At 36.7% G+C, this 72,089-nt stretch overlaps 4 protein-coding genes and 1 long non-coding RNA gene across 5 annotated transcripts in view; 2 read left to right on the forward strand and 3 right to left on the reverse strand.

Annotated features, from left to right (window-relative positions):
• Nucleotides 1-30,463: 30,463 nt before the first annotated feature.
• On the reverse strand, nt 30,464-37,423 carry LOC127091149 (uncharacterized). Its single transcript, XM_051029707.1, has 10 exons — nt 37,107-37,423; nt 34,170-36,941; nt 33,789-34,085; nt 33,608-33,694; nt 32,733-32,885; nt 32,224-32,387; nt 31,989-32,136; nt 31,576-31,698; nt 31,368-31,455; nt 30,464-30,926 (listed from the first exon to the last, which is right to left on the reverse strand). The coding sequence occupies exons 2-10, from the start codon at nt 36,432-36,434 to the stop codon at nt 30,739-30,741; spliced, it is 3,513 nt and encodes a 1,170-aa protein (XP_050885664.1). The 5' UTR covers nt 36,435-36,941; nt 37,107-37,423; the 3' UTR covers nt 30,464-30,738.
• A 9,721-nt stretch (nt 37,424-47,144) lies between these two features.
• On the reverse strand, nt 47,145-47,822 carry LOC127095719 (uncharacterized). Its single transcript, XM_051034369.1, has one exon. It carries the CDS (start codon nt 47,820-47,822, stop codon nt 47,145-47,147), a length of 678 nt encoding a protein of 225 aa, XP_050890326.1.
• Nucleotides 47,823-55,111: 7,289 nt separating this feature from the next.
• Nucleotides 55,112-57,854, reverse strand: LOC127095720 (uncharacterized). The gene is made up of 4 exons (XM_051034370.1): nt 57,170-57,854; nt 56,822-57,030; nt 55,973-56,152; nt 55,112-55,837 (listed from the first exon to the last, which is right to left on the reverse strand). The coding sequence occupies exons 1-4, from the start codon at nt 57,852-57,854 to the stop codon at nt 55,112-55,114; spliced, it is 1,800 nt and encodes a 599-aa protein (XP_050890327.1).
• Nucleotides 57,855-65,819: 7,965 nt separating this feature from the next.
• Nucleotides 65,820-66,351, forward strand: LOC127091150 (uncharacterized). The gene is made up of 3 exons (XR_007791879.1): nt 65,820-65,948; nt 66,040-66,113; nt 66,221-66,351. It is a non-coding gene; the product is annotated as an uncharacterized LOC127091150 (long non-coding RNA).
• Nucleotides 66,352-69,263: 2,912 nt separating this feature from the next.
• LOC127091151 (uncharacterized) overlaps nt 69,264-72,089 on the forward strand; it is a 6,129-nt gene continuing 3,303 nt past the window's right edge. Inside the window, exons 1-5 of the mRNA XM_051029708.1 lie at nt 69,264-69,395; nt 69,521-69,619; nt 70,106-70,240; nt 70,374-70,463; nt 71,765-71,914. Of these exons, the coding sequence (XP_050885665.1) occupies nt 69,333-69,395; nt 69,521-69,619; nt 70,106-70,240; nt 70,374-70,463; nt 71,765-71,914 (537 nt within the window). The 5' untranslated portion in view covers nt 69,264-69,332. The remainder of the gene's footprint in view (nt 69,396-69,520; nt 69,620-70,105; nt 70,241-70,373; nt 70,464-71,764; nt 71,915-72,089) is intronic.

Raw genomic sequence — 72,089 nt, forward strand, 5'->3', positions numbered from 1 at the left:
CTTCTGGGACTCTGCAGTGAAACCCAAACCAAACTTGTCAGACTTGTAAGGAATGTCGGGAAGCTGACCCTAAATAGTGCAACCACCTTCTTCAACCACAGCTCTAGCATCTTTGAGGGAAGCCATTGTAGGAGGTACTCTGGTAACCACAGGAACTCTTTTAACCACAGGAGGAGCTTCAGTAGCGCGAACGACCCAAGGAACTACTTCAAATGTCTGGCAAGGAATCTCAACATATTCACCTTCCACTTCAACATACTTAAATGTATTCACATGACTGACCATATATTCTTCCTCTCCATAAACAGTTACGATCTTTCCCTTCACTGGATATCTCAACTTCTGATGTAGAATGGAGGTCACAGCACCTGCCCCGTGGATCCAGGGGCGCCCAAGCAAACAAGAGTACGCAGGACGAATATCCATTACATAGAAGGTAGAATCGAAGACTTGAGAGCCTACTTTGATCGGGAGATCTATTTCTCCATGCACCACTCTTCTTGAACCATCAAAGGCTCTCACCACTATATTACTTGATCTTAACACAGCATCTTCAGGACTGAGCTTGTTCAGAACCTCTTTGGGAAGTACATTCAATGAAGAGCCATTGTCTATCAACACATGAGACAAGGTAGTGCCCCTACATTCAATGGAGATATGTAAAGCTCTGTTATGGTTTCTTTTGGCAGGAGTCAAGTCAGCATCAGAAAAACCTAACCATTATCATAAGTCAGATATGCAACACAATTTTCAAATTGATCCACAGAAATTTCATTTGGTACATGAGCAGTCCTTAAGAATTTGATCAAGGCTTTAGCATAAGCCTCAGAACACAGCAACAAAGACAACATGGAAATTTTGGAGGGAGTATGCCCCAACTGGTCAACAATATCATAATCACTCTTACGAATGATCTTTAGCACTTCTTCCATCTGTTTAGAGAGATTTTCAGCAGTCGGTGCTTCAGCTTGCACAGGTTCAACCACAGGACCTTTGCCTCGAGCATCAGTACTTGGCTCAGAAGTGGAGGTAGTAGTTGGAAGAACTGTATTTTTTGAGGTAGCTGGAGGAGAGAAAATTCTTCCACTTCTGGTGATCTTACTAGATCCAGCAATATTATCAACATCAAGGTTATCATCAGTAACAGGTGTATCAGTCAAAGGTTCCTGCTTAACACCATGGATATAAACATCAGAACCGTAATTCCGGGGTATAGCTTTATCAGAAGTATAAGGAATAGGGTCAGGAGTGGTAATAATCATGGGAGGCACTCTAACTTCAGCAACAGTCTTCACCAGGCCTTCAGCGGTAATTTTGATAGGACCCTTGGAAGTGATCTTGACTGGCACTTTATCAACCATATCCACATCTTCAAACTTCTTACCTCGAGTTAGGTGTTCACACATACTTTCCACAGAAGGAGTTCTCTCAAACAATATAGTGTAATTGTCCATGAGGCGTTGAATATCATCTTTCAACTTCCAGCAGCTATCAGGTTTGTAGGCACAATAAAAACAGTCTTCGTTGCAACCTGGAAAGAATCCAGCCTGCACCAGCTTCTTCTTGATAATAGATAAGGGAATAGTCACATCTGCTACTGAGGAAACATATGAAACTTCATCAACAGCATTAACAGTCTTCTCATGATTGGGCATGGGAGCAGTAATCACATTTGGAGTCCCAAGAGGGTCAAATTCAATCTCCCCAGCTTCAATCATATCTTGAATCTTATTTTTCAGCACCCAACAATTGTTGGTGTCATGTCCCGGACAATTAGAATGATAGGCACATCGTGCATTAGGATTGTACCGAGGAGAGGAAGTATTAGGATTCTGGGGAGGGTCCTTCAAAGTAATGAGTTCCCCTTTCAACATGTGTTGCAAGGCTTGGGCCAGTGACATGTTGATCTTGGTGAATTGTCTTCTAGGCTTCTGTTGATTACTCTGTGGTAGCTCTGGTGTTGCAGGAGTAGGATTAGAAATGTGAACTGCTCCCACGGATTGGTGACTTCTGTTACGGCCAGGTTGACCATACACAGCATTAGACTCCTTCTTTCCACTAGGGGGCTTCTTTGCAGTGCTTGATGAAGAGGCACCCACCTGTATCTTACCACTTCTTATGCCACTTTCCACATGCTCTCCAGTCATTATCAGCTCAGTGAAACCAGATGATGAGCTTCCAATGAGGTGACTATAGAAAGGACTATTCAGCGTACTCATAAACATATCCACTAGCTCCCTGTCAGCCAGAGGAGGTTGAACTCTGCCAGCCAGGTCTCTCCATTTCTGGGCATACTCCTTGAAATTCTCCTTAGCACCCATTGACATGCTTTGTAGCTGCATGCGAGTAGGTGCTAAATCAACATTGTATTGGTATTGCCTGTAGAAGGCCTCAGCAAGATCATTCCAATCACGGATATTGACACTCTCCAATTGATAGTACCATTCCAATTGAGCTCCAGACAAGCTCTCTTGGAAGAAATGAATCCATAACTTCTTATCAGCAGTATGTGGTTGAATCCTCCGGACATAGGATCTTAAATGCAGCTTGGGACATGAGACACCATCATACACCACAAAAGCAGGAACCTTGAAACCAATAGGTATGACCACTCCAGATATTAAACTCAGATCTTCAAAATCCAGCCCAGAAGATTTTTGTAACTCCATAGCATTCATTCTATCCACCAGCATCTTGTACTTATCTTCATTAGGATCATGATAATAATTTGCTTCAGAATCAGAATCTCCCACAGTATCATGGGGACTACCTCCCTCTTTCTCAGAATTTTCAAACTCATAATCATCAACCTGTTCCTTTGTCTTGATAGGGCCTCTGAATCTTCTTCCAGATTGATAAGGCCTCCTGATCTTCTAGTCTTCTTCTTCTTCTTAGCCAGCAATGTCTTCAACTCATCTTGCCCCTTGGACAAGTTCAGAATCAACTCTTGGAATTGTGCATTCTGAGCCTGGAGATCTTTGACAGTCTGTTCAAGAGCCATTTCTGCTTAAATAAACAGCGAGAAGATAAGATACATGTTCATAAGAAACCTGTGATGCAATAATATGGTATGTAGATGCTTATGCAATGTTTTCAAGGACCGTAGGATTTAAATTTGTTTAAACCACCAAAAAGTAAACTTTTATTAGTAATAAACTTGTTTGCCCCTTGGGCTTACAATAAAAATGAAATGAATACAAAAAATGGGGTTTTAAGTCTCCCATGGACGGTTCCTCTTTGTGTTGAGGTATGAGTTGAGATTCCGCTCCTCGTGAAGTTGTTTTGTTAGCTCCAGGATTCTTTCCTGACTTGCCTTGTAATGAGTCTCAAAAGTATCTCTTTGCTCCTTCAACTGGATCCAGGACCTCTGTAACTCTTCCATGTCAGTGGGCATGTCTGGATGAAGAATGATGTAAGAAGTATCTCCTTCAGCAACAGGCTCCATGGTAACTGGCAGGATAGCAGGATATGGCATCATAAGAGTCTGAGCACGAGATCGTACCCATCTGAGATATGGTTCCATAGGAATAGTGTACTTGGGTTCCAGAGTCTTGCTGTCAACCTTGTTCACTTTACCCATGCTCGTATGAACCTTTGACGGTAACCTTGAAGATCGTTGTCGTAGTCGAACACAATACCCTGAATAAGCATGTCATGAGGACCATCAGTCCGAGCGTAACCAAACTGACGTAGAGCTAAAGAAGGGTTGTAGGTAATGCCCCCTCTTATGCCAAGGAGTGGCACATTAGGGAACTCCCCACAACGGTCAATGATGGTAACATTCTCCATAGATCTAGAGCACCAATGAATATCTGAATGAGAAAGTGACATAATCCTCTTGGACCACCTGAACCCTTGTTCATTCTTCATCACTGATCGAGGGAGGTGAGAAATAAACCACCTAGATAATAGAGGTATGCAACACATCAGAGTTCCTCGTGCCTTCGTAGTACGGGTATGAAGAGAGTGTAAGGTGTCTCCAAGTAATGTAGGCACTGGATTGCGAGTCAGAAATATGTTGATGGCGTGTACGTCTATGAACTGGTCTGGATTGGGGAACAGTACTAAGCCATAAATCAATAGGGCTAAGATCTCCTCAAAAGCATCATAACTCATACCTTCAGGAATACTTGAGCTTTCTCCACCAATACCTTAGCAAGAATACCCTTAACTCCACTCCTTGTTTCTAGGATAATGTCTGATTTCTTTAAATGTAAGGCTGCAGCAATGACTTCAGGTTTAGGCTCTTTTTCCAAGCCTGTGAAGGGTTTCTGATCAAGAATAGGTATACCTAGAAGCTTGGAGAACTCTTCCATTGTAGGAACCAGCTGATAGTCGGGAAATGTGAAGCAATGATGTTTAGGGTCAAAGAACTGAAACAGGACACTCATCATGTCTTCATTGAACCCTGAAGTGACTAGATCCAGTAGGTGACCATGCCTCTTGATGAACTGGGAGTTTTCAGAAACTTGAGAGACCAATTCCTTAAGCTTAGGAGGTATTCCTACAAAGTTGATCCGGATAGTATACCTACGAGCAGAAGCCATGACCTGCAATAAAGATAAATCCTTTGGTCCTTGAAATGGTTAGTGAAAATGCTATGCTTATGATGCATGATGATGCTATGATGTTATGCTCAATCACAAACATGTGGCACACACAAACAAGTCACACAATAGCCCTAGGTTTGAAGGCTTGCATGAGGTTTAAAGGTAAGTACCCCCCCTGAAGTTTAGTTGATTCATCCTGTCCTACAAAAGTAACCAGGTTCTAAGGGATCTCAAAATCATTGATCCTTCACAAGGGTGGTTGTTCAGTAGGCAACTTACTTGCCAACCAAAACCCTCCAAGTTTAGGATCTCAATGAGTGTAGTATCGAGTATCAACCAACTTCAGTCTTCACCAAAGCCGGTTATCTCACTACTTTCTAAAGGCCAAGATGGGATGACTAGGGTTCTAAAAGTCAGTTAATGTATTGACAACATATGGCAGCCTCATATTATCCTCAACTTGCTTAAGGAACATAAGCACCAACCAAGAAGTCACACTAACTATGGCCACCAGATCAACCATATCGATATACGCCGTACAGTTTCCTTGGTCTATTGCCATTTACCTAAGGTACACTAGATCCGAGTTAGGGTCTTTCACACATAAGAGCACCCAACATATAAGTATAAAGCAAACAAGGCAAATAATTTTAAAGTGATCTAATTCCTAAGGGTACCCCTCTTTTATTAAATCCCCAGCAGAGTCGCCAGTTCTGTAACACGGTGGGAGAACTGACTTTAGTTAAATGTTGCGGATAGCAAGAGTCGCCATCGAATTTTATTTTATCCAAAAGGAAAGGACATAAAAGAACAGGAAAGACCTTAAAAAGATTTTGAGTTCGGGGGGTAGGTTATACAAAGGGAAGGTATTAGCACCCTTTATATCCATGGTTATCCATGGGCTCTTAGTTACTTAGCTCACTTTGTTTGTTTGCATGAGTGTAGTGTGTGATTAGAAAAATTTCTTTAAGTACTTTGTAATGACCCTCGTATGGGTGTATACAAAGCCTAGTTTAGAAATTGTGAGGTGTAAAAGTAATTTGAAAAGTGTGAGCAAGTAACTATGAGATACCTACCCTAGATTAAGTCTTTCGTGTTCTCGTATATTCTTTCAATGGTAAGACTGTCCCTATTATTAAGGAATAGGTAGTCATTACCTTGGATGTGTTTAAGGGACGGGTGTAGGGTCATCGTATGGTCAATGAAGGCAACATAAGGGGTGTCTTTAGCAACTCGTAGGGACTATCATCATATTTACCGAAGGGACAAGATCATTATATCGTAGGCAACCTCGTAGGGACTTGATCTTTTAAGTTTATAGGGACTTGATGATTTTTCTGTTTGAAGGGACTTTGCTTAGGACACCCCTATTTTCGAGGGACTTGACCATTTAAAGAAGGCAACCAAGAGGAATACCCTAGGAAGTACAGATGGCGATGAAAAGATCGACTTACGTGTGTGAGTGTTATTTTTCAGATATTTGTCTTGAATTTAATTTTCTAAGTTCAATTATTTACAGTTAGTTTTTTGCACTCCCTAAATTACTAACCACGCAATAAATATTTACAAAAATAAAAGCAAGAAAAATAAATTCCTAAACTATTACATGGCTATGGGACATATACATAATAATCAGGCGAGAAAGAATAAATTTACAACCTATACATTTGTTCCTAATATTATAAATAAAACAAAATTAAAATAAGGAAAATAATGAAGCAAAAATAGAATAGATAAAAGCAAATAATAATAAAAATAATAATAAAAACAATGGTAATAAAGCAATAATAAATAACAATAATAATAAAGTGATAATAAAAGGTTAGAATTTAAAAGAAATTATTTTAGGTTAAACAAGTTAGATTTTTTTAGAAGTTATTAGAAAAATATGAGTTTAAAATAAATTAGTAATAATCAAAAGAATTTAAAATACATTAATGTACAAATTATAAAATAAAAGAGTTATATGAAAAATATTAAGTTAGTTATTTATAAAATAAATAAAGATTATAGAAAATATCAAATTATTAGATTAATAGGTTTATTATTATTATTCAATTAGAAAAATGGTCAATTAGATTTATTTACAAAATATATAAGGATTTATTATTATAAGTAAGTATAAAAAAAAGTTATTAAAATAGTTTTATTATTATTTATTTACAAAAAATATAAAGGTTATAGAAAAATATTAAATAATTAATTAGTAGGTTTTCACGCCCTACATTACTAAACCACGCAGTTATATAGGATCAATGGCAGGAATTTAAATGGCAGAAAAATAAGTGGCAGAAAAATAAAATGGCAGAAAATCAATGGCAAAAAATAAAACCCTAATTATTACAACGCTTTGGTGCAGTTACATAATAAAGATGGCGAAAAGTAAAACTGAAAATATTACAAGTTAAAACTTAAAATATTACAAGGGCGAAGCAGTTACAGTGTATGAATAACATAAATATGAGCGAAAATAGGAATAATAATAAGGTTTGTTAAGGTTTAAGAAAAGGTTTATGATTAGAGGAAACAACACGGTTAAAGTTTTAGGTTTGAAATTTAGAGTTTGTGGCGAAATTTTCAGGGTTTAGGAAAAATCAGGGTAGTTAGTTATGAAAAAAAATGTGCAGATCTAAATATATGTATATATAAAAAAATGAATTAAAAAAACAACGGCGTTGCTAGCGCAAAATTGCGATCATCGCAACTAGATCGGATAACACAAATGTCACGCCTCATACACGTATATGTGAAAACGGCGTATTGACACGATCCGATCCGAAAACATAATCAAATATATCAACAAAATAGATAAAGTATATCATATATAACTATTACAAACTGTGTGTACGATAGTATAGATCAGCCACTCTCAGTTTCTCTTTTTATTCTGTCTTTCGGCCTCTTTCTATCAGTCATGCTAGTAAATATATATAGGAACAAATTAGGTTAATGATAATGGGCCTAAGTTTATTTTGAAACCCAATATTAAATTAAAACTGAATAAAGTTAAATAATTAAAATAGTTAAAATTAAAATAAAAACTAATTAACCTATTTATTTATTCTAGACCCAATATAAAATAAATAGACTCAAAAAAAATAAAAGTCGGGCACCAAAATGCTCGAAAAAATAAATGAACACATCAAAATAATCAGCGCGAAATAAATGACTCGGAAAAATACAGCGTTGGTCGGATTTTGAAATAAAAATTATGACCGTTTAAACCGCTCAGACTGATCAACATATGACCAAAAATAGTCGTAAAAATATTTTTAGCATGTCAAATTAAACCACGTGAACTGCAGATTAATGTTACCGACATTTGCAAACTTAAACTTGACATTTTTTCGTTGACTAATTTTAGGCACAGTTAAAAAGTTAATTTGACCAGTCTGTTTGTAAATTCCGAGAAATTATTCCGGCTAATATTAAGACAGAAAAAAAATGTTATGCTATGAAGATGATGCAAATGAATGTGAAACAAAAAAATTGGTTAGAGTTAAAAATAGAGGGCAAATTTTGGGGTGCAACAGCTGCCCCTGTTCAATTTTCTGAAACCTGAGGAGTTAGATTGGCCTGTGTGCCATTCGTGACTTGGAAGGTTGAAGGGGATTGAACACAAAAGCCCAAAATTTGCACTCGCCGGTGCGTAAAGTAACACTGATGACTGGTTGTATATGCTTAAGTGGGCTTGAAGATGCCACTTGGAAGAACTGGAGATGGGCTTATAGATTCCATCCATAATATCAGGAGGTGATAATATCTTGATGTTGATACTGGATATCAGTACTAGGTCTTCGTATAGGCCGTCTCTGAATCGTATCTAAGAACATACTTTTAATTAAGTGTCAAACCAAATCTTCGTGGCGATTTCTTTCTGAATTAAGTATCAGCACTAGACCTTCGTATAGATCGTCTCTGAACTGTTTTGAATTGTTGAATAGACCAGTAGAAATAAATCTTCGTGATGATTATCTCTTCTGGAAATATCCTGGATTAGGGAATAGATCTTCGTATAGACCGTTTGCCTAATATCCAAGAACAAAAGAGTGTCAGGATGAAATCTCCTGAAAATATCCTGGACTAGGGAATAGATCTTCGTATAGACCGTTTGCCTACTATCCAAGAACAAAAGAGTATCAGGATTAACTCTCCTGAAAACATCCTGGACTAGGGAATAGATCTTCGTATAGACCGTTTACCTACTATCCAAGGACACCTTAATGATTAAGTATCAGCACTAGATCTTCGTATAGATCGTTTCTGACCTGTTGTGAATTGTTGATAGTATTTTATCTGTATATAACCATCCTGCAAGGAAAAGGTTAGTTTATGCAATATGTATGCATGCATGGCATGGTGCATCTAAGTAAATGTATTATGCACTTATGGATATGCCATGGTATGATGTAAATGATGTATGTATGAATCATGCGGCCTGAAGCGTCCGGATATCTTTGTATAACAACTGCTGGCTAGGGAAAATAAATCCCGATTCGTTGCTGAAGAATATGAGGAACTCGTTTCCGTCTTGTTTGATAGTATAGTATTTGTCACTTCCCGTATTCGTTCGTCGTACTTCTATTGAAGGAATAAGTTCCTGAGTATCCCGACCGAGGATAAAAGAGATGGACATAAATTCAAGGGGAGACGTAATTCGAAGCATCTATAAAGATAGATTTGCTCTACTGGGGATTTGTAGTGGGGATGAACTGGCGAAGCTTCGTTGAACTACTACCCTCGTTCGTCCTTAGTAAATACTATTACTGCATTTTATGCATTTCTGGTAAACATCAATCGTATTCAAAAGCATACATACATTCAAACACAACCAATGGACGTTTTCGCTTATGTAAATAGAGTAAAAGTAAATCTGGATTCAAAGATGAAATTTTATTTATATCACAAAGTGACCTATACATAGGCAAGTTTGTACAAGGAGACAGAAATCCTAGTAAGAGGAATTCGTCGTAAATTTTTTATAAAACAAAGAAAACAGCTATGTGAAAAATGATCCTATTGAGTTTCAATTCTACTATTGTCATTATCTTCAAATATCTCATCTTCTGCTGTTGAGACAGAAACGATTGGATTGATCTTTATCTGTTCGAACTTGATTTAGGTAGCACCATCAATTGAAGTTACATGAGTGATCCAAACGAGACATAGTCATACGCTTTAATCCCTAACTTTTGCCTGGATTGCCCTTTCAGGTTTTCAATCCACGGGATAACCTTTTTTGCCCAAGCCGCCTTGTCAGGTTTTCGACTTGCCGGGTGTACATTTTTTTATATATATCCCTAATTTTTGCCCGAACCCTTTTGGTTTGCCGGGATGCCCTTATTTTTTCCTAGGCCAGTCAACCTAGCGGGTCTCTTTTTATGCGTAGTATTTTTTAACTATGTCTGCGTTTACAGGCTGTGGAAAGTCTTCACCATCCATAGTAGTAAGCATCATGGCACCTCCTGAGAATACTCTTTTGACCACAAATGGTCCTTCATATGTAGGAGTCCACTTGCCCCTAGGATCACCCTGTGGTGGTATGATACGCTTGATTACCAAGTCACCAGCCTGATATACCTTTGGCCCAACCTTCTTATTGAAAGCTTTGATCATCCGTTTCTGGTACATCTGACCATGACAAACAGCTGCCAACCTCTTCTCATCAATCAAATTTATCTGGTCGAGTCGAGTCTGAATCCATTCATCCTCGTCTAAACCTGCCTCTTTCATGATTCTTAAAGAGGGAATCTGAACTTCCACTGGTAACACGGCTTCCATTCCGTAGACCAAAGAGAAAGGAGTTGCCCCTGTCAAAGTGCGTACTGAAGTGCGATAACCATGAAGAGCAAAGGGTAACATCTCATGCCAGTCTTTGTATGTTACTGTCATCTTTTGTATGATCTTCTTAATATTCTTATTAGCAGCCTCCACGGTGCCATTCATCTTTGGCCGGTACGGAGAAGAGTTATGGTGTTTTATTTTGAACTGCATGCAGAGTTCAACAATCATCTTGTTGTTCTTCCGGAGAGAGCAGGTTTCTCAGATGTATATTTGATAAGATCCATCTTAGAAATCAATAAAGTGGTATGATTCAACATATACTGTCTTAGTCGGCGAGCAGCCTAAGCCAAAGCATAGCAAGCTTTCTCGAGCTGGGAGTATCTTGTTTCACAGTCGGTACCTTTTGCTAAGGTAGTATATTGCATGCTCTTTTCGACCAGACTCGTCATGTTGCCCAACACACACCCTATTGAATTTTCTAACACGGTCAAATACATGATTAGAGGTCTTCCTTCAACTGGTGGCATCAGATTTATAGGTTCTTGGAGATACTTCTTGATTTTGTCAAAAGCTTCTTGACATTCATCATTCCATATCATCTCTTGCTTTTTCCAGCGAAAACCTCTACATAGTCACGTAACATCCGACTCAATCTTTCTTTGACACTGTTTTCCAAGCCTGCTCCTATTTTGACTTCTTTCTTGTCTACTTCAGTACCCAGATTTACAACCTCAATTGATTCCTCATGCGGCTGTGTAACTTTCTCTTCTTGTTGTAATAACCTAGCAAGCTCTACAGGTACTTCACAATCTTCATCCTTTCCATCTTCAGCTTGATAGATCGGATTCTCGAAATTATAATTGGCAATAGTAGAACTGTTATCAACAGGATCCAGAGTGGATGAGGATCTGCATTTTAGTGATGTGGGTGTGTGTAAGAACACATAGCTGATGAAAATAAAATAAAAGAAAAACAAAGAGCCCAATATTTACGAAAACGAAACGTCCATTGATTTTTATTGAATGAAGTATGCAAATGAAATGACATCCCGAAACAAGCATACCATTGTGCCCCGGGTAAGGCACAAGGCTTAAAAGTTAATTGTAAACTTAAAAATAACAACACAGTAATAGTATTTACTCCTGACTAAAGGAGATAGGAATAACGTCTTCAGTCTTCCAATTGTTGAGCCCATCACCCACAGTAGGAAAAATCCAGTTATCCAGATTGTAGTCTTCATTATAGTCACCCACAGCATTGATTTGATCTTTCATGTTCCCTGGATTGGTGATACGAACAGCACGAGCACGACGAACAGCCTTCTGGGACTCTGCAGTGAAACCCAAACCAAACTTGTCAGACTTGTAAGGAATGTCGGGAAGCTGACCCTAAATAGTGCAACCACCTTCTTCAACCACAGCTCTAGCATCTTTGAGGGAAGCCATTGTAGGAGGTACTCTGGTAACCACAGGAACTCTTTTAACCACAGGAGGAGCTTCAGTAGCGCGAACGACCCAAGGAACTACTTCAAATGTCTGGCAAGGAATCTCAACATATTCACCTTCCACTTCAACATACTTAAATGTATTCACATGACTGACCATATATTCTTCCTCTCCATAAACAGTTACGATCTTTCCCTTCACTGGATATCTCAACTTCTGATGTAGAATGGAGGTCACAGCACCTGCCCCGTGGATCCAGGGGCGCCCAAGCAAACAAGAGTACGCAGGACGAATATCCATTACATAGAAGGTAGAATCGAAGACTTGAGAGCCTACTTTGATCGGGAGATCTATTTCTCCATGCACCACTCTTCTTGAACCATCAAAGGCTCTCACCACTATATTACTTGATCTTAACACAGCATCTTCAGGACTGAGCTTGTTCAGAACCTCTTTGGGAAGTACATTCAATGAAGAGCCATTGTCTATCAACACATGAGACAAGGTAGTGCCCCTACATTCAATGGAGATATGTAAAGCTCTGTTATGGTTTCTTTTGGCAGGAGTCAAGTCAGCATCAGAAAAACCTAACCCATTATCATAAGTCAGATATGCAACACAATTTTCAAATTGATCCACAGAAATTTCATTTGGTACATGAGCAGTCCTTAAGAATTTGATCAAGGCTTTAGCATAAGCCTCAGAACACAGCAACAAAGACAACATGGAAATTTTGGAGGGAGTATGCCCCAACTGGTCAACAATATCATAATCACTCTTACGAATGATCTTTAGCACTTCTTCCATCTGTTTAGAGAGATTTTCAGCAGTCGGTGCTTCAGCTTGCACAGGTTCAACCACAGGACCTTTGCCTCGAGCATCAGTACTTGGCTCAGAAGTGGAGGTAGTAGTTGGAAGAACTGTATTTTTGAGGTAGCTGGAGGAGAGAAAATTCTTCCACTTCTGGTGATCTTACTAGATCCAGCAATATTATCAACATCAAGGTTATCATCAGTAACAGGTGTATCAGTCAAAGGTTCCTGCTTAACACCATGGATATAAACATCAGAACCGTAATTCCGGGTATAGCTTTATCAGAAGTATAAGGAATAGGGTCAGGAGTGGTAATAATCATGGGAGGCACTCTAACTTCAGCAACAGTCTTCACCAGGCCTTCAGCGGTAATTTTGATAGGACCCTTGGAAGTGATCTTGACTGGCACTTTATCAACCATATCCACATCTTCAAACTTCTTACCTCGAGTTAGGTGTTCACACATACTTTCCACAGAAGGAGTTCTCTCAAACAATATAGTGTAATTGTCCATGAGGCGTTGAATATCATCTTTCAACTTCCAGCAGCTATCAGGTTTGTAGGCACAATAAAAACAGTCTTCGTTGCAACCTGGAAAGAATCCAGCCTGCACCAGCTTCTTCTTGATAATAGATAAGGGAATAGTCACATCTGCTACTGAGGAAACATATGAAACTTCATCAACAGCATTAACAGTCTTCTCATGATTGGGCATGGGAGCAGTAATCACATTTGGAGTCCCAAGAGGGTCAAATTCAATCTCCCCAGCTTCAATCATATCTTGAATCTTATTTTTCAGCACCCAACAATTGTTGGTGTCATGTCCCGGACAATTAGAATGATAGGCACATCGTGCATTAGGATTGTACCGAGGAGAGGAAGTATTAGGATTCTGGGGAGGGTCCTTCAAAGTAATGAGTTCCCCTTTCAACATGTGTTGCAAGGCTTGGGCCAGTGACATGTTGATCTTGGTGAATTGTCTTCTAGGCTTCTGTTGATTACTCTGTGGTAGCTCTGGTGTTGCAGGAGTAGGATTAGAAATGTGAACTGCTCCCACGGATTGGTGACTTCTGTTACGGCCAGGTTGACCATACACAGCATTAGACTCCTTCTTTCCACTAGGGGCTTCTTTGCAGTGCTTGATGAAGAGGCACCCACCTGTATCTTACCACTTCTTATGCCACTTTCCACATGCTCTCCAGTCATTATCAGCTCAGTGAAACCAGATGATGAGCTTCCAATGAGGTGACTATAGAAAGGACTATTCAGCGTACTCATAAACATATCCACTAGCTCCCTGTCAGCCAGAGGAGGTTGAACTCTGCCAGCCAGGTCTCTCCATTTCTGGGCATACTCCTTGAAATTCTCCTTAGCACCCATTGACATGCTTTGTAGCTGCATGCGAGTAGGTGCTAAATCAACATTGTATTGGTATTGCCTGTAGAAGGCCTCAGCAAGATCATTCCAATCACGGATATTGACACTCTCCAATTGATAGTACCATTCCAATTGAGCTCCAGACAAGCTCTCTTGGAAGAAATGAATCCATAACTTCTTATCAGCAGTATGTGGTTGAATCCTCCGGACATAGGATCTTAAATGCAGCTTGGGACATGAGACACCATCATACACCACAAAAGCAGGAACCTTGAAACCAATAGGTATGACCACTCCAGATATTAAACTCAGATCTTCAAAATCCAGCCCAGAAGATTTTTGTAACTCCATAGCATTCATTCTATCCACCAGCATCTTGTACTTATCTTCATTAGGATCATGATAATAATTTGCTTCAGAATCAGAATCTCCCACAGTATCATGGGGACTACCTCCCTCTTTCTCAGAATTTTCAAACTCATAATCATCAACCTGTTCCTTTGTCTTGATAGGGCCTCTGAATCTTCTTCCCAGATTGATAAGGCCTCCTGATCTTCTAGTCTTCTTCTTCTTCTTAGCCAGCAATGTCTTCAACTCATCTTGCCCCTTGGACAAGTTCAGAATCAACTCTTGGAATTGTGCATTCTGAGCCTGGAGATCTTTGACAGTCTGTTCAAGAGCCATTTCTGCTTAAATAAACAGCGAGAAGATAAGATACATGTTCATAAGAAACCTGTGATGCAATAATATGGTATGTAGATGCTTATGCAATGTTTTCAAGGACCGTAGGATTTAAATTTGTTTAAACCACCAAAAAGTAAACTTTTATTAGTAATAAACTTGTTTGCCCCTTGGGCTTACAATAAAAATGAAATGAATACAAAAAATGGGGTTTTAAGTCTCCCATGGACGGTTCCTCTTTGTGTTGAGGTATGAGTTGAGATTCCGCTCCTCGTGAAGTTGTTTTGTTAGCTCCAGGATTCTTTCCTGACTTGCCTTGTAATGAGTCTCAAAAGTATCTCTTTGCTCCTTCAACTGGATCCAGGACCTCTGTAACTCTTCCATGTCAGTGGGCATGTCTGGATGAAGAATGATGTAAGAAGTATCTCCTTCAGCAACAGGCTCCATGGTAACTGGCAGGATAGCAGGATATGGCATCATAAGAGTCTGAGCACGAGATCGTACCCATCTGAGATATGGTTCCATAGGAATAGTGTACTTGGGTTCCAGAGTCTTGCTGTCAACCTTGTTCACTTTACCCCATGCTCGTATGAACCTTTGACGGTAACCTTGAAGATCGTTGTCGTAGTCGAACACAATACCCTGAATAAGCATGTCATGAGGACCATCAGTCCGAGCGTAACCAAACTGACGTAGAGCTAAAGAAGGGTTGTAGGTAATGCCCCCTCTTATGCCAAGGAGTGGCACATTAGGGAACTCCCCACAACGGTCAATGATGGTAACATTCTCCATAGATCTAGAGCACCAATGAATATCTGAATGAGAAAGTGACATAATCCTCTTGGACCACCTGAACCCTTGTTCATTCTTCATCACTGATCGAGGGAGGTGAGAAATAAACCACCTAGATAATAGAGGTATGCAACACATCAGAGTTCCTCGTGCCTTCGTAGTACGGGTATGAAGAGAGTGTAAGGTGTCTCCAAGTAATGTAGGCACTGGATTGCGAGTCAGAAATATGTTGATGGCGTGTACGTCTATGAACTGGTCTGGATTGGGGAACAGTACTAAGCCATAAATCAATAGGGCTAAGATCTCCTCAAAAGCATCATAACTCATACCTTCAGGAATACTTGAGCTTTCTCCACCAATACCTTAGCAAGAATACCCTTAACTCCACTCCTTGTTTCTAGGACAATGTCTGATTTCTTTAAATGTAAGGTTGCAGCAATGACTTCAGGTTTAGGCTCTTTTTCCAAGCCTGTGAAGGGTTTCTGATCAAGAATAGGTATACCCAGAAGCTTGGAGAACTCTTCCATTGTAGGAACCAGCTGATAGTCAGGAAATGTGAAGCAATGATGTTTAGGGTCAAAGAACTGAAACAGGACACTCATCATGTCTTCATTGAACCCTGAAGTGACTAGATCCAGTAGGTGACCATGCCTCTTGATGAACTGGGAGTTTTCAGAAACTTGAGAGACCAATTCCTTAAGCTTAGGAGGTATTCCTACAAAGTTGATCCGGATAGTATACCTACGAGCAGAAGCCATGACCTGCAATAAAGATAAATCCTTTGGTCCTTGAAATGGTTAGTGAAAATGCTATGCTTATGATGCATGATGATGCTATGATGTTATGCTCAATCACAAACATGTGGCACACACAAACAAGTCACACAATAGCCCTAGGTTTGAAGGCTTGCATGAGGTTTAAAGGTAAGTACCCTCCCCTGAAGTTTAGTTGATTCATCCTGTCCTACAAAAGTAACCAGGTTCTAAGGGATCTCAAAATCATTGATCCTTCACAAGGGTGGTTGTTCAGTAGGCAACTTACTTGCCAACCAAAACCCTCCAAGTTTAGGATCTCAATGAGTGTAGTATCGAGTATCAACCAACTTCAGTCTTCACCAAAGCCGGTTATCTCACTACTTTCTAAAGGCCAAGATGGGATGACTAGGGTTCTAAAAGTCAGTTAGTGTATTGACAACATATGGCAGCCTCATATTATCCTCAACTTGCTTAAGGAACATAAGCACCAACCAAGAAGTCACACTAACTATGGCCACCAGATCAACCATATCGATATACGCCGTACAGTTTCCTTGGTCTATTGCCATTTACCTAAGGTACACTAGATCCGGGTTAGGGTCTTTCACACATAAGAGCACCCAACATATAAGTATAAAGCAAACAAGGCAAACAATTTTAAAGTGATCTAATTCCTAAGGGTACCCCTCTTTTATTAAATCCCCAGCAGAGTCGCCAGTTCTGTAACACGGTGGGAGAACTGACTTTAGTTAAATGTTGCGGATAGCAAGAGTCGCCATCGAATTTTATTTTATCCAAAAGGAAAGGACATAAAAGAACAGGAAAGACCTTAAAAAGATTTTGAGTTCGGGGGGTAGGTTATACAAAGGGAAGGTATTAGCACCCTTTATATCCATGGTTATCCATGGGCTCTTAGTTACTTAGCTCACTTTGTTTGTTTGCATGAGTGTAGTGTGTGATTAGAAAAATTTCTTTAAGTACTTTGTAATGACCCTCGTATGGGTGTATACAAAGCCTAGTTTAGAAATTGTGAGGTGTAAAAGTAATTTTGAAAAGTGTGAGCAAGTAACTATGAGATACCTACCCTAGATTAAGTCTTTCGTGTTCTCGTATATTCTTTCAATGGTAAGACTGTCCCTATTATTAAGGAATAGGTAGTCATTACCTTGGATGTGTTTAAGGGACGGGTGTAGGGTCATCGTATGGTCAATGAAGGCAACATAAGGGGTGTCTTTAGCAACTCGTAGGGACTATCATCATATTTACCGAAGGGACAAGATCATTATATCGTAGGCAACCTCGTAGGGACTTGATCTTTTAAGTTTATAGGGACTTGATGATTTTTCTGTTTGAAGGGACTTTGCTTAGGACACCCCTATTTTCGAGGGACTTGACCATTTAAAGAAGGCAACCAAGAGGAATACCCTAGGAAGTACAGATGGCGATGAAAGATCGACTTACGTGTGTGAGTGTTATTTTTCAGATATTTGTCTTGAATTTAATTTTCTAAGTTCAATTATTTACAGTTAGTTTTTTGCACTCCCTAAATTACTAACCACGCAATAAATATTTACAAAAATAAAAGCAAGAAAAATAAATTCCTAAACTATTACATGGCTATGGGACACATACATAATAATCAGGCGAGAAAGAATAAATTTACAACCTATACATTTGTTCCTAATATTATAAATAAAACAAAATTAAAATAAGGAAAATAATGAAGCAAAAATAGAATAGATAAAAGCAAAATAATAATAAAATAATAAATAAACAATGGTAATAAAGCAATAATAAAATAACAATAATAATAAAGTGATAATAAAAAGGTTAGAATTTTAAAGAAATTATTTTAGGTTAAACAAGTTAGATTTTTTTAGAAGTTATTAGAAAAATATGAGTTTAAAATAAATTAGTAATAATCAAAAGAATTTAAAATACATTAATGTACAAATTATAAAATAAAATAGTTATATGAAAAATATTAAGTTAGTTATTTACAAAATAAATAAAGATTATAGAAAATATCAAATTATTAGATTAATAGGTTTATTATTATTATTCAATTAGAAAAATGGTCAATTAGATTTTATTTACAAAAGATATAAGGATTTATTATTATAAGTAAGTAATAAAAAAAAGTTATTAAAATAGTTAGTATTTATTATTTATTTACAAAAAATATAAAGGTTATAGAAAAATATTAAATAATTAATTTAGTAGGTTTTCACGCCCTACATTACTAAACCACGCAGTTAATATAGGATCAATGGCAGGAATTTAAATGGCAGAAAAATAAGTGGCAGAAAAATAAAATGGCAGAAAATCAATGGCAGAAAATAAAACCCTAATTATTACAACGCTTTGGTGCAGTTACATAATAAAGATGGCGAAAAGTAAAACTGAAAATATTACAAGTTAAAACTTAAAATATTACAAGGGCGAAGCAGTTACAGTGTATGAATAACATAAATATGAGCGAAAATAGGAAATAATAATAAGGTTTGTTAAGGTTTAAGAAAAGGTTTATGGTTTAGAGGAAACAACACGGTTAAAGTTTTAGGTTTGAAATTTAGAGTTTGTGGCGAAATTGTCAGGGTTTAGGAAAAATCAGGGTAGTTAGTTATGAAAAAAAATGTGCAGATCTAAATATATGTATATATAAAAAAAATGAATTAAAAAAACAACGGCGTTGCTAGCGCAAAATTGCGATCATCGCAACTAGATCGGATAACACAAATGTCACGCCTCATACACGTATATGTGAAAACGGCGTATTGACACGATCCGATCCGAAAACATAATCAAATATATCAACAAAATAGATAAAGTATATATCATATATAAACTATTACCAAATTGTGTGTACGATAGTATAGATCAGTCACTCTCAGTTTCTCTTTTTTTGTTCTGTCTTTCGGCCTCTTTCTATCAGTCATGCTAGTAAATATATATAGGAACAAATTAGGTTAATGATAATGGGCCTAAGTTTATTTTGAAACCCAATATTAAATTAAAAACTGAATAAAGTTAAATAATTAAAATAGTTAAAATTAAAATAAAAACTAATTAACCTATTTATTTATTCTAGACCCAATATAAAAATAAATAGACTCAAAAAAAATAAAAGTCGGGCACCAAAATGCTCGAAAAAATAAAATGAACACGTCAAAATAATCAGCGCGAAATAAATGACTCGGAAAAATACAGCGTTTGGTCGGATTTTGAAATAAAAATTATGACCGTTTAAACCGCTCAGACTGATCAACATATGACCAAAAATAGTCGTAAAAATATTGTTAGCATGTCAAATTAAACCACGTGAACCGCAGATTAATGTTACCGACATTTGCAAACTTAAACTTGACATTTTTTCGTTGACTAATTTTAGGCACAGTTAAAAAGTTAATTTGACCAGTCTGTTTGTAAATTCCGAGAAATTATTCCGGCTAATATTAAGACAGAAAAAAAATGTTATGCTATGAAGATGATGCAAATGAATGTGAAACAAAAAAATTGGTTAGAGTTAAAAATAGAGGGCAAATTTTTGGGTGCAACACTATCAAGACATGCCTAGTTTGGATTCTAAGATTGTGGAGCATAGATTATCGTTGAAGCCAGAATGTCCGCCAGTCAAGCAAAAGTTGAGAAGAACGCATCCTGATATGGCTGTGAAGATCAAAGAGGAAGTTCAGAAACAGATTGATGTCGGTTTCCTTGTAACTGCTGAATATCCGCGATAGGTGGCCAATATTGTGCTTGTGCCAAAGAAAGATAGAAAAGTCCGCATGTGTGTCGGTTATAGAGATTTGAATAAAGCCAGTCCGAAAGATAATTTCCCTCTGCCACACATTGATATGTTGGTAGACAATACTACTAAATTCAAAGTCTTTTCGTTTATGGATGGATTTTTCGGATATAATCAGATCAAAATGGCACCCGAAGATATGGAGGAGACCACGTTCATTACACCCTAGGGAACATTCTGTTATAGAGTGATGCCTTTCGGTCTAAAGAATGCTGGTGCAACTTACTAGAGAGCAATGACTACTCTTTTTCATGATATGATGCATAAAGAGATTGAAGTATATGTCAATGACATGATTGCCAAATCGATTGATGAAGAGGAACATGTTGAGCATTTGTTGAAGTTATTCCAATGTTTGAGGAAGTATAAACTCCGCTTGAATCCCAATAAGTGTACTTTTGGTGTTTGTTCTGGTAAGTTGTTGGGCTTTATTGTCAGCGAGAAGGGTATTGAAGTTGATCCTGCCAAGGTCAAAGCAATATAAGAGATGCCTGCGCCCAAAACTGAGAAGCAAGTCAGAGGTTTTCTCGGCCGCTTGAATTATATTTCCAGATTTATTTCCCACATGACTGCCACATATGCTCCTATACTCAAGCTTCTTCAGAAAGATCAGTCTTGCGATTGGACTGAAGACTGCCAGAAAGCATTTGATAGTATCAAGGAATATTTGCTTGAACCTTCGATTTTGTCTCCACTTGTTGAAGGAAGACCGTTGATCATGTATTTGATTGTGCTCGAAGATAGTATGGGTTGTGTTCTTGGTCAGCAAGATGAGACTGGGAAGAAAGATTTTGCAATTTACTACCTCAGTAAGAAGTTCACTGAATGTGAGACTCGGTATTCAATGCTTGAGAAGACTTGTTGCACATTGGCTTGGGCTGCTAAGTGTCTGCGTCAGTATATGTTGAATCATACCACTTGGTTGATATCCAAAATGGATCCAATCAAGTATATATTTGAGAAGCCTACTTTAACTGGGAGGATTTCCCGTTGGCAGATGTTGTTATCAGAGTATGATATTGAATCCCGATCTCAGAAAGCAATCAAAGGTAATATCTTGGCTGACCATTTGGCTCACCAACCAATTGAAGATTACCAATCAATGCAATATGATTTTCCTGATGAAGAGATTTTTTACTTGAAAATGAAAGATTGTGATGAATCATTGCTTGAAGAAGGGCCAGAACCTGGTTCCAGTTGGGGCATGGTATTTGATGGAGTTGTTAATCAATATGGAAATGGCATTGGGGCAGTGATTATTACTCCTCAAGGCACGCATCTACCATTTACAGCTAGATTAACTTTCAAGTGTACAAATAACATGGCATAATATGAAGCTTGCATTATAGGGCTTGAAAAGGCCATGAATCTCATAATCAAGTATTTGGATGTCTTTGGTGATTCGGCTTTGGTTGTGAATCAGATCAAAGGAGAATGAGAGACGAATCAACCCAGTTTAATACCATATAAAGATTATGCGAGGAGGATTTTAACTTTCTTTACAAAGGTGAGGTTGCATTAGGGTTAATGCACTTCAAAACTGTCAATGGGGAGATATTTCAAAAGCCTCCAAAAGAAAATAAAAGTTATACATAACAACAAGCATCAACATCATCTCCTCAACAAGAAGCTTCTATAACTTTGGATGATTTTGAATATGATATCCTTGAGACACCCTCTATCAAAGCTTTACTCTAGGATATCATCAAAATACAGAGGAGGACACATAGGAAGATCAACTTCTTAGCTCATCCTTTCACTCAAGATATAGTGTATCTACCTTTTGGGCGATTCACTGATGATGATGAGGATGTCGAGTAGTTGTCTCACTTATGTGCTTTATTTTCTTTTAGTTTTAAGTATGTTTGATTCCTGCACTATCCCTATTTTTTTTTACTTTGAATTCTATTTAATTATTAAAGTTTTTCTCTTTTTTCTAGTAAATTACGTGTGATCAATGTGATTTATGTTCTTTCTTATTTATCATTACTTTCTTGCATCTTTTTCCTGACTTTTGGTTATGTCAAAGGGGAGAAGTATACTCTCATGGGGATTAAAGTATACACTCTACTCATGTCAGGGGGAGTTTAACCACTCAAATTTTACCCCTTTTGTTTTCTCTTTTATCACCTCTCTGAGAGATGCGCTGTAATCATCAAAAAGGGAGAGAATAGGGATCTATCTGCTTACATGTACTATCAAGGTGATCCAAAGTAGTGGATTTTGTTGATATCAAAGTTGCAATAAATTGTTTGGTTTTCATGGTGACAACACTTGGTATCCAATGATATCCTGTGAAATACTTATCTTATAAAGTTAGCTTAAGCAGTCTAAGATGCTCTTAATACTAATATGTTTTATCAAGCCAATCTTTTGAATATACTCTTATTCAGATTCCTAGAAGGCTTACCTTAAGCATCATGTCATCTCTTTGAAGTCAACATTGATATCCGACGACATTCAAGTGAAGACTTGTGTTTCCATAGTGGTTTTATCTCTATACTATATGATGATGGTAATCAACTTGAAGATATTTCAAGCATCATCAAGCTAGAAGATTCAAGGTTCTTATAAGATATTGATGTCAAGACTTGAAGCTTCAGAGTGAAAGAGAGAAGGTGTGAAAGCTCGTTTAGTTGTGTGTGCCTGAGTGACTATAGTCTTGTAAATACACAAGGTTATATTTGTAATTTCTAAGGAAAACACACACACACACACAATTAAGACCTTTGAGAAGTCTCTCTATTTTGTTCAAATTAGCTAAAAATGTTTTTAAGTCTTAGTTAATTGATTAGAAAACTATTTGATCAATTAAAAGCATGTTTACAAGTGTATAGTCAATTATGCCTAAAAGAATAATCAATTATTTTAATATTAACGCCTATAATCAAGTGGAGCAGTCTCCTAAAGATTGGCAATGACTAGAAATCAAAATATTCCATTTTGGGGTCTAATAATCAATGAGCCTAATCGATTATGGGACTTAATTAGCTCATGTATTGTTTCCACTTTTGAGCTACGCTTTGTCCTATAAATATAGAGCTCATCCAAATTTTCAAATAAATCAAAAAATGATATTTGATCCTACTTTCTTACACTCTAATATTTTTCTATAAATATCTCCTTTTCTCACTTGAATTTTGCCTTAGTGCTTTGAGAATGTTCTTGTATTTAGTGAGGATCTTTTTTATGAGTGAAGGGCATTATTTGTAATTTACCCAATAATGTATTATCTTTTGAGTAAAATATCTTTTGTAAAAATTTGTTTGGTTGCAAGTTAAACCATTAAAAAATTGTTTTGTTTGGGGCTTGTCTTAAGAAGTCTCTGTTTGGTTTGCGAGTTTCGCCCACTGTAAAAGCTCTTGCTTGGTTCATGAAGACCAGACAACAAAATATCCCCAAAGGTTCCTGAGTTCTTCCCATGCAAATTTGTTGTTCGGTTCTGAGATAAGTCCGTGTAAAATCTCGTACAAGATTATTAAGATAAGCCCGTATAAAATCTTTGTTAAGTTCTGAGATCAACCCATATAAAATCTCAAAGAAAGGTTTAAAGATCATCCAGTGTAAAATATCCTACAAGGTTCGTGAGCTTATCCCATGTAAAACCTATGGTTGGTTAGGTGGTTAGCCTATGTAAAATCCCATATCAATTCAGAGGGCATCTCGTACAAATTATTTGTTTGGTTCAGAGGATAGCCAATCAAAATTTCAAGTTGGATTGTAAGAATATTAGTGGCCAAATCTATAAAAACTCACACAAGACATATTGAAAACTCTCAAAAAGAAATTCTTGGGGAGAGAAGTATGTCACATTCATTTTGATGAATCTCTATAATTTATCGGTGTCTTTCTCTTTTCCTTATCTGTTTTATTTATTTTATTTCCTCTGTTTTCTTTATTCCGCTGCTTATTTCTTTGTTTTTTTTATGAACAATTTTAAACTCTAATTTTCTCAAAGATTTTGTTTTTAATCAAAGTTTTTCAAACCTTCACAATTCATTCCCTCTTGTATCTAGCTAGACCTGAAACATATCATCGAAAGATAGAGAAAACAACATTAGCATTAGTGGTGTAGGGCATGTGGGACCCACCCCACCTCTTCTCTCATTTTTTTAGAACCATGCCAAGGTTTTAGGACTACACTCTCTACTATGTCTGTCTCACCCCTCCTTGTTTTTTACGGACTTTTGCAGGGTGAGTCTAAACAGGATGGCCATGTTCGTTTTTCACCCCTACTCACGACATCCTTCATCCTGGATAATTCTTCTTAAAACCATGGATCCTCAATTTTGATATCTTTCTATTATGATTGATACATTTTAGCATCTCAAAATATTGCATAAAGAAATTTGTGCATGTAATCAATAAATATATTCATTTTAATTATAAAATTGATAAGTAATAATTAAATAAATTAATTATTCACATCTCTGAATCATATGCTAGGAGGAACATGATATGAATAGGTTTTAAAAAACAGTTTTATGATTTTTTTAAATTGAAAAATAAAAAACTTGTTTGATACATTTGTTTCTCAAAACTATTTTTAAAATCACTTTCAAAATTCAGTGTTTTAAAATCTAAAAAACTGAAACTATTAAAATATGTTTTGATTTTCAATTTTCAGTTTTACTTTTTAATTTTCGATTGAGGTGAGCTGAAAAAAAATATGGTTTCATTAATCGGATTATAGTAATTATTTGCAATATTTTTTAATTGTAATATTTCACTTTCAATCTATTGTTAATCCTCATATATTGTTAATGAAAATTAAAATTCTTACTCTCAATTATTCTCTCTCTAATTAATCCTCATTAAGTGAATAGTATATTTTTATACATTAAATGAATTGTGTATATATATTCAAACCAACACTCAAATATAATTTTTATACATTAAGTGAATTGTATATTTTATCATTAATTATTAAAAATATTTTAATAAACTTAAATGTATATAGCTGAATTTTAATATTTTCAAAAAATATATCACAATTATTTTTATTTAGTAAAATAGATTTTTAAAATATAGATTATCAAACAAGCTATATTGTCCTATTTTAAAAAAAACAATTTTTACAAATTATACTATCAAACATATGTTTTCACTTTTTAATTTTTAAAACAGTTTTCAAAAATTGAATAACCAAATGAATTCTTTTTATTTTATTTTCTCAAAAATAAATTTACAAAATAGATTTGTATTACAGATTTTAAAAACTAAAATTGAGAAGAGATCCAAAGAGACCCCCAATGGTAAGAATCTTCGATTTTCATGAGAAAAAAAGACAATCAAAGTTGGATTTTTATAGAGATTTTAAAAAAATAGATTGAGTGTTTGAGAAATATATGTGTGGCATTCCGAAGTTGATGAATTTTTTTCCATGGAGATAGGGATGGAGGAAAAAGTTCCCCCAATGATACTTCGGGACGGAGATTGGAAAAGTAACATTTGCCTTGCAGATTTTCCGATCTCGACCATATTATTTAACTTTTATATATAATATATTATATAATATATAATTATATAATTTTATATAATTTTTTCATTAAAAAATAATTAATATATTAGAAAATGAAGAGTTATAAATTGATTCTTTAATTTTTGTTTTGTTTTATTGTATAATTCATTGTTTCACTACCCAAGTACATAACCATATAAAAGTGCATTCATTAGATACAATGTACACACGGTCTTCTATTCTTCTTTTCTCAATTATCTTTGCCTCCTCCATTCCTCGTTTCCTTTGTTCTTATCATCATCACAACAACCACTCTTATTTGTTCATTGTGTTTATCTTAATTACTCTTCAACTTCACTAACTTCATTATACTTTAATTAGTAACTTATTTTTCATTCAAGTAGTAAAATATTGTTATGTTTTCGTAACTAGAAGTCTTTTTTCATTTTTTTTATTGTTGATACAAGATGTATTTTTTCAACAAAAAAAAAAGATTCAAAATATATCTTTTTGAAAAAAGAAAAAAATAATGACATACTAGTGTCATAGTTTTGATAAAAAAATATATAAAGTTTTTTAAGACTCCTGAATCTTCGATTCTCCGTAGGAATCTGTGGGGATGAGGATGAAAATAATATTCTCCCATGGTGGGGAACAAAAATGGAATGGGAAAATATTTGGGGACGGGGAGAAACATCCTCGGTATATTCTCTACCTCTTTGACATCCCTAATTATAGCACTTGTTGAACTGGGAAAACATGGTGTCTACAAATTATGTTTAATGCTTTTTATTCCTAATAATATTATTTATTCATTAATTTTTTATTTTCTATTCTCATGCTTAAGAAAAAATCTTACATTCTTATGAGAAAGAATAAAAAATAATAAATTATAACTTCTCATTATCATCTTATTTATGATACTTTTATTTTTATTGTTAAATTGTAAGAATAACATTATTGATAATGATATTCCTAAAACTAATGTTTTCGAAATTATAATTTTAATCCATTACATAGACACAAATTTAAGACTATAAGATTAAGCTCTTCTTATTGGATCATTACGAGAAGCATTTATATTTGGTCAAAATCAACACATAAATGAAAAAGACATCACATATTTACCTAAAACCTTAAGGCAATAGATGTATTATAAAGTGTTCAACATATTTATGAAAGCGAAAACTTTTTCATCCACATACAATTTTACCGTCGTTGTGAGCACTACAAAGAAACACGCCTCCTGACCACCACATTGTCAAGAAGACTTTTGATACAAGGAACCGGTCTTTTAATTGAACAATCGGCTTTGATACCACTGTTGGGTCATCGTGAGGAACATAAGTGTTCAACACATTTATGAAAGCGAAAACTCTTTCATTCACATACAATTTTACCGTCATTGTGAGCACTACAACCAAACACGCCTCCTGACCACCACATTGTGGAGAAGACTTTCGATACAAGGAGCCAGTCTTTTAATTGAACCATCGACTTTGATACCACTGTTGAGTCATCATGAGGAACATCCATATTGGGTCAAGGACAAGTGAAAGAGACACCACATATTTACCAAAAACCTTAGGACGGTGGACCTATGAGTCTTCTCACTTATAAAGTGCTCAACATCTATTTCTATAAACAATGTGGGACTTCCAATTCACTCTTGTACGCAACATTTTTACTTCTCTAACATTTCAATCATAAAAAAAAAAAGTGAATAGTTGAATAAATGTTGTTTCTTTTATCTTTTTTATCACATGATAAACTTTGTTTTAAAATGAACAGTTGATATTAAAGTAAAAAAATATTTTCTTTCAAAATATAGTTGAAAGTAACTTTTAAAATAATCCAAATTTGAATTATATTATTCAAATTAAAATAGAAAATCATATATTTTTTATCTAGTAGTTTAATTATCAAAATTTGACTCCATAAACATAAATAAGTGAAATAACTTGGATTCAAAATTGTAACTCTACACTCAAATGTATAATGCTCAGTTACGAACTGATGGTTTAACGAAACTAAAAAATTATGTAATATTTTTAAGATGAAAGTAAATAAATTATCTTGTGAAAATTAAATTATTTTTTTCTCAAATAAAAGCATATATTAATATATAAAATATTAGTGGATAGAATAAAAGTAGATATAGGTAGTTTTTGAGATAATTTTTGCTATAAAAATATAGATTTTTTAAATAAGTAAATACTAAATAAATAAAAATATTGAGAGTTAGTGATTGAGTTTAAAAAAAATTATTATATATATATATATATATATATATATATATTATATATTATATATATATATATTATATTATATATATATAATATATATATATTATATATATATTGTCTGATAAAGAGATAAGTGATAATATCATTTTCTTTTCTTTCAAGAAGCAATTCATTCTATGTATAAATCTATGAAGAAAAAAAAACTGACATAACATTCAAAATAGATTTTGAAAAGGCCTATGATGATGTTAATTGAAATTTCTTGAAATTTTATTTAAAGTGAAACAGGTTTTCTACCATTAGTATAAAATTGACCATGCACTATCTAGCTAGCTTCTTTATGTCTATTCTTTGAAATGTGAAATGGCTATCAAATTTGGTTCTGATTGAGGATTACGGTAATGTGACCCCTTCTTACCATATCTCTTTCTTATTTGCATGGAATTTTTGTCGTAGAAAATCATCAATATTGTCGATGAAGGCTATTGAAAACCTGTTAAGTTATCTCTTAATGGACCCCTTCTATCGCATTTATTTTTTGCTGATGATATTCTTCTTTTTGCTAAGGTTTCTAACTCCAAGACAGACATCATTTTTTATATCTTGAATTGTTTTCCATGTTTTCTTGCCTTAAAGTGAATGTTGCTAGATCAATGATGTATTTCTACGCTACCACTAAGAGGGGTAAAAATGATTTGATTGTCTCCAACACATGTATCAAGTGAACTCTTACTCTAGAGAATTACTTGGGATTCCCTATGTTGAATGGTCGTCTTCAACATAAGAACTTTTAGTTCATAGAGGAGAAATTCAGTCAGAGTTTATCATTTTTGCAACATAAATTGTTAATTAAGGTTGGTCGTTTAACTCTTGTTAGGTATATCCTAAACTCCATTCCAAGTTATTACATGCAAGTGGCTTGACTTTCTCAGTCAACTTGTGATTTTATTGATAGGATGACTAAATTTTTTTTATGGAAAGGTAATTCAAACTCTGGTGTGCATCTCGTTGGCTAGAATTAAATGACTAAGCCCTAAAAGTCAGGTGATCTTGGGATCTAGAAAGCAAGAGATACAAATACCTCTATGTTGAGAAAGTTGGTTTGTGATCTCCACTAGGATTATGATTCCCTATATGTCCAAGTTTTGAAGCATAAGTACATCAATGTGGAAATGTTCCTTAATATAAATAGAAATCAGGATCAATTACTTGGAATGCAATTATGAAAGCTCTCTTCGTCGTTAAAGATGGATTTGAATTTAGATTGGGGTGAAATTTATTCTTTCTGGTTTTCCAATGGTCTGGGGTAGGGAAATTAGCATAGCAAATTCTTTATGTGGGTATCCACAATATGGAAATGCGAGTGAATGATGTTTACTTGAATGGAAATTGGAACTTCAATTCATTATATACTAATATTCATGCGGTTGTTTGTAACCGCCTAAAAGTGTTTCCCATTTGTTTGAATTCCTTATCGGTTAATCTGAAAAGACAATTTAGATGGTATTTATACTACTTTTGATGGTTATAACTGACTTAAAATACTTGATTTTGTTCAGAGTACAACAGACAACAACTCTTGGAAGTGAGTGTGGCATATTTCTGCTTATGAGAAGGTGAAATCCTTTTGACGTATTTACATAAGTCTCTTTCTACGAGATCAATGTTGTGTCATCGTGGTATGCTCCAACGAATCTATATCCTAGATGCAATTAGGACGTTGAGACGACTCTACACTGTTTGTAAGACTGTGAATTCGCTACTAGTTTTTGAAAATCTATTGACTTCTTGGATTCCTTATTCATCCAAGGGGATAATTTATATGATTGAATTAGACATGAAACCGACGACAGCTTTATCTTATTGGTTGCTTGTTGGTGGTTGTGGCGCGCTAGGAACAAAATGTGTCTTGCGAATGAAGTGGTATCTTCCTATACTTTGAAACTTGTAACAGAGAATTATGCTGATCTGTTAGCTATATGTTTTTTCAAACATAATATGTATCATCCAACGAGAAGAATCACATGGAAAGCACACAAAGATAGTAATATGATTTTGAATGTTGATGGCAGTAGTCTTGGTTATCCCGGAGTCTCGGATTTTTGTGGATTGATTTGAAATATTGATGGTGTTTGGGTTCACGATTTTGCAGATAATATTTGTTATTCAAACATCCTTCATGTTGAGTTAATGATGTTATATCATAGTTTGTGTATGGCATGATAATTTGGCATCAAAAACATGATGTGCTATCAAGTTTATTTAAGAGTCAACATTAAAGAACTTCTCTCTAAGGAATGATGAGTTCAAAAATATTTCTTACTCTTAGAAAGGAGAATATGTGTGCTAACTACCTAACAAAAATATAAAATTTATAATGATGCAATGTACCGGTCTTTTGCAGAACCTCCTGTTGGAAAATCACTCTCCTGCTAACTGATCTTAGTGAAACTTTATTTTCTAAATAATTTTCTGCTTTATTTTCTTCTTTTCCCATGTAAGAAAAAACTAATAGTATTTGATTTTCATGCAAAAACATTGTATTTTTAAAAATAATCAGATTTAAATTTTATAAGAACTCTTATTTCCATCTTTTTTCCCTCTCTAATTTTCTTTACCCTCGTATATAATTAGGCATGCCAATCAAATATAAACCCAAAATACTAGTCTAATCCTAAATAGATTTTGACAGAAATTTTATTTATTAAATTTAAAAACAGTATCTGCAAAATTTACCCATAACAAATATGCTATACCTGCAAAATAAATTTAGTGTAGGTCTGCATGTATGAATATCAGCGTGTTTGTTACGGTTTTCACTTCCGGGTTTAACACTTTAACTGGTTCTCGAAATTACAAGACAACAACCAACCATTATATTAGATTGAGCCGGTAAAGAAGCAGTGGAGTTCATGAAAGGCTTTTACTCATTTTCAGCATATACCTCTGCACTATGTTTTCTATACAAACAACTCATTTCATTCATCTTCATATTTGCCTTCATTTACAAGTAATGTTTAGTTTTTTCACCGAATCCCAACATTAGGTCTCCTTTTCTGCAGTGCAGCTGACATGTTGCGGAGTCTATTTTTAACTTCTGTGAAGGTTGGCCTGGCCTCAGGTTCAGGGCTCCAACATTCTTCCATCAACTTTTTCCACTCAGAATCACAGCGTTTTGGAATAGATGGCCTCAGCGTATTATTGACAATACCTCCTTCAACAAATAATTAGCAGTAAACAAACTCATCATTAGAATTCAAACAAAACTTTTGTTTTGTGAAAAATATACCAAGGTTCAGAGATGATGCAGTATGGATATTGATTATTTGCAACACATTGCCACAAATAAGCTAGATATACACAAGTAGCATTACTTATAGGTATATAACTGCGAGTTGAGATTCATAGTTGATCTGATTAAAGGGCATCGTAATATTAAACTGCCTATAAAAATCAAAGAAGAAATGCATTGTTATTGTTTCAGTTTCGTGACAAAGTTCACTTGAGCGGTTGTTTTTCCAACTGTGAAATACACTAAAGAAGCATCTAATTAGTGGCTCCGCATCCATGACAGAAAGACAGGTAACTAAAGGATCTTGGGAAAAAAAACTTGAACGAATGGTCTAGTTTGGAATTACACATGACAAAAACATACCTATGATAGCACCACAGTGCATGTTAGCATAAGGTTCTTCCCCAGTCAAGATTTCCCACATTGTGATACCAAATGAGAAAATATCGACCTAAAGATGACAAAATAGACAGCTCAATAATACAATCTCCAGGAAAGTACTTGCTTAATCCACTAGAAAGTGCATGGTCAAAATTGAAAAGAACATAGAGAGACAGATGAAGTTCCTAACCTTCTCAGATACTCTAATGCTGTTACCATCCAGTAGTTCTGGTGCCATCCATGGAAGAGTCCCTCTGACACCACCAGAAACAAGTGTGTTGCGTTTAATTCTCGATAGCCCAAAATCTCCAACCTATTAATCATATTTTAGGGAAAGAGATCAGTCTTTGTTTAATCAAAGTTGTTTCTAAAGAAAAATAAAATAAAGTATATCTTGATGGTAATGGAGCAGGATAACAATTGGGGTTAAATTTGTATCAAAAGCTGGGAAATATTTTTAAATAATTAAATGAATAAACAAAATTATTAAAATAATTGTGTATTTTTCTTTTTATTTAACATGACATCAAATGTTTATGAGCACAACTTTTTTAAAGGCTCATAAGTCAGAGGAAGAATAAACTTGTTTCTGCTTCAAAATACCTTACATACAGGCCGCTCAGGATCACCCAAGTTGACAAGCAAATTATCACACTTCAAATCAAAATGAACAATACTTTTTAAATGCAAATATTCCATGCCAAAGGCTGCATCCATTGCAATCATGATCCTTTTACGACGGTCAAGCACTCTGCAAGTATATTTTAGTAAGAGTGATAAATTCAAAATTAATTACCGGGTTGCAGCCTATACATAATACATGTGAGAGTTTGCTTACCTCTCCTTCTTCAAGAGAACATTTCTCAGTGATCCGTGCAACATGTATTCTGTTACAGTTGACAATGTTCCACCTGGGCCATCTGGAACTACCCCATAAAATGCCACCACATTTGGATGGTGAAGAGTTGATAGAATCTTTGCTTCCCTCCAAAAATCTTTAGTCTGGAGAAACAGACGCGATAAGCATATAACTACGGAACGTCATAAAAAAAGGATAACTCTGTGAATTTATGTTAATGGTCGGTAAATATGAGATCTTCCAAGTCAATGAAATTCACTTCCTCATTCATTCCCCACAGAAGCACTTTTTCATGCATATTACAAGTATTTTTATACCCTGAGTTTGAAAGGAAAACTAAATAAAGGACACTAGCAAATTCATTCATCACAGAAGCATTTTCCCATTCATAACTATTTACTAGTAATTTTATAAAATATAAGTTTGAAAGGAAAACTAAATAAAGGACAATAGCAAATTCAATTTATTTATACTCTATGGAGACTTACCAACCGCTCTTGCTCTGACATTCTACCAGCGAAACAGCTACTTTTTATTCTCTTAATTGCAACATCTGTTCCTCTCCATTTGCCATGATAAACGGTTCCAAAGGTTCCAGATCCTAGCTCATGTAGTTCTTCAAGATCACCATTCTCAATAATCTGTATTTTAACACATGAAGCATTTGGGTTAAACGTGGATACTTGTGGATTTTGATCTGCTTTCTTTTAGTCTTCCTACTAAAACAACTTAAGGGATGGAAAAGCAAAAAAATCAAACTAAGAAGCCAAAATCGAGAGGGGAGATTAGATCTCAGGTGGAGCTAGTCCTACTATCAGAATTTGCTCATTAATGAAGACTGACATTAGTCTTTGTTGGAATTTCCGTCTTCATTGTGGTCCACCCCTAGTCGCCTAAATTGCGGCATTTGGCTTGCCTTCATTGTGTTGGGTTTGAAGGGGTGGATTTAGTCCCACATTGCTTAGATATATGGCTTGTGTTATGTTTATAAATGGGGGAAATCCTCGCCTTACAAGCCGGTTTGGTAGAGATGAGTTAGGTCCAACCCACACATTCTAAGAGTCTTCATATGATTAACAACAATATAATTATAATAATGCAAGTGTTACTTTCAGATCAATAACTTTGAAGTATCTCTTTACGTGTAAACCTCGTATTTCTAGAATTCAACTTCAACAATATAGTTTAGAGTATAAAACATTTATCATAAATCTCATGTTTCATATTAGTCAACAAAACCAATTAATGAAAAATGGAGATAAGTAAAAAAGTGGTTTTAATCAACCAAATAATACCTAATGAAATTTGGGGGTTCATGATAATGCGAATATGCTTCAATATACCAAAATGTAGTGTTTTGTACCTGTAAACCATAAAGTTCCGACTCTGTTTCAGCAGTTTCTGGATCACCAATAGGCTTATTGAAGTTTTCATTATCAGCTTTTGCAAGCTATCATTGTAGACAATAACCTCAAGTCAGTTATATAAATCAGTTATCATATATGAAACACTGACACAACAGTTTCATTCATCTTTAGACTCACCTTACTTTCAGATTCTGGATTAACACACACTACCCCTGCTTTTTCAGAATATGTATGTTTGCCCTCTTCATCTGTATTTGAGACAACTTCTAAGCATGACTGAATACTTGAAGAAATATAATCAATTGATTCTTTGACAACTGCTGCTGATTCTGCCTTGTTGATGGAAAATTCATCAATGTATTCATACGATTGTTTCTTAGTGACTATGCTTTCTTCCTTTTGGTTCTGGTAGTATGCAGGAGCGTCGTCAGGGTCAAGAACCTCTCTTAGTGAAGAAGAAACCACATCTGGATACTGAATTACAAACGAAAATACTGTTATTCTTACATGCAAGCATGGAGTTGTTTTGATCAATCAAAGGTTATATTATATACTTACCGAGATAGGTAGCACAGATTCTGTGTCAGTTTGGGGGTCAATAGGACGTATCTCAAAGAAGCCAGGGGGAAGTTGTTGACTGTCTTTTGTCTCTGACACAGCATATTGGTGATGCATTGGTGAACTTTGGCTTCTCATAGGAAACTCAGAAGCAATTGTTTCAAACGGTATACCATTTGGTTGCTCTGTCACGCATCTAGCCAACTGTGATGACATAAGTGGTGCAGCAGAATCACTGCATTCACTGCTTTGTAAATCTGGTGAAGACGAGCAAGCACCATGTTGATAGTAGATGTACTGTAACTGTTGTGGCACAGCTCCAACTTTTTCAACAAACCAACCAGTGCTTTTACCTGCACATTGTAGGTTCTCTTTACCAATTTCTGACAGTCGCTTGCAACTATCAGTCATTCCAAAAGTCGGCCAGTTTTGATGTAAAACTGTACGTTCTTTCTCATCACTTATCTCTTCTGGCTGCATTGAACATTCTTCCAAAGAGCTTGAAGTTCCCAGCGACGACAATTTGTCTCTCTCAACATTAAGCGGAAATTGCAGGTGACCTTTGTAGTTCTCACTATTCTCCAGAAGCGTTGAGTCAGAGAGTGCATGCAACATTCTGTACTGAGAAACATCCTTATCATCAGACACTGAGAAAACACTCGATGACTGATGTGGATGAGAGACAAGTTTGTTAAAATGGTATGAACCTTCTTTGTTTACTAAAGGCCTCTCAAATTTCGTATCTGTCTGATTAAAAATTGCAGAAGAAACAAATTCTTTACTATTGTTTCTTCTGTGAAAATGGAAATTAGCGTTAGACTTCCTGATTTGGTCAGACTCCAATGGATATTGATTACTAGGATGGTGGTTCACACATGGAGGCCCTTGGGGAAGATTGTTATAATATGCAATGGGATCAACATATCCGGTACTGTCTACATACATAGAGTTGTCGCGTGGAATTTTTTCCATGACATAGGGAATAATGTTTTCATTAACAACATTATATGGTTGATCCGTAAATAACTGGACATTAGAAATATTTGGATCTTTAGGCTGTGGACAAATGGGAGATGGAGGCATTTGATCAAACGACTTGCCCGCTACCTTCATTGATGTTACATATGGACTTTGTTTTGACATTGTCCCTGCCAAATTTGAAGAGGTTGGGCTGCAATCCATAAAATCTGAAGCAAATGCATATGTGGATGATTCCCTGTGGAAATGTGGACTGTTGTAATCAGAGGCAGTTGTAAACTGACTTGCATGGCTTGCCAGATTCAGTCCACTAAGATTCTTTCGCGGACTTGGATCCAGTATACCATTAACAGCAACAACATAATGATAATCAGCATCACTTTGCTGATTGACTCTTTGTTCATTAGAATTTGGACTCTCTGATTCATTTGAAGCTATGAGAAAAATCCTCAGTCGTTGCGAGCCTCCACCTCTTTCAAGCTCCTCATACTCCTCAATCATATGATGAAGATCCTCATCAGAACAAACAGAAATAAGAGCATCGAGATCCTCTCCAGGAAGCTGGTATTTGATAATGTGAGTTTGATTGCAAATATCAGATGTCTTCCTTGTAAGTTCCTCATGTGTGATGTTTTTCCTGATCGATATAATCCGCGTCTCTCCCCCCACATATCTGAGCTTCCCATCATTTGGCCTTGGCAGTATTCGACCTCCAAAACTACATAAAAACTTTATCTTTTTGTAGAAGGAACCTTCTGAGAATACTGTTCCATAAGGTTGGCATGAACGAGGAGTATTTGATGCCGAGGCAACTTGATCGCATCCGTCAGAAAACCTACTTGATAATTGTATAGAAAATGCACTCGGTGCTTGTCTGATACCACCATGTTCACACTGGTATCTGCTCAAATTATTATGATATGCCCTGTTGTCAACTTCAGCAACATAGCCTCTAGCAAAAGCAATATCTAAAATATCCAAATTGCTATCAGAATCCATTTTCCGTAGGCCAGGGACGTGTTTTTGATCCTCGTAGACCAGTTGATAATTGTTACTATTATTAATATTGAAGTCCATTCTGTTTGGCATGTGCTGCTCTGCATCAATTATGACAGGAAACCTTCTTAAACCAACCCGGTCGCGTAAGAACTCGGCAGAAAATTCTTCACCAGTCTGTAGACATATATTGTCTCCATTCTCTTTATCAGAAGGTACTCTGTCACTAAACCCAACACTCACTGTACCTCTATAGAGATTACCTGAAATTCCAGGATCCTCATTATTCATGGTGGAAGATTATACAGTAATCTCAACCTAACAACCTTTTGCAATAGACTGCTAAAATATTCTCAATGCCTATCCACATTTTACACTTAACTCTGGTTTCTATTATTGCAATTTAGGCAATTGAGTCGCAAAGTATTTCTATTATCACTCAAGCTAATCTTTATCACAACAACTTACAACACAAAAAGAAAACCGTCAAACCAACACTGTACAATTCAGTATTTCGCATATGTCATCTGTGCCGGTCTCAATTTGTATATCCTGAAGGTGACATAATAACCAAATCCCTCTGTAAACAAAACTAGAAATTGCGGAGAAACTTGAAAATTATGTTTACCCTTCATTAAAAAAAATGGAGAACCAGGGAATTCTACATAATCAGTCCATTAAAAACCATAATCCGAAACACGAAGGTTCATCGTTGTCATTGATATCAACATGATCATTGTCCTGAAAATGAAGTTGCACCCTACCCTAGCTCCATAAACGGGCTTGAGAATTTAAACCCTACAAGAATATAGACATTTATCAAAACAATATAAATTGAGATAATGTAGAACCCGTTTAATTTCAAATTTAATAGGAAGAAACAAGGGTGTAATGAAATGAAATTATGAACAAAGCAAGATTAAGAAGCGTTCGCGCGGCGGAGCAATGATTTGCAAAAAGTACCTGATTGTGTATCCATGAACAGGAGGTGGGGGTTAGATTGAGATGGGAATGTTGTGGTGTTGGGGATGCAAGGTTTTGGGGTAGGGTTGGACGAACCCAAAGGGGAAAATGGGGTTGAAGGTTTGATTTTGTTGGGAATAGGGAGAGAGAAAGAGAGGGTTTGTTTGAGAGGAGATCGTTGAGAGAGAGAGGTGAAAATGCTCCATGAGGATCGGAGGCTACAACGGAGATATGTTGGAGAAGAATATTTGCTTAAAATGGCGCGGAATGGATTTGGACTGTTGAGAAAAACAAGGGGGATATTCTTCTCTTCTATATGTGTACACATCATGTTCTTTTAAATGGGGAAATTGTCTTTTTGGTGCCATTTTTTTAAATTATATAAAAATAAAAACATGAAATACAATTATTTAAGGTGTGAATGAGAGAATATTTGCCTCAACATTAATGGAATGAATGAATGGTATTTATACAGTATAGTTTGTTTCAGGATCAAGTAACTAACTTATCTCAAGTAATAAACTATAACAACGGCATATTAATCCTAACGAATTTAGTTAACTTTAAATATAATGAATTCATGTTAATAGTCTCTCTCAAGCTGGAGTGTAAGTAATGGAGGTTATGTTAATAGTCTCTCTCAAGCTGGAGCGTAAGTAATGGAGGTTTTAAGCTTGGATAAGATAGGAGAAAAAGGTTGAAGATTAAGAGGTTTAGTGAAGATGTTGATCAGTTCTATTGAAGATGGAATAAGCAATAATTAGAATAGTTTCGCAAGGAGTTTTTCACGAACAATGTGGAAATCGATCTCAATATTTTTTGCTCTTTTGTGGAAGGATGTGTTTGCAGGAATGTGGCGAACGGATTGGTTGTCACAATAAAGCAGCGCAGGTGTGATAAAATTGATATGGAAGTCGTGAAGTAAGTAAGTGAGCCATTGTAACTCACAAACAGATAACGCAAGAGAACGATATTCAGCTTCCAGTGAAGATCTAGAGACAATGATTTGCTTCATTTACTTCCAAGAAACCAGGGAGTCTCCTAAGAAAATGCATAAACCTACAACGGACCTTCATGTGTCGCTACATAAAGCCCAGTCATAATCACTAAAAGCCTTGAGTTTGAGTGTATATGCTGATGAAAAGAATAATCCCGGAAAAGGAGATTGTTTTATGTATTTTAGGATTCGATAGGCATCCTGCAAATGCACAATTGTAAGAGAAAACATATATTGGCTCAGTTGTTGGACAAAGAAACTGATGTCTGGTGGCATGGTGCACGTGTATCTTAATCGATCAATGAGACTTCTGTAGGTTGTTGGATCAGTGGGAGAATAGTTGTCAGTGGTTCTAAGTTTGTGTGATTATAACATGTGAGTAGGGACAGGCTAACAACTATAAAAAATGTATCATGTAGCAACTCAAAAGCATATTTTCGTAGAAAAATTACAGATTTCTAAGGTCTTCGATTTTGAAACTACAGTCAAGCTTGGATTTCAAACTTTGTATTTCATCAAAATCATTACTTGAGATAATCAAGTCATCAACATAGATCAGTAGGATTTTAAACCTCTGATCATGAACTTTGTTGAAGAGGGGATGGTTTGTCTGAGATTGTCAGTAATGTAAGGAAAGCAATAGAGATGACAATTTTGCAAACCATTGTCGACTAGTTTGTTTCAATCTATAAATGGGTTTTTGTAATTGCAAACTTGGTTAGGAATGGAGTGAATTAATCCTGGAGGTGGTGTCATGTAAACCTCCTCATCAAGATCAACATGGAGGAATGCATTGTTGACATCAATTTGGATAAGGTGACAGTTATTAGTTGCAGCAATTGCCAATAATAATCTGATAGTTATCAACTTAGCAACAGGTGAAAAGTGTCCATGTAGTTAATGTCTTTAGTTTGTGTGTAACCTTTTGCAACCAACTGTGTTTTGTGTCTCTCAATAGAACCATCAACATGTCTTTTGATCTTATATACCCACTTACACCACAATCGCACGATTTGAGCCACTTCTATTATGAAAGCTCTGCATAAATTATAGAAAATAGATAAATATGGGCAATACATGCTTTCGTCAGTGCAAATCCCTATCGATAATGAATAATTTGTCTGCTTTTTTATCGGAAAAATAGCAAGTGTACTATTTTGCCTATTATAGTAATAAAGGGAAAATTCCCCGAATGTCGATCTCAAGGACTGCAAGTTAATATTGAGTTCAATTGATCGCTCAATTAAACAAAAAGTATGATTTGGGTTTTTAAATTCAAAATTATAAAAAGAAAAGCAAAAAAAAATAGTAATGAAAAGTAAGGGTTTGCAAGGTAAGAGGAACAATGCCAGGGAAGGTGTATGATTTATCCCTGTAACAACTTTGAGTCACTATTGCATCAACAAATATCAATTACTACCAGTTCTCAAGGGTATTTTCTCTCAAGTCCTTGGTGAGAAAACCTTTAATCATTCTACCCTAGTTTCTACGTCCATAGGCAATCATGGTGAAGTTAAGCTTTATGATATCAAGAATGCTCTGATTCATACAGGGTATCTCTAGTCCTTGGTGATATCTACTACATAGTAACCTTATGAAAACCTTACCAATGGCGGTCCAGCCTAATTGATAACCACAAAACAATCTCGATTGGTCCAAAAGAGAAAGCATTAAACACATCAAAAGGTTATCGTAAGCATAATATTATAAATGCAAATGTAAACTCAAAGTTATTACAATTCTAAATCAGGGGCACCCCCTAGCATTGAGGGGTTTAGCTACTCATATTGTTCAAAATGAATTCAAGATGAAAATTACAACATTACAAGTAATTGGATGACTTGGATCTTCAATCGCTCCCGCTCATGAAAACCTTCTGCTTTCCGAACTCCTTGCTCTCTGTAATACTTGATTGCTTGACAATTCTGTGTTTGCCTCGTTCCAGGATCCTCTTTTTTTTGGTAGAAGGTTCCCTTATATAGTGAAAATTCCAAGCAAAAGATGGACAACTCCAAAAATATCCTCAAAAGCCCGATGATAAAAGCCCAGAAATAGGAAAATTATGGGTTTGGGCTGACACGGGCCGTGTCAGCTGACATGGGTGGTCGTGTCAGCTTACTTCCCAGTTTGACATGCCCATGGAGGAGAAACACGGCTAGGGGATGGCCTGACACGGGCCATGTCAGCTGACACGGCCGACCGTGTCAGGCTTCTGCTTTATCCAACGTCCTCCTTCTACCTGACATGGCCCGTGTCAGGTGACACGGGTGGCCGTGTCAGGCCTTTAGTACTGATGATTTTTCATTCCTTCTCTTGTCGGAATCTCGCACTGTTTCGCTCCGAGTTCCTCGATTCTTCCACCTGGACCTGTCGGACAAAAACACAGACATCCCACGCATAAAATCACGAAAATATAAAATAAACATGACAATTAATGGAAATTCTAAAATATCATACGGGAATTAAAATTGACTTTAAAAGTACCAAAATGCTTGCACAGTGTATCAAAATCCTCGGTTTCTTGTCGGATTAGTAACGAAAACTTAATGAAATTGGTGATTAATCACAACCCCAAACTTAGCTCATTGCTTTCCCTTAAGTAATGTTTTAGACGACACCGCGTGTCACTTCCTAAGATTTTCATTCTTATCCTGACACTGCTGAGATCTTTCGCTAACGCCTTCACTCTTCCTTTTATAGTTCCTACTTTTCCTCGTGAGTTTTCCGTCGTACTTCCACTTCGAGGTACAGTTTCACCTGTCAGCTTATATCACATTCTCACCAAATCTCTCGGGGTTAACGTGTTTTCACTCATAATTCATAATATGAAATACCAACTCACAAGTTTGAATAGATTCTCCTTTCATATCGCCTACACACAACACACACTTTTTGAGGTCTTTCGGGTTGTAACGGGGCTTGGGTTATGGTGTGGATATTTTAAACAAAATAGGAAACAAGTGGTTTTTGGTTCAGAGTCAATGTTACTATTATTTTCACTATGTTTGTTCATTTTCCTTCTTTTCCTCTATTATTATTTTTTTAGCTCGGGTTTTTCTTTACTATTCTTGTTTTTTCAACCGAGTGCCCTTCCTTCGGCCAGTGCTTCTTTTGAACCATCGAGTTTATTTCATTTTTTTTATGATTCTCTTTTTTTTTCGCACTCACCTTGGCTTTTGAAACTTATGGGGTTTTACCCCAAACTTAGAATTTCAACACAGCTTAATAATATCAACTTGACTCCGAACAGGGTAAGGAAGTATTTTGGTCGCGGGGTACATTTACGGGGTCAAACAAACAATGGATACATGCCCAAATGGGGTTTACAACGGATAAAATTACCAGGAAGGCTAGAAAATCTCAAGGTTATATTCAAACAACGTGCGTCAATGTGTGTAGATATGTAGTGACAGTCCCAGAGAATCTACGCAAATTAAGAGTGATAAAGACATACCTGAATATCGCTCATGATGATCAATGTGTCTGGCTTTTTATGCACTCGCCTTGTTAGGTAAAGCTTGACAGTATCCATAGTACCTCTAGTATGGTGTGACTTCTTCCTTACTTCGAAATACACAGGGCACTTATGTTGGTTAAGTTGTATACGTTGCGTCCGATCTTTTTCTTCAGTAGTGTCGACTTCCTGGGAAGATCCTTCACAACAAGCAATGGTAAGTGAAGTGATCATTTCATCCACTCTTACTCGTGATCATCACTATTTTTTTTACAATAACACCACAAACCTGAAACACTTGCAGCATATTGTACCCTAAAAACAGACAAACCAAATACAAAACAGTAATAATGTAAAATAACAAAATTATTAGAAAAATTAACAAAATACTGAAAATAACATAAAATCTCCCCCACACTTGAACCAAACATTGGCCTTAGTGTTTGCAAACAAGGACGAAGGAGGAAACTCACAACACTCTACTGAGGAGGCGGGGGTGGAAATGCAGCATCAATTGCCGCATCATGAGGCTCATTTCATCCAACACTTCCCCCTGTCGGGCATGCTCGATACCTTGTCGTGTTTGCTCAGTCCTCAAGTCGCCGAGCTCAGTTTGTACCCAGGTTCATTGGTCGGCCGACCAGGAAGAGGATCATGCATCCTGCTGGGCAGGTTCCGAAGGTGGGGGTACAAATTATTCCTGAGCAAAGTGCTTTTGTTGCATCCGCATGGTCACCTGTAAACTGCTCACATATAGCAAAGTGCTCAGCATCGTGTCCTTCATCAGTGTCAGGGTCAGCACTTACATATAGCCAGTTTGCACAATCAGTAATACTAACTATGTCTGAATCTGGAAGAGCCATAATAAACCGTTTATGAATGAGAACAAAATAATAAATGGGAGCAACGAAAATCATACCTTGTTGTATCAGAGCTGCCATATCAATTTTTGTCTTACCTGTAACCAGAGTGTCATCAAGTAAAACCGCCTGATACCCGAAATGTTGAGCAATTTGGGTGATCATGCCTCCGACGGAGATGCCTCCGGAGTCCGCTCGGCCAACTCTGCCAAGATAATCAGCTGCAAAGGCAGACACATTGATGACCTTGTTTTGCACCATCGAGTACATAAAAAGCAACTTCCGCTAAGTTGCTACACCCGTGTTATCGCCCCGTCTGAACAGGGTGTAAGCCAAACCCTTATGGGCATAGCGGAAACACGGGTTCTGGATGCCAGAGGCTTTAGCACCCTTGGAGGTGTAATTCGTCCTCCCCGTGATGGAAATCCAGAAGTCTTTTGGCGAAAACCCATCTGGGACCGCCCCCGGTCCGTACAGCGGGAGTCGGAGTATCCCTGCCAATTCTTCCACAGACAGTTCATGATAATTATTGAACAAACGAAAATGTAAAGTCCCAAAATAGTACCTGGTTGTGTCGATCCATCTCTTTTCGAGTTGGAATTCCAGCGTGTTTAAAAATTCGAGCATGATGCGCTCATATGTCGGCGCTTTAAGGCTCGTAAACTCCAGCATCCCCAATATGTGGAACATCTTGTCCACTTCAATTTTTAGCCCTGAAGCATTCAAAGTGTGCTCGCACATATACCTGGTAAGTGTGAGCTTTCGTTTCCGGTGGACTTGATATCGTTTTTCCTGTTCTGGATTGTCGAATAGAATGTTGTGCGGATTCGGGTTCCCACTGGGACGCTTCCGTGACCTTGACATTTCGGCTAGTTATTGCTTTCCTGTCAAAATTCTCCTCGGGGGAATTTTGGACCTTAAAAAAAATGAAATTTTGAATATATGGAATTAGAAGATTCTGAAACCATGGTTAGAACGAGGGCGAAAAATGGAATAATAGTTGTGAATGGTGTTGTTGTGATAAGGTAATGGAAGTGGTAGTTATGGAAACTTTTAGTGAGAAGGTTTAATAGAGGTTGAAGAGGGTTTTAGGGAGAAAGAGTGACGAAGATGAAATTGTGAGAGAGAAAGTGAAATTAGTGGTTGAAAATCTGATTAATGGGAAGGGGGAAAGGTGGGTGAGGTGTGGTTAAGTGAAAATTAAAATGGTGGGTCCCACGAAAAATGATTTTTTCAAAAAAATTTAAATCTCGCCTCCCTGACACAGGCCGTGTCAGTTGACACGACGCCCGTGTCAGGCTACTGTCAAAAGAGCCGTTACAGGCCTCTTGACACGGGTTGTGTCAGTTGACACAAGTCGTGTCAGTTGACACGGGTGGCCGTGTCAGGCCACTGCCACGTCCAAAAAAACCTAAACCTTCAGTGCTCCTGACACGGGTGGCCGTGTCAGGCCATAATTTTTACTCTTTTTCCCACTTCTTTCCATGGTCCTGACGCGGGTCGTGCCAGCTGACACGGGTGCCCGTGTCAGACTGCAAAATTGCTCATTTTTCGGATCTTTCATTCTGTTCGTCTTTCGGTAGCGTCCTTTCGTTCGACACGACTTATACATTTATTGACGTGATTTTCCCCTCCTTTATAGAGCTCCTGTGTAAACCTGCAAACATACACACACTGATTAAAATTAAAATTGTGTGGGTTGCATCCCATGAAGTGCTTCGTTTAACATCGCATGGCTCGACGGTCCTTCCTCTTTTCAGGTAAGACGGACTTTGTCTATCGGACCACCCTCATGCCCTTGTAGGTACGATTTGACTCTCTGCCCATTTACCTTAAATGTGTCCCCGTTTTCCGGGTTTCTCAGCTCAATGGCTCCATGCGGAAATACCTTCTGTATCATAAAGGGTCCCGACCATCTCGATCTTAGTTTGTCAGGGAACAACTTCAACCTAGAATTAAATAATAACACCAGTTGTCCTTCCTGAAGTTCTTTCTTCTGAATGCGTCGGTTGTGCCATGTTTTTGGTTTGTTCTTTGTATATCTTGGCATTCTCATATGCTCGATTTCTGAATTCTTCTAGCTCTTGTAATTGAAGAATCTGGGATTTTCCCGCTTTGGAAAGATCATAGTTTAGAAATTTAGTAGCCCAAAATGCCCTGTGCTCGAGTTCGAGCGGCAGATGACAAGCTTTACCGTAGACTAGTTGGTACGGGGACATACCTATGGGGGTTTTGAACATTGTTCGGTATGCCCATAGTGCATCCTCTAGCTTGATCGACCAATCCTTTCGTGACGCGCTAACTGTCTTTTCCATAATCTATTGTATCTGCCAATTTGATACTTCAACCTGTCCACTTGTCTGAGGATGGTATGGTGTGGCGATTTTATGCTTTACGTTGTATTTCCTTAACAGGTTCTCCATCAGCTTGTTCAGAAAATGGGTACCTTCGTCACTAATTAGTGCTCTTGGTACCCCAAACCGAGCGAAGATATAATTCTTTAGGAAATTGATCACCACTTTAGCATCATTCATGGGTAATGCTACTGCTTCCACCCATTTTGACACATAGTCAACTGCTACCAGAATGTACTGCTTTACAAAGGACGGTAGGAAGGGTCTCATAAAGTCTATTCCCCACACATCGAACAGTTCTACCTTCAACATGGCATTCTGAGGCATCTGATTTCTATTTGATATGTTACCTGTCCTCTGGCATCTGTCGCATTCTTTCACTATCCCTTGTGCATCTCTAAACAATGTAGGCCAGTACAATCCAGACTGGAGGACTTTTGTTGCGGTTCTATCTCCGCTAAAGTGTCCTCCATATTCTGAGTTATGACAAGCTCTGAGGATGTCCCTTTGTTCTTCCTCCGGTACACATCTCCTCACCAGCCCATATCATCCCTTTTTGTACAAGAACGGATCGTCCCACACATAAAACCTGCAATCATGCAAAAACTTTTTCCTTTTGTTAGAATCAAAATCATCAGGTATTAGTCCACCTACCACAAAATTCGCGTAATTTGCGAACCGGGGGATATTCGTAACGGCTAGGATACGTTCGTCGGTGAACTCATCTCTGATGGGGTGTGTTTCTTTTGTTTCTTATATTGAAGTCATCCGATATAAGTGATCTGCAACAGTTTTTTCACTCCCTTTTTTGTCTCTGATTTCTAGGTCAAACTCTTGTAGAAGTAGGATCCATCGCAGCAACCTCGGTTTTGATTCCTATTTGGCAAAAAGATATTTTAAAGTTGCATGGTCAGTATACACAATTACCTTTGATCCCAACAAATAGGATCGGGACTTATCAAAATCATAAACAACAATAAGGAGCTCTTTCTCGATGGTTGCATAATTCATTTAAGCGGGGTTCAATACGTGACTATAGTAGATCACATGCAGAAGTTTCGCCTTTCGTTGCCCTAATACTACCCTTATTGCATTATCACTTGCATCGTACATGATCTTAAAAGGAAGAGACCGATCAGGGGCAATAACTATGGGGGCAGACACAAGTTCCTTCTTCAGGGTCTCGAAGGCTTCGTTGAACTCTTTGTCAAAAAGGAACGGTGTGTCTTTCACCAATAGGCTAGTGAGTGGTTTTGCGATCTTAGAGAAATCTCTTATGAACCTGCGGTAGAACCCTGCATGTCCCAAGAAGCTTCAAATGCCTTTTTCATTCACCGGTGGTGGTAAATTAGCTATTACCTCCATTTTTGCTATGTCCACTTTGATGACTCAGTTGGAAATCTTGTGTCCCAATACTATCCCTTCACGTACCATGAAATGACACTTCTCCGAATTCATGATCAAATTTGTTTGTTGGCATCTTTCTAACACAAGGGACAAGTTAGTTAAACATTTATCAAATGAAGAATCGAATACTGAAAAGTCATCCATAAATACTTCCATATTCTTTTCGATCATGTCATCAAAGATTGATGTCATACACCTTTGAAAAGTGGCAGGTGTGTTGCACAACCCAAATGGCATTCTTCTGTAAGCGAAAACACCATAGGGGCGTGTGAAGGTGGTCTTCTCTTAATCTTCAGGGGCAACAACAATCTGATTGTATCCCGAGTACCCATCGAGGAAACAATAGTAGTCATGACCGGCTAACCTTTCAAGCATTTGATAAATGAATGGTAATGGAAAATGGTCTTTTCGTATTGCCATGTTCAATCTCCTGTAGTGATGCAAACTCTCCAACCTATAACAGTTCTGGTTGGAATTAACTCATTCTTCTCATTTTTAATCACCGCAGTGCCCCCTTTTTTTGGTATCACATGGATTGGACTTACCCATGAGCTGTCGGAGATAGGGTAAATTAATCCCGCATCCAATAATTTTACAACCTCTTTGCGTACCACTTCTTCCATGGTTGGGTTAAGTCTTCACTGTGGTTACACCACCGACTTGTAATCATCTTCCATTAAGATCTTATGCATGCAAACTGTCGGGCTTATACCTTTCAAATCCTCGATTGCCCATCCAATTGCGTCTTTGTATTTTTTAGCACTTGAATGAGTTCTGCTTCTTTGACACTTTGTAGATTGGCGTTGATAATAGCTGGGCATTTTTTTCAGTATCTAGAAATACATACTTCAGATTTCCTGGTAAGTGTTTCAGATATGCCCCTGTTTTGGGTTCTTGAGTGATATCTGATGGTGGAGGTGGTCTTAAATCTTCCCACCGGTGTGGTTTAGATCTAATCCATTCAGGTTATTTTTTCATCATAGTGAGCACTTCAGAATTACCCTCATCTTCATCACTTTCGAAAATTGATAGACTCAAAACACGTTCTAATGGTGATTGGGGCATTTTCTTTTTAATTTCTTGAGCAATTACCCGATCTATTATCTCTACAGTGTGTCTTGTGCCAATATCATCTTTGTATTGCATTGTGTTATGCACATCAATCTTTAGCTCTTCATCATAGACTTTGAGGGTCATCGTTCCTTCCTCTATGTCTATCATGCATCGTCCTGTCTCTAAAAATGGTCTGCCCAATATGAGAGGAATATCCTCGTCTTCGAGCATTTCCAGAATGACGAAGTCAACTGGGAAAACGAACCTGTTAATCTTTACCAGAACATCTTCCATTATCCCATATGGTCGCCTAATAGAGCGATCAGCAAACTGAAGTGTCATCCGAGTATCTTGAACGGTGCCAATGCCTGATTTCTTGTAGATGGATAGTGGCATCAAACTCACACTTGCTCCTAAGTCAATCAGAGCCTTTTTGAATTTTCTATCATCAATAGTGCAAGGAGTAGTAACCAATCCCCTATCTTTCTTTTTCACTGGGATTTTCATACCTTGAAGAATGGAAGTACATGTTTCAGTCTGAATGATCGGGTCTATATCAGTGGAAACATGTACTGAAGAATGGCAGTACATGTTTCAGTCATGATTTTCATACCTTGAAGAATGGCACCCTATCTCAACTTCATACTCGTGCCCCTTTTTCTTGTTATTTTCTTTTATTTTTCTTTTGTTAATTGTTTCACTCCATTTTTTTTATTTTTTTTATTGTTTTAATATTTTTTTACCATAAAAATTAGAAATTAAAAAGAATATAGTGATGAAGTTAATTCTTGAAGCACTTAGAAAAAATAACAATGGTTTAGTAAGTATATTGCAGTTGGACCTTAATTGGATTTTAATTACATTGAAAATACTTTGAAAACAAAATGGTTAATCTTAGATGTTAATTAGGTTTTGATTATTGTGGGTCACTAATCCACTTCTAGAAATATTGATTCATCATGTTAGAATTTAAATATTACCTGTATGTTAATTTTGAGTTAAGTTTGTTGGTTAATATGCAATATGGTCAAAATTAGATTTTAATCCATTTTTTGATTGAAAATCCTTTGATTCATGATTAGTTTTAGACCTAGTTTCTAACTAAAATCCAATAGAAGTAGTTTCTCTTGTGCATCCATTCCTGATTGCATTTTGAGGCATGAATCATGATCATGAATGAGCTTGATCTTATCATTGCCACTTGATTGACTTTTAGGCATTGTATGCTTGTATTTTTCCAATTTTTGTATGGTTATAATGTATCCCCCCATAGTGGGTAAAATGTTCCCCACTCCCACAAACATGTAATAATGTATGATTTACTTTTCCTCATCGCTTTCCTTTGCATGTTAACTAACAAGATAAAATCAAAATGATAAAAATAATATTTTTCAAAATGAATAAAATACATTTGATCCATGGTCACGATGAACGTGTCTGTCGGATAATAACTGCAAGTATACAGTTTATTGCGTAGTTTTAAAAGATTGTAGAACCCACAAAGACTAATAATCAAACTAATTTATCTATCATTGTAATCCAAATCTAAGGCTAAAGGTTAAAGGATACGAACGGAAATATAAACGCCAATTGCTAGAGGTTTGAAAATGATGATAAAACGAGCCTAAAATATGGATTCCGTGTTCATAAGGGACTTTGTAGAATTCAGGTGCTAATTACGATTAGATTAAGTTTCATAGAAAATATTGATTTAAATTTGCTTTGAATAGGCAAGATCTTGCTCTTTTACTGCTCTTTTGCTCCTTTTCCGATTTGTTTTTGAATCTGCTTTGAATCTAGCTGACAACTGCAAAACGAATAAAAATAAACTAAAAAGTGATAAAACATATTGAAATAAAGAGGAATAACATGCGAAAAACATGTGACATAAGCCTAAAAACATGATACAAATTCTCGTTATCAAACTCCCCCACACTTAGATTGTTGCTTGTCCTCAAGCAATCACCCAACGCAAATGAAAAATAATTAAGTACAGCGTCTGAGACATAGGCACGACAAAACTCTAAAAAAAGTAAGAGGCTGCTAGGCTAGTGCTAAATAGATAGGTACTAGATATCGACAATAAGGATACCGTAGTGACACATATTCAATTACACTGACAAAAACTCCCCTATATACAAAACCAATCTAAATCATGCCATTATAACTCGACCTACACTCTTTGTTCTTTTTCACCTCTTTTTTATTCTAGCGCAATCACATTAAGCCTGTTATTCATACACATGCATGACAGGCGAACCTGTTAGTGATTATGGTCTCATTTTCAAAAAAAAATATCGCACTTACTTAGCAAATCTGCTTAAGAATCAACTGAATTTTTAAGAGTTTGTACTGTTGGGCTAAATGATCGGGTGATGATCACCTAACTTAGAATGGACATATCTTATCATAGATAATTTTTTTTCGCTTTAAGCCTGAGACTATACACTTATTTGCATCGGCTTCCTTACTCGATGTGTGCTTAGGACGGTGTTGGCTGCTTAAATAAACTACTTAAGAGGCTACTTCAAAAACTTGGAATTTAAGATCTTGACATAATGGTTATTCAAATCGATGTCGCATACTTAGGGAGTTTAGAGTGTTAGGACGGTACTGATATTATTGAAACTTTCCCAAGTCTATTTAACAATTTTTTTCATTGAGGATCAAATCTAAGGGAATTTTTTTCAACAAGAGAAAAGAATATCATGCAATATGACTCAACAACACATGTATGACTCGATCGAACATACAAACAGCAAAGACAAACAACTTAAACTAAAAGAAACTAACTAGAAAATAGTAAAAAAATATAAAATAAAGCGGGAAAGCTCCTCCCCCACACTTGAACCAAACATTGTCCTTAATGTTTCAGTGCAAGGTGGAAAAAGGAGTAGATAAAATCTGACAGGTGGATTAGTGATGTCGGTCTCGACCTCTATGACATCCAATACCGCCTCTACCGTACACAGGGTGAGGTACATGCTACATATACTCCCGCATATTTGATACTTACATGCGCACTCCGTTCATCTGCTCGGTGAGGTCACCCATGTTGAGCTCGGTTCTCTCAACAAAGTCAAGTTGACTCTCTCTGATTTGATCGATGGTGATCCTCATCTCCTCTTGCTGCCTATGTATACTCCTAAGTAACACATCAGGGTCCATATTGACATCATTTGGATGTCTAAGTTAACTCAGGATGTCATCAAGAGTTGTCCTTATCATGGTGTAGTCGTACTCCTTACGAGGCTGATATCCGGATGAGGTACTTGCAAAAGAGTCAGGGAAAGCATGTGTGGTGTATGCATGGGTTCTAGTTTGGGGAGCATCTTGCTCCATGCGATCAGGCCTGACAGTATCATCAAGGTCAGGGGCATTAACATCAAAAGTCCAATTAGCGCTCAGTCGCACGTTAATGCGTGCGGTGCATGGCAAAGTAACCCCCTCACCTCTCTGTTACTAATCATCAGATAATACTTGTCGTCAGATTTATTCTTAATAAGGCGCATGCTACGACAATAATCAAGATCTGCAAAAGGAGTCTCTAATGTCTCAAGTGTAGCCAACTCTATGCTTAGGTCTAACGCAAGCGTTATAGATGTAATCAACCCTCAAACATAAATAGGACCTCCTATCCTAACACTAGTAGACTAAAGGTGTGTCAATAAGAAAGGTGTTGGGTTAACTTTTGTTTCAGATAATGCACAGTAAATGAGGTAAAGATCTATAGAATTTACATTCTTAGTGTTTTCTCGGCCAAAGATAGTGTTGGCCAAAATGCGTTGCAATTACCTAATGGCGAGGTTCTGAATAGTAGTGGCTTTAAGACCTTCCTAGTCAGTGGTGGTTTTGCCTGTTAGTTGCCGCCAAAAGTCAAGAGCATTGGATTCCCATTCGCTTTCTAGAGGGGCTTGGCATGTATATTCATATCCAAGAGGGAATGAAAATATATTGGCCATATGGTCTTGGCTAAAGGTGTAATCTCTATTGAACATACTAAAATAAATAATGCTTATGGTGCGTGATCCTCCTATGAAGGTGGCATATTTAAAAGAACTTAGAAACTCACAGGTAAGCCTGATATATGTAGGGATGGTTAAAGAACAGAAGTAAGACATACCTAGGTTGCTAAGTATCCAATTAACATTGTCGATTAATCCTAAATCGCGAAGAGTAGTGTTATTGGGATACCTTGTGGCCAAGATATTCCTCTTGAAAAGCTTGTGATAACTTCTCCTTTGATTTTCGCCTGTGATACCCTCTACGAATGTGATACCCATGTAATTAATCTCTCTTCTTGGACTTGCTACTCTAGGAGACATGGTGAATGAATGAGAATGAGAAAGTTGGAAAGAAAGGGGTATGGATACTGTGAAGAGGAAAGAATGAGAAAAGATGGATTTTAAGATAAGAAAAATGATGGTTATAGGTTTTATAATGATTGGAAGGAAGTTTGATGGTTGGGGTTGAGGAATAGGAATAAATTGTGGTTAGAGTAGGAAGTTAAGATATTTGAATGAGGGATTTTTGGAAAACACGCAAGAGGGAAATGAAAAAACGGGAAACCTTCTATTTTCCTGATATGGCGAACGCCATTAGGTATATGGCGAATGCCACTTGCCTAAAACGAAGGGATTTTTTAAAAAGAGGCTAATGGTCCTAAAATGCGCAATTTCGGAATCTTGGCTTTAAAATAGGAAAGTTCTATGCTCTTAAGGTCATACTACTGCTAGTTGAAATAATAGTTGCATAAGGCCTTAATCGGAAACAAAAAAATGCATGAAATTAAAGGGATTTACGATATAAAAATAAAAATAAACAACTGAAAGGGAATTTACATTAATTGAAATAGCAGTAACACATGTTCTCGTCGATATTTCGATGGTAAAGTAAACATAAACTGAAAAACAACAACAAAGGGAAAATACTAATGAAAAATAAACATTCTAAACTAGAAAGTCGGGAAACAACGGTACAACCAACAATATTAGCCATCACGACGTCTAATATTAGGCTCAGAGGAACGTCGCAAGGAATAAACTTGCTGGAACATATGGTCGTATTGCTCATTAGTAACGTCCATAAAACCAAGGAGATCAACTCGAGGAGAAGTGAGTCCTCCTATAAGAAAATCAACTTTAGACTGTAGAGCATGGATAATGGTGTCGAAATCAATGGGAGGATTAATACGATGAGCACCAGAGATGTGTGAAGTAGCATTAGTGAGATTGGCATTTCGATTTTCATAAGGTTGGAGACTGTCAGGTAGTGTGGGAGACTCACTTTGGCCCTCCAAATTATATAGCCAATTATTCCGGTTGTGAACATTTGTCTTCTCATGGTTAGATAATGTAAAGTTAAGGACCATTTGGTTATCAATTAATAGCTCAAACTCTGTAGGTCATGAATTAGCAATGATGCCACGGTTAAAGCAAAAGTTCAGGTGCATGGGACGGATACCTCCAAAGGCATGTATGCAGTTAAGTGGGTATCTTAAGCCAATGGCATCATCAATCATATTGACTAACCCTCCAATAAGAATAATACCTTGGGTCTCTCGAGAAATTATGTCTAGGTTCACTAACATGAAAGTAGCAACATTCACGGGTCTACCTTGGTAGGCACAGTACATGATGAACAAATCATCTCTAGAAACAAAGGTAATGTTTTCTTCCTTACCAAATAGAGTGTGGGCTAGGATTTTGTGGAAGTAGCGGATAGCAGGGTTGTGAATGTTTTAGGAAAACATAGTGTGTGGCTCAGGGTGGTAGTTTTCGGTTATGGTTCCCCAGAAATAGTCAAGGTCAAGGTTGGTAAAGGCATCATCTGGAGTTATATTAAAAGCATTTGGGTTATTAAGAAATCCTAAAAGGTTAACCATCTCATGGTGGGTGAAATGATATTTGGTCCCAGAAAGTCTAAAGGTAGCCAGGCCTATCCCAAATACAAGTCCTATGCTAGGGTCATAGTAAAGGGAACTAAAAAACTCAAAGGTAAGCCTACTGTATAAGCTAAACTTCTTCCTCACAGCAAAGTTGTCCCAACCTATCTGGTTAAGAAGGTACATCACACTGTCTCGGATTCCTAAGGTGGTCATGGTGAGTCCATTAGGACAAATAGATAATGTCATATCTCTCTGAGCTAAAACTTCGAAACGTCTCCTCTAAGCTTCATTCATAAAGACAACCTCCATGTCATCAACAAGCTGCATTCTCCTAAGTTAGTATCGAGTTATCCTAAGCTACGTTAGCCTGAAAGTAGACAAAAAATATGTTATTAGTTAATTGAACTGCAAGTAGTGCTAAAAGAGATAATAACAGTAATAATAATAATAATAAAAATAAGAATAAAAGTTAAAAATAAAATAAAATATACTAGTAACAGTTATAATAAGTGAAAATAAAAACTTAAGATCACGGGTTGCCTCCCATGTAGCGCTTCGTTTACTGTCGGGAGCGTGACATTAATTCATAATGGGGCTATTCTTTCGAAGGAGTGGGAAACTCTTCTAATTTGTAACTCATGCAGAAATCCTTGTTTTCTACGCTTTAGTAATGCTTAAGTCGCTTCCCGTTTACGACAAATGTCTCATTGGATTTACCTCTTATTTCTACAGTTCCACTTTGAAAAACTCTTATGACCTTAAAAAGGCCAGACCATCTAGAACAAAGTTTGCCTGGAAATAATTTAAGTCGAGAATTAAAGAGAAAGACTAAGTCACCCTTGTTGAATTCTCGCCTTGTTATTCGTTTATCATGCCACCATTGGGTTCTTTCCTTGTAAATCCAGGCATTTTCATACGCATCTAATCTAAGTTCTTCTAGATCATGGATATCTAAGATTCTTTTCTCTCCTACGAATGTGTAATTAATGTTTAGGGTCTTAACGACCCAATAAGCTTTATGCTCGAGTTTTACAGGCAGATGGCATGATTTACCATAAACTAGTTTAAATGGAGTGGTCCCTATCGGAGTTTTATAAGCTGTCCTATAAGCCCATAGAGTTTCATGAAGTTTTGAAGACAAATCTTTCCTAGAAGTTATAATGGTTTTATCTAATATTTGCTTAATTTATCTATTAGAAACCTTAACTTGCCCACTTGTTTGAGGGTGGTAAGGCGTTGCTACTCGGTGTCGGACTCCATATTTGAGCAACAGTCTTTCAAAGATGTTTGAAACGAAATGGGAACCACCGTCGCTAATGACAATCCTTGGTACACCGAATCTAGGAAAAATTACATTCTTGAAAAGTTTGATGACTACTCGTGCATCATTGGTAGGAGAGGCTACTGCCTCGATCCATTTCGATGCATAATCGACTGTAACGAGTATGTAATTATTACCAAAAGAAGATGTGAAAGGTCCCATGAAATCTATACCCGAAACATCAAAGACTTATACTTCTAAGATACCTTTCAGTGGCATCTCATTGTGTCTAGAGATATTTCCAGTGCGTTGGCACCGATCGCAATTTATAATTGCGGTGTGGACATCTTTCCAAAGGTTAGGCCAAAAGAGACTAGATTGTAAGATATTCGCAAAAGTCTTTGAGGTGCTTGCATGCCCTCCACAAGGTGCAGAGTGGCAATGAGATATGATATCATTTACTTCCGATTCAGGGACACATTAACGGAAAATACCATTAGTGCCTCTCTTGAAGAGTAGGGATTCATACCAATAGTAATGTTTAAGATCATGGAAGAATTTCTTCTTTTGCTGGTAAGTTAAGTCTGGTGGAAGTACTCAAGCTGCTAAGTAGTTGACAAAGTCAACATACCATGTCAGCGTGGTTTTGGTGCAAATTGATTCCACAACTTCATTAGTTTTTGTGTCATTATACATCAAAGAACATTCGACTGTTTCACTTTCACTTTCTAATTAGGCTACAAGTTGATCGTAGGGGAAATCATCGTTGATGGGCACTTGTTCGGGTTTCAGGTCCTCAATCCTAAAGAGATGATCTACTACCACATTTTCGGTGCCCTTCTTATCTTTGATTTCTAAATCGAATTCTTGTAAAAGCAGAATCCATCTTAATAGTATTGGTATGGCATCCTTCTTATTTAACAAATACCTAATTGCGGCGTGGTCGGTATAAATAGTTACTTTTGCTCCCACTAAGTAGGAACAAAATGTATCAAAAGCGAACATAATGACTAGGAGTTCCTTTTCTATGGCGACGTAGTTCATCTGTGTGTTGTCTAAGGTTCTACTTGCATAGTAAATCACATGAACCTTTTTATCCTTTCTTTGTCCTAAGACAACGCCAATGGCATAATCACTAGCGTCACACATTATCTCAAATGGCTTACTCCAATCGGGTGGTTGCATAATAGGTACGGTAATAAGAGCATTTTTCAGATGTTCGAATGCTTTTAAGCAATCTTCATCGAATATGAATTCATCATCTTTCACTAGTAAGCCCGTTAGTGGTTTGGTTATTTTAGAGAAAACTTTAATGAGTCGTTGGTAGAAATCGGTGTGTCCTAAGAAACTGCAAATTTCTCTAACGGTTTTCGGAGGTTGGAGATTTTCTATAATTTCTATTTTTGCTTTATCCAATTTAATTCCTCGGTCGGATACAACATGTCCAAGTACGATTCCCTGTCGGACCATGAAATTACATTTTTTCCAATTTAATACGAGATTGACTTTAATGCATCTTTCAAGTACCATTTATAGGTTCGAAAGACATCCTTCAAAACTTTGCCCATAAACAGAGAAGTCGTCCATAAATACTTCCATTATGTCGTCTATAAAATCAGCAAAGATTGATATCATACATCTCTGAAATGTTGCAGGAGCGTTACACAGTCCAAACGACATTCGTCGATAAGCGAACATACCATAAGGACAAGTGAAGGTAGTATTTTCTTGGTCATCAGGATGAATAGGAATTTGGAAGAATCCTGAGTATCCCTATAAATAACAGAAATGAGAACGTTTAGCCAGTCGTTCAAGCATTTGATCAATGAAAGGTAATGAAAAATGATCTTTACGAGTGGCTTTATTAAGTTTTCTATAGTCTTTGCACATCCTCCATCCGGTTTGAATTTGTTTTATTATGGATTCACCTTTTTCATTACTAACAACTGTAACACCTCCCTTCTTTGGTACGACATGTACTGGGCTGACCCAGTTACTATCGGATATCAGGTATATAATTCTTGCTTCTAATAGCTTTTGTACCTCCTTTTTGACTACATCACTCAAGATAAGATTTATTCTTCTCTGATGTTCTCTAGAGGTTTTACATTCATCCTCTAGCATAATGCGATGCATACATATAGAAGGGCTTATTCCTTTTAGGTCTGAGATGTAATAGCCTAAAGTTGTTGGATACTTTCTTAAGACATGAAGTAATTTTTCAGTTTCTATCTGTCCTAAGTCAGCGTTGACTACTACTGGTCGTTCAAGCTCGATGTCTAGGAATTCATACCTTAGGTCTTTGGGTAGTGTTTTAAGTTCTACAAAAGGTTTCTTTGGGCATGGCATTAGATTGGGTGTTAGTGCTAGACATTCCCTCAGACTGTCATCTACGTATGACTCACGCCAATTATCATATTCGAATATAGGAAGTGCTGATACCTTTAGTACTTCAATATACTTAAATGGTTCCCTCTCAATTTCTTTCACACATTTGTCGATGACGTCTAATAGACAACATGAATCTTCTATAGATGGCACCTGTAAGAATTGAGCTAAAATAAATTCGACTTTTTCTTCCCTAACTTCGAAAGTTAGCTTTCCTTTCTTGACATCTATGATAGTGCCAGCCGTGGCTAAAAAGGGTCTTCCTAAAATAATAAGGATGTGGGAATCCTCCTTTATATCCTTTATTACAAAGTCAGTGGGAACCCTCCTTTATATCCATTATTACAAAGTCGGTGGGAATATAGGATTGACCTATACGTACGAGAATGTTCTCTAGCATACCTATTGGAAATTTAACAGAATGGTTAGCTAGTTGTAGAGACATCTTCGTTGGTCTTAGTTCTCCTAAATTGAGTTTCTTGCATGTGGATAAAGGCATTAAACTAACATTAGCTCCTAAGCCGCACAAAGCTTTGCCTATGATAAGCTTTTCGATTACACATGGTATGGAAAAACTACTTGGGTCTTTCAGCTTAGGAGGCATGTTGTTTTGAATAGTAGAGTTACACTTAGTAGTAAGCATATATGTTTCATTATCCTCAAACTTTTTCTTATTAAATAAGATTTCTTCAAGTAATTTAGCATATGAAGGCATTTGCGTAATGGATTCTGTGAATGGTATAGTGATATTAAGCTGCTTCAGAAGTTCTACAAATTTCTTAAATTGTCCTTCATTTTTGGACTTAGTAAGTCTTTGAGGATAAGGTATAGGTGGTATGTATGGTGGCGGAGGCACATAAGGTGTTTCTTTATCTTCTGCTTCTCCGTTTTTGTCTTCCTTTAGATCATTGGTTGGTTCGTTTACCTTTTCAATTCCTTTACCAGAGTTTTGATACATAGTTGGGTTTTGGAGTCTTGGGTCAACCGATTCATCTAATTCTGTCCCACTTTGCAATATGATAGCATTAACATGACCTTTTGGGTTTGGTTGTGGTTGACCAGGAAATGCTTTAGTTGGAACTGCCATTGTTGCTTGTTGTTGGGCTACTTGGGAAATGTGGGTTTTTAACATTTTGTTATGGGTAGCCATAACATCAAGTTTACTTGACAATTGTTTTATCGATTCGCTCGTATGAGCATTTTGATTTGCGAAATATTTGTTTTATTGAGCTTGAGCATCCATAAAGTTTTCCATCATGATATCTAGATTTGACTTTCTAGGTGCTTATGGAGCAACAAGGGCTCATTTATGATAACCAGATGGAATAACAGGTGTTGGGTTTGGAGGAAACAAAGCATTGTTGTTTTTATAAGAAAAGTTTGAATGATTTCTCCAGCCAGGTTTGTAAGTGTTGGAATATGGGTTTCCTTAAGCGTAGTTTACTTGGTCGATAGTAATACCAGCCAATAACTGACAATCAAGATTAGTGTGCCCAGGGGTTCCACACAATTCATAGTTTGGTATTACTACAACTACTGCAGCTGCTGATATTATGGCTAAGCTTTCGATCCTTTGAGTAAGTGCATCTACTTTAGCATTGACGCGGTCTATGCCATTGACTTCATATGTTCCACCTTTTGGAGTTGGTTTTTCTATAGCAACATATTCACCTCCCATTGGAAATGATTTTGAGCCATATTCTCGATGAGTTCATAAGATTCATCATATGGTTTGTCCATTAAAGCACCGCCAGCTGCAGCGCTCAAATTCATTTTAGTGTTGTACAAAAGACCATTGTAGAAAGTATGGATAATCAACCATTGCTCAAGTCCATGGCATGGACAAAGTCTCATCATGTCTTTATATCTTTCCCAAGCGTCGAAAAGAGATTCATTGTCTTTTTGCTTAAATCCGTTGATTTGAGCTCTTAACATAGCCGTCTTGCTTCGTAGGAAATATCAGGCTAAGAAGACTTTCTTCAAATCGTCCCATGTGGTTACAGAGTTCGAAGGTAGAGACTAGAGCCAAGCTCTAGCTCTATCTCTTAAGGAAAAAGAGAAAAAAATGTAGTCTAATTGCTTCGGGACAGACACCATTTGCTTTCACTATGTTTGCATACTGCACAAACATTGACAAATGTAAGTTTGGATCGTCTGTAGGACTACCTGAAAATTGGTTTAGTTGAACGGATGATAACAACGAAGGTTTTAACTTGAAATCGTTTCGGGTGATGGCAGGGGCAACAATGTTGTTGTGTGGTTCCTCCTATGAAGGAACAACATAATACTTAAGAGGACGATTTTGTGGTCCTTCAGCCATAACTGGTTTAGATTCTAATTTTTGTTTTGGAAAAGGAAGATTGTACTTAATCTGGAAATCTTGAATTCGGCGTTGTAAATTAATAAAATGCTCGACTTCGTCAACTGGTTGTTCTAGCTTTTCGCCTTGTGAGCGAGTGCTTGACATACAATTGACGGTTAAGAAGGGTAAATAAAATAAAAGTTGCCTTAGCCTATACTGCACAACAACAGAATCACAATATTGACTAAATTAGTCCCCGACAACGACACCAAAAACTTGGTCGCGATGAACGTGTCTGTCGGATAATAACTGCAAGTATACAGTTAATCGCGTAGTTTTAAAAGATTTGTCGAATCCACAGAGACTAATAATCAAACTAATATTATCTATCGTTCCAATGCAAAGCTAAGGCTAAAGGTTAAAGGATACGAACGAAAATATAAACGTTAATTGCTAGAGGTTTGAAAATGATGATAAAACGAGCCCGGAATATGGATTCCGTGTTCCTAAGGGACTTTGTAGAATTCAAGTGCTAATTACGATTAGATTAAGTTCCGTAGAAAATATTGATTTAAAGACTCCGTCTCAAACTCTCTCGCGCTATTGACTAAAACCATACCTCATAACCACATGATTTTACTCTCGCTCGCCCATTTTAATTAGAAAGCATATTTTGAAAACCAATGAGATCCTAAACGATACCTGAAGCGCTCTCGCTATTTTTAGGATCGATGTCTAGTTTCCACTATCTGGCTCCTTCCTTTCACTCTCGCGCTATCGACTTGAACCTTAGTTTGTTCTTCACTCTCGTGTCAAAACAATGAAATATACAATTGGAAACTAAAACCAAAACAAAATTTAATCACAATTTCGCGCCTATTGTTTCTACCGAGTCCCGTCGGTAACAACGGTCCTCGTACGTCGGGCTCAGACAAATTTAACAAGACATAATTATAATCAGAGATAACATGATTAAGACAATTATACTTAAAACTAACATATCATGTAATACATTAACAACAATAAGAAGCATAAATAATAAAACGGTAAAAACCTGAAATTAAAGAAATGAAGGCTTTAAATTGAAATGAAAATGCCGGCAGACTTGTTCTTGATCCAAGAGTACAATGCAAATGAAAGGAAATCAAGCGTGACAATCCCTCGATGTGAGTTATTGTTACTTTTACAGGTAAATTTATGCCCAAGACTACGAAGCAAATTTGACGGAGCTTTCGCACAACTTGGATCCCTTTGAAACACACAAATGACTCCTATTTATGGAGTCTAACACCCTTGTAACTTCCCTTGATCGTGCAAGCAAAATGGAGGGAAAAGAAGTTGGAGAGAACTGTACAAAACCGCCCACTATCGCAGAACCGCTGTTTGCATAAGAATGGCGAACGCCATTTCCTTGGTCATTAAATTATATGGCAGGTTAGGACAATGGCAAACACCATATACACACGGCAAACACCATTTGAGCAGAATGGGCAAAATCTTGATCTTTTGCTCCTTTTTCGATTTGCTTTCGAATCCGCCTTGAATCTAGCTGACAACTGCAAAGCGAATAAAAACAAACTAAAAGGTGATAAATCATATTGAAATAAAGAGGAGTAACATGCGAAAAACATGCGACATAAGCCTAAAAACATGATACAATTTCTCGTTATCAATCCAACATCAAGTGTTTTTCAAAATAAATTTCACTTAAAAGCAATGCGAGTGCTTGATCCAACACCAAGTGTCTCATCCACTCTATCCCATTCCATTCTCCCACTTATATCTCGATCCCATTCTCACACCTTTTACATGATCAGAAAATTTTAAGTTAGAAAGTTTCACCATCATTTTTTCTTTAAGAGTAACAACTACTTCACAGATCGTCTGACTAAGATCATTGGGGTCAAAAACTGGAATAGACAGCGCCCCTTAGAGGGCGCTTTATTACAAAAGCGCACTCTAAAGTGAAGAGAAAAAATAAGGAGCGAACAACTGGAATAGACAGCGCACTTTAGAGGGCGCTTTTGTAATAAAGCGCCCTCTAAGGTGAAGCGAAAAAATAAGGAGGAGATAGAGGGACAACAATACAGGGCGCTTTTTAGAAAGCGCCCTCTAAGGTTACCCTTAGAGGGCGCTTTTAAAAAAGCGCTCTATAAGTCCATGTGCATTTCCAGTTTATAAAGCGCTTTTGGAAAGCCTTAGAGAGCGCTTTTAGAAGCGCCCTCTTAGGCCCCCTTTAGAGGGCGCTTTTGTAACAAAGCGCCCTCTAAAGTGAAGCCAAAAAAAAATGGAGGGACAACAATAGAGGGCGCTTTTGTGAAAGCGCCCTCTAAGGTTACCCTTAGAGGGCGCTTTTGTGAAAGCGCCCTCTAAGGTTACCCTTAGAGGGCGCTTTTGAAAAAGCGCTCTCTAAGTCCATGTACATTTCCAGTTTATAAAGCGCTTCTGGAAAGCCTTAGAGAGCGCTTTCATAAGCGCCCTCTTAGGCCCCCTTTAGAGGGCGCTTTTTTTCCACAAGCGCCCTCTAATGTCCCCTTTAGTAAACATTAAAATTATAACATACTGCGCGTTTTGTTATTTCACTATCTGTTATTAGCGTTCTTTTTCATGTTAGGGTTCTGAGGCGTTTTCCTTCCACCTCTGTTAGATCTACATGCGCGTTTCCTCCTTCTACCAATCAAAGGTACACGCTTTTCCCAATTACTGTTTTATGTTATTGCTTTGTTTTAGCTTTGCCCAATTTCTATTTTACCTTATTACTGCGCGTTTCCTCCTTCTACGTTTGTTTCGACCATGATAGCGGATGCACTAGGAAATTGACGGTTGGTTTTTAGTGACCATGATTGCGGATGCAATGGGTTATACGACCTATGAACATCTGATTTTGTGTCAACACCAGTATCATTAGAAACCTAGGTCCGAATGTGTTTGAACTCTTCTGAAATTGTTTTTTATTTATTCTAATTAGTAATGGATAATACATGGATGTCTTCCAATCGATTGTCGAGAGAGTACGAGAATGGGGTATCAGAATTCGTTAAGTTTGCCGTTGCGCACGCCGAAGACCCTAGTAGAATGATATGTCCTTGCTTGGGTTGTTGTTATGGGAAACGGGTTGACGCAGTTCAGTTGACATCGCATCTAATGAGGCATGGAATTGATCGAAGTTATACATGTTGGAATTTGCATGGTGAGAAAAGTAACGAGAATGTTGAACCGGGGGATAGTACGACCTATGCCTCAAACTACAGTGGCGCAGATACATACGATTGTGATCGAGTTGAAGAGATTGCAGAAGCACTTGAAGGAGATCTTAAGGATTGTCCCGAAATGTTTGAGAGGTTGGTAAGTGATGCAGAGAAACCTTTATATGATGGTTGCACTAAATTCACAAGATTGTCTGCGGTATTAAAGTTGTACAACTTAAAGGCGGGCAATGGGTGGTCGGATAAAAGTTTCACAGAGTTATTAGCCCTTTTGAAAGATATGCTTCCTGAGGATAATGTTCTTCCCAATCGAACATATGAGACCAAAAAGATGTTGTGCTCTATTGGCATGAGCTATGATAAGATACATGCATGTCCAAACGATTGCGTTTTGTTTCGAAATGAGTATGCATCGTTAAATGAGTGTCCTAAATGCGGTGTCTCGCGATATAAGAACAAGTTGTCTCCAGCAAAGGTCTTGTGGTATTTTCCTGTTATTCCGAGATTTAGACGCATGTTTCGTAGTGAAACCGATTCAAGACACTTGACCTGGCATGCAGATGAAAGAATTATAGATGGAAAGTATCGACATCCGGCAGATTCACCACAGTGGTTGAAAATTGATAATGATTATCCTGAATTTGGAGAAGAATCAAGAAACCTTCGCTTGGCATTATCTACTGATGGAATGAACCCACACGGTATCCAGAGTATCTCACACAGTACATGGCCTGTGATTATTATGATTTATAACCTACCTCCATGGCTATGTATGAAGCGTAAGTACATGATGTTGTCTATGTTGATTTCTGGACCTAAACAACCAGGGAATGACATAGACGTGTACTTGAAGCCCTTAATCGAAGATTTAAAGATTTTGTGGGAGACCGGTGTGGAGGTTTATGATGGATATAGGAAAGAAAGTTTCAACTTGAGGGCGATGTTGTTTGGCACAATTAATGATTTTCCAGCATACGGAAATCTATCAGGGTATAGCATAAAAGATCAATGTGCGTGTCCTGTTTGTGAAGATAAAACAGATTGGAAGCGCTTGGAGTTTGGTCAGAAGAATGTCTTTCTCGGTCATCGGAGATTCTTAAATTCAAATCATCACTACCGTGGATGGAGAAAGGCGTTCAATGGAGAGACAGAACAAGGCAGAGCTCCACCTATATTGACGGGTGATCAAAATTTTGAAAAGGTGAAAGATTTGGATACTCAGTTTGGCAAGCCTTTTGCCCACACACTTGTCAAAAGTGGGTGGAAGAAGAGGTCAGTTTTTTTTGAATTGCCGTATTGGAAGTCCTTGTATGTGAGACATTTTCTTGATGTTATGCATATTGAAAAAAATGTATTTGAAAGTGTTATTGGCACGTTACTCAATATACAAGGAAAGTCTAAGGATGGCCTTAAGGCAAGAAAGGACTTGATAGCGATGGGAATAAGAACTGAATTAGGACCATTGAAGAAAGGAAAACGAACATATCTACCGCCTGCTGCTTATACTCTATCTAGAAAGGAGAAAAAAACATTGTGTAAGTTTCTAAGTGAAGTTAAAGTTCCAGAAGGGTACTCTTCAGATATTAGAAGACTTGTGTCTATGAAAGACCTCAAGTTAAAGAGTTTAAAGACCCATGATTGCCATGTTATAATGGAACATTTCCTCCCAATAGGTATACGTTCTATTCTTCCAGAAAAAGTAAGAAGCTCTATAACTAAGTTGTGTTCTTTCTTCAAGTCAATTTGCAGTAAGGTGATCAATCCTGCGATCTTACCAATGTTGCAAAAAGAAATCGTTATTACTTTGTGTGAGCTTGAAATGTTTTTTCCTCCATCATTTTTTGACATAATGGTACATCTAGTTGTTCATCTTGTGAAAGAGACACAATTGTGTGGACTAACTTATATGAGATGGATGTACCCTGTTGAACGTTATATGAAAATATTAAAAGGGTACGTGAAGAACCGAAGTCGACCAGAAGGTTGTATGGTTGAAAGATACATTGTTGAAGAAGCGATTGAGTTTTGTACTGAATATTTGTCTAATGTTCAGTCAATCGGACTCCCCAAGTCTCAGCTTGTCGAAAAGAAAGAAGGAAAAAATCTAATTGGAAATAAAATCGTGGCAGTATCAAGGGTCGAACGGGATCAAGTGCATTTGTATGTTCTGCACAATAAGAATGAGGTTGAGCCGTATGTTGAAATTCACAAGGATGTTCTCCGAGGTTTAAATCCCAATAGAAATGAAAATTGGATAGTACGAGAGCACAATCGATGTTTTATACCTTGGTTTAAGGATCATATTTATTCAAAGTATTATTCAGATCCCGCTTCAATAACAGAAAGGTTGAGATGCTTAGCATATGGTCCAAGTTTCCATGTTTTTTCTTATAGCGCATACGCGATTAATGGATACACATTTTATACCAAAGAACAAGATGATAAAAGTACTATGCAGAATAGTGGTGTCACCGTGGTAGCTGAAGCAATGCACATATCAAGTGTGAAGGACTTAAACCCCAAATTTGCAAATTTGTCGTATTTTGGTGTTATCGAGCGCATTTGGGTGTTTGATTATGAGAAGTTTCAGATTCCTATATTTGGTTGCAAGTGGGTTGAAAATAATAACGACATTCGAATGGATAAGTCAGGATTTTTGCAAGTGGATCTTAATAGGGTGGGATACAAAGATGAGTCTTTTATTCTAGCCTCTCAAGCTAGACAAGTGTTCTATGTCAATGATCCGAAAAGTACGAAATGGTCTATAGTTCTTTTTTCCAACAAAGTAATTGATGAAAACACTGGAGATCAAGGTGATATTGATGTTGAGATTGAATCGTTTACCAGAAATGATCAAGATGAGAATATTATATCAAATGATTCATATATTAGAAATGATCATAATGAGGGTATTTGGATCAATCCAACCGTCCGTGTTGTTAAGAGACATGTAGAACATATTCCAACCAAGAAAAGAAAGAGAACTTAGTGAAAAAGGTACAGGTCAAATGATTTTAATTGTTTTCTTTATTACAGGTAAAATGACTTTTATGATTTTAATTGTTTTTACATTTGTCATCTGATTTTAATTGTTTTCTTTTTTACAGGTAAAATGATGATGCTGGATATTTGTTTAGATGGAGATGCTCTATTGTCGTCAAGCCTCATTCGCGTAGATGATGATGCTGGATATTTGAAAGTATCCCTCTACGACAATGGAACATGTCCATCTAAACATATATCAATTCTATCTTCAAAAGATAAGGGTTCAATGTTGGCAAGTTACATTGGTTTCCTTGTTCGACAACATATTCCGATTACATGTGATAATTGGAGAAGTCCGGACTTGAAGGTTGGCAAAGAAAAAATATGGTCGGAGATACAGGTACTTACCATATATTGTTATATGTTTTTTGTTGCATCAACTTTGCAGCCCTGTATTGTAGGCAGAATTTAGGACTTCTCAAAGTTGATTTCTTGTTACTTTGTCGTTCATAAAATACACCACTAAATTCTCTGCGTTAATTTTTAATTTTTTTTCATCAGGCTTGTGTCTCAATAGAGGGTGGGTATCTACCTAAAGTTACTTTTGTAGTGGTCCAAAAGAGACATCACACCCGTCTCTTTCCTGTCAACCCCAAAGAGACCGATAGAAGTGGAAATATTATGCCAGGTTTTTTCAATATATTTCTCAACGCAGCTGGTATATATTATCATTTGAATTTATCACGTTTTGCTGATTTTGTTGTTCTAAATTGTCAAAGGAACCGTGGTAGACACCAGCGTTTGTCACCCTAGGGAATTTGATTTTTACCTTAACAGCCATGCAGGAATTCAGGTAATATTAGCTATGTCATTTAACTTTATGCCATTGTTTACTATTTGTTGCTCAATCGCCTTTTGACAGTTCTGTGTTATTTGCATTTGGACGTGTTCTTTTTGCAGGGGACTACTTATGCTGCCATTTGTTGTTTTGGTTGAGCCTTATTTTGTATGGATGTGCGATAGAACTACTAGACAGCTTTTGGATATACAGAACATGTTTGCCACCATGGGTGGATGGGCGTTTTTGTTTAGTATTGGTTAGAACTACTAGACAACTTTTGGATACAGTGGTCACTGGGTGTTGGTTGCTATGTTTTATTCTCTTAATTGTAGTACTTTGAGAATATGTTGTTGTATATTGTTGATCAAAGAATCATATATTAATGTTGTATATATGGAGGATTAATGTTGTATATAAATGGATTCATGTTGTATATGTCAATGGATTAATGGTGTATAACATTGGATTAAAGGATGAAATCAATATGAATTTTACACTTTTGCAGCATGCGAACAGGTTACCAATTAAATATATATCCACTGTTTTTCAAACAAATTTTTTTAAAATAACTAACACTTTAGAGGGCGCTTTGTCCAGAAAGCGCCCTCTAAACACTTTACATTGACAACTTTAGAGGGCGCTTTTTCCTGAAAGCGCCCTCTAAACACTTTACATTGACAACTTTAGAGGGCGCTTTTTCCTGAAAGCGCCCTCTAAACACTTTACAATGACAACTTTAGAGGGCGCTTCTTCCAGAAAGCGCCCTCTAAACACTTTACACTGACAACTTTAGAGGGCGCTTTTTCCAGAAAGCGCCCTCTAAGGTGTCCCTTTATGGACCACTCCAGAGGGCGCTTTTTTCTTAAAGCGCACTATAATGTGGCCACTTTAGACAGCGCTTTCTCCAGGAGAACAAAGCGCTGTCTTTACCTATGCCAGCGCCAGATTAGAGGGCGCTTAAAAGCGCTGTTATAGGCCAAAATAAGCGCCCTCTTTTCCCTTATTTGGCGTAGTGCTTCCCTTGATCGTGCAAGCAAAATGGAGGGAAAAGAAGTTGGAGAGAACTGTACAAAACCGCCCACTATCGCAGAACCGCTGTTTGCATAAGAATGGCGAACGCCATTTCCTTGGTCATTAAATTATATGGCAGGTTAGGACAATGGCAAACACCATATACACACGGCAAACACCATTTGAGCAGAATGGGCAAAATCTTGATCTTTTGCTCCTTTTTCGATTTGCTTTCGAATCCGCCTTGAATCTAGCTGACAACTGCAAAGCGAATAAAAACAAACTAAAAGGTGATAAATCATATTGAAATAAAGAGGAGTAACATGCGAAAAACATGCGACATAAGCCTAAAAACATGATACAATTTCTCGTTATCAATCCAACATCAAGTGTTTTTCAAAATAAATTTCACTTAAAAGCAATGCGAGTGCTTGATCCAACACCAAGTATCTCATCCACTCTATCCCATTCCATTCTCCCACTTATATCTCGATCCCATTCTCACACCTTTTACATGATCAGAAAATTTTAAGTTAGAAAGTTTCACCATCATTTTTTCTTTAAGAGTAACAACTACTTCACAGATCGTCTGACTAAGATCATTGGGGTCATATACCGTTTCAAAATATCGTTGGAAAGCCTAAATGTCATTGATGTGTTTGTCTCTACCTTTTTTGAACTTTTGCTGCAAATAAGAGAAATCATCTGTTAAATATTGAGATAATGTTGCGACCTCAAGAAATTATTTCGCATGGTAGGCTCTCCACCATGTGTCGAATTCTTTGGTGCAATAGAAGGTTGGTTGAAAAGAAAATTATGTGAGTACAACACGTTCAACAACTTGTCGAGCAAGACGTCGAAGGTATTCATCCTCTGAGTAATCGACAATGCAATGACAAAGTTCACTTTTTTGACTAAAAAAAGACATGGGCATAATTTGGCTAACCCCAAATTGGTGTGATACCAAATCGGGTTGATAGCAAAATATTTTCACGTTTTCTTTGGAGGTCCCAAGTCTGGTCGAAAGAAGCTTTGGAGTGAGGAAAACTTCCAAAATCTTTTTTAATTCAACCTCTTGTTCGCCAGTAGCAAGAAATTTTCTTATGAACCATTCAAGCCCATGAGTTATATCAACGAAATGAGCCATTGTGGGAGTGAAGTTGTGGCGTTTGGTGAATATTATGAAATAAGTCGAAAAAGCTTCTCGATCTGATATATTTTTTTCAACTGGGATTATTTGAGCAAGTCGAGTACCTTCGGCACGCCTATTCTTAATGTTTTCATCAGTATCATTTGGCAAATCATGAAATAAGTCGAAAAGGCTTCTCGATATGATCTATTTTTGTCAACTGGGGTTATTTGAGCAAGTTGATTACCATTAACACGTCTATTCTTAATGTTTTAATCAACATCATTAGGGTTTTCTACATCCAGGGAAGGTTCAAACATGACATTTAGCCATAACTGGAGCAACCAATAGGGTTCAGTCAACAACAAGTTATCTTTAGGTTGAAGGTTTTTCAGGGTTTCAGTGGCTAAACCTAAAGATTCAGAGAGGGGTCCTAATATCAGTTGGCTAAGACAAATGTCTCGTCCTTTATGTAATTGGTTGGTTAGGGTTAAGTATCTCTTAGATACCTTCAAGGATTTGCAACAAAAGACACATCTCGACAACCACAAAGCTAGAAAAGCAATGTGTTCTTCATCAAACACTTCGTCAATGATAAGGTCAGTCTCCGATGTATTTGCCAAAGTTGGCAAGTATTTCGATACAATAAATTTTTTAAGACACCAACAAAACTCTTTCTGCAAGTCTTCTGGAAGTTATTTAAATACAAGTCAAATATCTTTCATAAATTGATCCAATACAAAAAATACATATTGAAATTCATTTTCAAAGTCTTCCCATTTGAATGCGTAGGAATACAATATTTAAAAATCAATAGTAAAAAGTAAAATGACAAATTAGTTAAAAATATGCCAACATAAAATTGAGTTGTTAATAAATTGTAGGGGGTATATGGATATGTGTAGATATGAGTTAAAGTTTTCCGGATTGAACCGGGTCGAACCGGACAGCGGTCACCCACAGTCTCACCTTGGGGAAAGAGCGGGAAAAAAAGAGAGCCAAAAACGAAAAAACAACAAAGCCATTCAAACACCGAAACCGAAATATAAATAGCAAATAAAAAAAAGTTCGAAGATAATAGACACTTGAAAATGGCGGAAGGAAGCTCCAACACCGATATCCAGAGAATACTCACAGCCATTAAATCTTCCGAGGCAAGCTTCTTCTTCCATTCTCGTCTCTCTTTTCTTACATATCAACTACACTTTCATTCTGTTCACACATTTTAGGGTTTCGCGCTTAATTTCCACTTCGTTTTTCTCTTACAAATTCGTTGCAGGTTGTTGAAGATCGTATTCAATTGTTTACTAATCTAGGAAATTTAAACTTCAAGAACGTATCTGAGTTTGATCATGCTTCCATCATGAATTGCCTTGTAGTATCCTTTATTCACTTCATCTTCTATAATACTTGTTATGTTTAATTATATGTTACTGATTATTGTTAGATTAGTTTATTCAATTAATTAATTATGTAGATTGGCATAATCAAGTATTATAAATTATTTAATATTCATTGATATGTTAATTATGATACAGAGTCAATATTTTGGTCTTCAAGATTAATCTCAAATGTTTTGGTACAAATTTGTTAGCCGTTGGTTATATTTTCCTACAAATCCGGAACAAAGTTGATTTTGTTGATGGTTGTTATTGTTGCTTAAGCTTGGAATGGTAATATTTCATGTAAACCAAGCAATATATAAATCCTAGATTAAATGCTAGTTTGATTAAAGTTAATGCCAAGGAAGTGCCAAATTATTTAACAATGGTACTTCATGACCTTAACCATTACCGTACTTGTATACTATTTCACTACTCTACTTCTTGTCTGCATTGTTGCTTCCACCTTAACTGCAAGCTTGACCTATTGGGAAAATTACACATGTTTGGATGTTACCCAATGCATGCTTAATAGAAGCATTCTACATGTTGCTTTAAAAAGTATAGATCTTCACCTACCTAGTTGTTTACTTCAAACTCTCACTCTTGGAGTCAAGGTATTTCTTTGGTTGTGTCTTGTTTTTACTCTCTGTTTATTCATTTATACATATCAACACACTTTCTGATCTCTTAACCTTTTCAGGAAGATATGTCTTTTCTGATTTCTGATAATATAATATTGATGAATAGGCTAGTATATGGTGTGGCAAGCATCTAAAAATGACTCTTTTGTCGACAGCAGAATCTCAAGATGACGAACACAACTCTGTTTTTTACCAGGTAGGAGTTTTTTTTTTAAATGAATTTTGATCTCAAATAGTCCTTGAAAGGTTCTTATTCACACAAAAGCTTCTTACACGCACACAAACACACCCACAGATATAGAAGAGGGGCAAGAGGCAATGAAGCTGAGCAAGTTAGGCTGTAATTTGGACTGTAGTATTATATATATGACTCGTAACACTAAAAACCCTAATTCATTCAAGTAATAGTACACAACTATAAGTCTATAACTGCTCTGTAGCTGCAAATGTAGGCATATTTGAGCTAACTGCATAATCAAACGGCCGTGTTCATCTTTTGTGATTTGCGTTTCTATTTTCTCTTCTGTCACTACTTGTAGTTATCTTATGATATAACCATAAACTAAATGTAAAGAAATACTATTCTTCCAAAAACTGCATCAACTATTCAAATTACGAATTCATGTAAAAGTTTCCACATTTACACTTACTTCTTTTTCTTCTTTTTTCTGTCAAATGTTCCTGCAAGCAATATAAACCAAAACATTAGTGTACAATTATGTGATACTGTAAATTTGTTTGTCCTATATGTCCTATATGTTTTACTGGACAATTGTTAAACCAACAATGTTGTACGGGACAGCGTATTGGGTTGTAAAGAACCAAGACAAAAATAAATTAACTGTAGCAGAAATGAGAATGTTGTATTGGATGTGTGTTAAGACTTTACACAATAGGATTAAAAACAACAAGATTAGAGAGAGTTGGGGTAACACCTATAGTAGAAAATATGATAGAAATTAGATTTGAGTGGTTTGGGTATGTAGAGAGAAGACTTGTGAATTATGTAGTAAGAAGAGTAAATTAGATAGATGGTAGTCGAACCACTAGAGGCAGAAGAAGACTTAGAAAAACTGTAAGAGAAACTATTAAGCAAGATCTCGAAATTAATGAGGTAGATAGAAGTTTGATTTTTGGATAGAACATTATGGCGTTGTTGATCCATGTAGCTGACTACATTTTGTGGGATACAGCTTGATTATTCTTGTTGTTGTATGTTTCCGTATTTAATAAGGATAATGAGTGAAGCTTTACTATTAACATTAATAATAATGGACAGTGCATAGTCTTTTATATCAAAGCCCTATAATTTAAACTAATATAAACAAAATGTTCCAAAGTGTGAACGGCTTTCCTAATGTGGAATGTTATTTTGATGGTATAGATTGATTTGAGAATTTTGCAAAGGTCATTCAGGAATCTGCTAGTTTGTTGGTCTAAACATTCATTTTAGTGACATCATATTTTACCTGAGTCATTTATATTTTTGCTGTGCAGCTTCTTTTGGAGATCCTAAGGTTTTCTTCATCAACTTTTTCAGCCTTGTTGAAATTCACCGATATTAGTAACAATGAATTGATGGACAATGTTGAAACCTTCATTATAGAAGTGTTAAATTTAACTAAAGATTCCGTATCAGAAGCCAAGGTAATTTGTTTCTTCCTGTGTATGAAACTCGACAATATGAAAATATAATTTTTATTATTGTAATTCTGTCAGATATTTTTTCCTTTTCCTTTTTATCATCGGTTAATCATTTATTTCCATTTTCTACATTACTAAAAGTGTTCAGCTTTAATAACAACTGCTTAAATATGAAATT

This window comes from Lathyrus oleraceus, chromosome 6 (assembly GCF_024323335.1).
Source record: "Lathyrus oleraceus cultivar Zhongwan6 chromosome 6, CAAS_Psat_ZW6_1.0, whole genome shotgun sequence".
Classification (NCBI taxonomy): Eukaryota; Viridiplantae; Streptophyta; class Magnoliopsida; order Fabales; family Fabaceae; genus Lathyrus; species Lathyrus oleraceus.

Bases quoted from the DNA above. Each gene is read 5' to 3' on its own strand.
- LOC127091149 (XM_051029707.1), bottom strand. From the start codon at position 36,434: ATGAATAATGAGGATCCTGGAATTTCAGGTAATCTCTATAGAGGTACA. The intron at 32,886-33,607 runs GTACAAAACACT...GTTAAAATACAG, and splicing joins CGGAACTTTATGGTTTACAG to ATTATTGAGAATGGTGATCT. The intron at 32,137-32,223 runs GTAAGCAAACTC...ATATACTTGCAG, and splicing joins GTTCTCTTGAAGAAGGAGAG to AGTGCTTGACCGTCGTAAAA.
- LOC127095719 (XM_051034369.1), bottom strand. From the start codon at position 47,822: ATGTACTGCCATTCTTCAGTACATGTTTCCACTGATATAGACCCGATC.
- LOC127095720 (XM_051034370.1), bottom strand. From the start codon at position 57,854: ATGGCAGTTCCAACTAAAGCATTTCCTGGTCAACCACAACCAAACCCA. The intron at 56,153-56,821 runs GTATCAGCACTT...TGTTATTTATAG, and splicing joins AGTATATTGAAGTACTAAAG to GGATACTCAGGATTCTTCCA. The intron at 55,838-55,972 runs GTATTTATGGAC...ATGGTCCGACAG, and splicing joins TTATAGACGACATAATGGAA to GGAATCGTACTTGGACATGT.